This window comes from Mugil cephalus, chromosome 12, assembly GCF_022458985.1.
Source record: "Mugil cephalus isolate CIBA_MC_2020 chromosome 12, CIBA_Mcephalus_1.1, whole genome shotgun sequence".
Taxonomy (NCBI): Eukaryota; Metazoa; Chordata; class Actinopteri; order Mugiliformes; family Mugilidae; genus Mugil; species Mugil cephalus.
The window spans coordinates 20,040-92,128 of NC_061781.1; the positions used below are offsets into that span (position 1 = coordinate 20,040).

The 72,089-nt window shown below is 39.9% G+C and overlaps 2 protein-coding genes across 2 annotated transcripts; both read right to left on the minus strand.

The window, feature by feature from the left end:
* Positions 1-4,064: 4,064 nt before the first annotated feature.
* LOC125017132 lies at positions 4,065-30,903 on the minus strand. Its single transcript, XM_047599976.1, has 5 exons — positions 30,525-30,903; positions 30,251-30,371; positions 28,764-28,972; positions 10,804-10,964; positions 4,065-7,879 (listed from the first exon to the last, which is right to left on the minus strand). The coding sequence occupies exons 1-5, from the start codon at positions 30,583-30,585 to the stop codon at positions 7,802-7,804; spliced, it is 630 nt and encodes a 209-aa protein (XP_047455932.1). The 5' UTR covers positions 30,586-30,903; the 3' UTR covers positions 4,065-7,801.
* A 16,004-nt stretch (positions 30,904-46,907) lies between these two features.
* cd28 (CD28 molecule) lies at positions 46,908-50,791 on the minus strand. Its single transcript, XM_047601792.1, has 5 exons — positions 50,657-50,791; positions 48,809-49,044; positions 48,313-48,469; positions 48,060-48,232; positions 46,908-47,656 (listed from the first exon to the last, which is right to left on the minus strand). The coding sequence occupies exons 1-5, from the start codon at positions 50,727-50,729 to the stop codon at positions 47,555-47,557; spliced, it is 741 nt and encodes a 246-aa protein (XP_047457748.1). The 5' UTR covers positions 50,730-50,791; the 3' UTR covers positions 46,908-47,554.
* Between the last annotated feature and the right edge of the window lie 21,298 nt (positions 50,792-72,089).

A 72,089-nucleotide genomic window follows, 5' to 3' on the forward strand; every position in this document is an offset into this window, starting at 1 on the left:
GCACATGGCGAGAAATTGATCCGGAAAAGGTGTGCCTTTCTTGTCCTAACAGGCGCACGGTGGGGTCCCTGTGGTCTGGAGCAACCGCGTGCCTGAAACAGTCATTCTGAGCATAACAAGTCACTAGGAGGTACTTTTCATCACATTCAGCACAATAAGTCACAAAATGAGCTCAGTTCCACTAGTCTGACATTTTGTGACACTCTGTGCAGAAAACGACTTCTCTCAGCGAGAGAAAGCGTTTCTTGCACAGATGGTAAAAATAATAACAGGCAGCCGCCGCCCACTCAATGTTCAGCTGTACTGCACGCGAACCGTCACCTCACATCATGAATAAGCTTGAATGATAGCAGGAAGGCCTTTATTGCAGGAGAAACAACATTTTCATGTCTGTGCAGAAAACTACTCCTCTCAGCGAGAGAAGGCGTTTCTTGCACAGATGGTAAAATTACTAACAGGCAGCCACACCCCACTCAATATTCAGCAGACGGTCCACGCTGAATGTGATGAAAACCACCTCGTAGTGACTTGTTATGCTCCAAATGACTGCTTCAGGCACCCGGTTGCTCCAGACCACAGAGGCCCCCTGTGCGCCTGTTAGGCCGAGAAAGGCGCACCATCAGTGCTCACTGCACCCTCTCTCCCCATGGGGAGGGACGGGCCCCCTCGCTCCAGGCACGACTGCCGACCGGCCGCGGACTGTCCTGAGTGCGCCCCGACCGCGTCGCGCCGCCAGGGCGGGGACCGGCCCACATACAACGGGCGCAAGGTGTCGGCGGCGATGTCGGCAACCCCCCCTTTTGTCTTGAAACACGGACAAAGGAGTCTAACGCGCGCTCGAGTCAGAGGGTCTCGACACGAAACCCCGAGGCGCAATGAAAGTGAGGGCCGGCGCGCGCTGGCTGAGGTGGGATCCGGGGCCCGTCTTGCCCACTCCGTCGGGTGGTGGAGCTTGAGCGTGTGCGATAGGACCCGAAAGATGGCGAACTATGCCTGGGCAGGGCGAAGCCAGAGGAAACTCTGGTGGTGGCCCGTCGTGGCGAAAGACTAATCGAACCAGAGAATTTCTGCAGATGACATAGCTCAGTGCAGGACTGAAAGTCAGCAGTGTTTGTGGTGAAGAGGAAGGGGGACACTGCAGTTCCCTGGGGGGCCCCGATGTTACTAATCAGACGATCAGACACACAGTTCTGTAATCTCACAAACTGCGGTCTGCCCGTCAGATAGTCATCAACCCAAGTGACAAGCGGAGCACCAAGCTGCGTGTTCTCCAGTTTGGCCTTGAGCAGTCTGGGCTGGATGGTATTGAAGGCGCTGGAGAAGTCAAAGAACATGATCCATGAGAACATGTGCCAGGACCAGTCTCTCCATGACCTTCATGATGTGAGAGGTCAGTGCTACCGACCTGTAGTCCTCCAGTGCAGCCGCTCGTCCTTTTCTGGGCACTGGGACCAGGCAGGATGTTTCTCTCTGAAGGTGTAGGCTCAGGTTGAAGAGGTGCTGGAGAACTTCACAGAGCTGACTGGAACATGCCTTCAACACACAAGGGCTGATACGGTCTGGTCCAACAGCTTTCCTCTGTTTGAGCTTCTCCAGCTCTCTCCTCACCTGGCTGGCTGTGATGTGGGGGGGGGGGGGGGGGGGGGGGGGGGTTGTTGCTCGGAGAAGCAGTAGAGACAGTAGAGAGGCCAACAGAGGTGTGGAGGTTGGAGTTGAACCTATTGAAGAACAAGTTTGGCTCGTTAGCACGTTGTTCATCCCCCTCCGCTGCTCCCCCACCTCTCCTCTGGAAGCCGGTGATCTCTCTCATCCCTCTCCAGACGTCCCTGGTGTTGTTTTCTTCCAGTTTGTGCTCCAGTTTCCTCCTGTAGTTGTCCCTGACTCCCATTGGGCAGAGTTAGTTTTGATGCGTTGTCCACTCCAAGTACAACTCTCAGTGATGCAGGCATCTTGTGTTCATTCTGAAAAACAAAAACAAAATACATAATAATTTTAAATATCTTTTTAAATACTTAATTAAATACTTATTTTTTTGTAATCAAATCTCGATGAATTTCATAAATCTCATCATAATGAATTTCAGCATTGCAACACTTTATTTAGGAGTGACTGAGTTTTACTGTACTGTACTTAATTTCTTACTGTATTTTAAGAAATTAACTGTTGTTGCACTGTTTGCACCTCCACATTTAGAGCCTACAAAGAAGACAGACAGTGATTAGTACTGCTTATAAAACAGATATGGAACATAGTAAATACCAGTTATATAATGTTACATTGAGCCACTCTGAGTCAACTGCACTGGACCTGTATATATTTTTACCAAAAGCAATTCATGGATTGTAGGCTAAATTATGATTTTTTTTGCATCAATCAGGTGAAACACAAAACAAACAAACACCTCTTTAATGGAATACAGGCCTCATAATATTAACAACTTTAGTATACTCTAGGATTATCTATCATCTATCTATGGCTCAGTAGGTAGAGCGGATTGTCCATGAACCGAAGGGTTAGCGGTTCGATCCCCTGAGTGTGCCATATGCCAAAGTGTCCTTGAGCAAGATACTGAACCCCCAGTTGCTCCCAGTGCAACTGGCGCTGGTGTGTGAATGTGTGTGTGCTTGTGTGAGCGGATGGGAGGATGTGTCTCTGACTGTAAAAGCGCTTTGAGTACCTTTGGGTAGGTAGAAAAGCGCTATATAAGAGCAAGACCATTTACCAAACGTGAGATTAACAAGGTGCTACAGAGGACAGGTGGTTGGGTAAACTCAAAACACATGTTTCACCACTTATACAGAAAATGTTTAACGGAGCTAAAACAGTGTGAGCACACACAGCAGCGGTGTAGAATCGGGAAGTGACGCAACACGCTTACTCACGTGACAAACTTAGTGTCAGAGAAGAAAGAGCACTGTTGCCAGGAACCCCAGAGTGGTCAGCATCTGTGTAGGAGATTTGGCATTTTGGGGTCAGGATCTGCAGTGTCTGATGTAGCATAACCAAGGGGATTTGAGTTGAGAATCCCCTCAGATTCTATAAGGACCATTGTGAGGATTTGCTCTGGAACCACTTTGTCTTTTAGCACTACTTACGGGGAAGCTTTAACATATTTTAGCTCTCGCTACCACCAATACCACCAAAATGAGGTGCAAGTGGTGGATTAAATCTGATAGAAGTGGATTAAATCTGTTAGTAGAGTCTTTCTAGCAGTCTGTTGTAGTGAATGCCCTGTACTTTGAGGTGGTTTGTTGGGGGAGTAGTACCAGCAAAAAAGACATCAGTAGGATCAACAAATTGACCCGAAAGGCTGGACATGTGATTGATAGGGAGTTGTTGTTGTTTGTCTCAGTGAGTTACAGGAGGACACTGGATAAACTGCTCTCCATCATGGACAATCCATCCCATCCACTACACCAAACATTGGAGGGACAGACGAGCTCATTCTCCAGTAGACTGATCAGGTCTGCTCTGCTCCCATAGTGAATGCCACATAACTTATTTTATACCTTACTCTATCCAGCTGTATAACAGCTCATCTTTTTGTAACAATTAAGCTACTCTGACCAAGCAGTTTCTCTTGTGCATCATTAATGTCTAAGTGTAAGTCTAATTTTGGGGACACTGACTATTAATATGAGCCAAAGCAATTGAAAAGGAAGTTTTGCATTTTGGTGGCACTGACGATTTATATGAGAAAGGAATTTAGTTTTGAAACATGAATGAACAGTTTTGGGAGAGATATGAAAATTTGCAAGTGAGCTACGGTGGTGTGCTGAACTGTAAGACTGTTTTGCCAAATGATCTTAGAGCTTTGGGAATGTAATTTCTGTTTCAACCAATGCGCCTAACCAATGGAGAAAATTTGTGAGAAAAATAGTGCAATTTCAGCACATTGATGCCATCTGCTGTTTAGTTATAGCTCTCAGTGTGTTATGTACCTGACTCTTTCTAACACAGTGTTGCAACAGTTACTTTTACTGAAGAATTGCACTGACTGATGAATGCATTTCTATGTGGAATGCATTTCTGGATGGAATGAATCAAACTTGTCATTCTTCTTCTTTAAATTTTTATTGATAACATACACAATATAAGAACAAAGATTCATGATGACAAGAAAAACATTCGGAAAACAATAGAAAGTAGTTTCTACATGTTATGGTGAACTCAGCCGTCCACCAGCAGCAGATCTCCCCTGGAAAAACATCCACGTCCTCTGTGGGACTCAAAGCCACAAGTTTATCTACGAATCACCTCTTTTTTCAATTGCAATAAAATCAAAGCTCTTATTCTTACTAGCGAAGACTGCTACTGGGGACGGAATAGAGACATCTCCTACCAGCTATATCAGCAACAAAAATAGAATCATTCATTTAGAAATATAATGCACATAATTCAAAACATGAAATGACAGAGCAAGCAAGAAGCAGACAATATGGTTTAACAGGTTCACACAACAGCAACACTGAAACCAAACACAGCTACAATCCAAAAAAAAAAAAAATCTGCATTCAAGCCACACATTCATCCATCATGAAGGTGATACTGCAGCTGAAGTATATCATTAAGTTTACCTGTGTGTATACTATATCTGTAAATATAAATACTGTGTGTGATAATGTTAGTGAGGATGTGTGTCCATGAGTAATGTGTGTGTGTAAATCTGCCACCTAGACTCCCAACCCGGACTGTGAGCAATTTTTTTTTTGCTGATACTCAATTTATTGCTACTGCTTTTAAAGTGGCCATGATTTTTAATTGTGTAGATAATGAATGGTAAAACAGATGAATTAATTTCTTTACAAGCCATCTGTTATTATCAAACCATGAGTAAATGTCATGATTGGAGTTAATCCATTTTGAAGTATATTGAAGTCTGTTAGCAAGAAAATAATGACAAAGATTGGGTAATTGTTGACCTTCTAGAAGTCTTTCCTCTTCTGCAGAGTTTTTAGAGTAATTCTTGGTGCTTTATTTCTCCATAGAAGTTTGGAGATGCTTTAGTCTAATAGTTTAAACCTAACAGAGGAAGGTTTGTGGGTATCATTAAGATTAAATAGTTTATTCTCGGCAAGACCATCAACTTTATTGTAGCAATTCTTCCGAATAACGATAAAGGCAAGTTTCTCCAGTGCATGAGGCCATTCTCTATGGTTTTGTGGGGTGAAATTTAGCCTTGATAAGATCTGACAGCCCGAAGGAAAATATTGATTTAATGTTTAGTGATTGAGTGGAATCTACAGTTAACTGGTAGTATTAGACCAGTTAACTGGGAAAGCTGAGACAAATGAGAATTCTTTGATGACTGTCACTACCATAGAAAGTGAGGTCTGTGAGCTTCAAAGTAAAAGTACAACATCATCTACATAGAGACTAATGTTGTGGTTTGTGTTTTTTGTTTGGATTCCTTCTATATTTGCATTTAGTCATGTAAGTGCTGGTAATGGTTCTATGAAAATTGAAAAGAGTGAGGGGGAGGGGGTATGTCCTCCTCCTCCTTGTTTATTATATGACCTATTGCGTCATATAATAAACAAGAATCGTTCATGCGGCAGCCCGGCATTTCAAACAACAACTAGATGGATAACAGTACATCTTTCATCTCATATGTAATGTGCGCGCTACTTTTGGTGCAGATAAGATATGCGCTATCCCTTAGACAGTTCTTCTACGAGCTCTGTTTACCTTCTTCTTCTGGGACTGGCTTTCTTGGATGTTTTTGTTCTGGGGTCACACAAGTCCGATTAAGCGTATACATGCCAGAAGAAAACTGAATTCGGAGTAACGTGATTACATGCACTTAAGTTGTCCAGTTAGAGCCAAATTAGGCATTTTTTTTTCACGTGCATGTAAACCCGTGTATGAAGGAGTTTCCAAATCCACATTTGTTAAGGACGGCAAAGACAAATTTCTAGTTCACCCTGTCAAATCCCTTTTCTGTGTATAAGGACACAATAGTCGTTTCCTGTTTATTAGCCATTATTATAAAAGAGTAGTCGATCACGTCAATAAGTCTATTAAGAGTACTAAGTGTCAATCGTCAATGAAGCAGGTTAATGTTAGCAGAATTTAGGTGTGGAGATAATAAGTGATTTTCTTTTGTTTGTGTTTCCATGCTGGAGAACAATGGGGATAGCAGGGGCCAGAGTTCTTCTTAAACTCAGCTGGAAAACCATCTGGACCTGGGGGTTTATTACGTGGCATATGTTGAAGGGCCTCATGGAGTTCAGCCACTGAGATTGGTGAATCCAAAGCCATGACCTGATCTTTATTTAGCCTTGGAGTCACAACATTTTCCAAAAATGAATCAATGTTGAAGATGATGGGTAAATTGGGACAGCAATGGTTGAAATTGATGATTTTTCTTTATTACTTTTTAGTTGATTAGCTAAGATGTTGCCTGATTTGTTGAAATGTTCATAAATATTCCAGTGAAGTCTGTATTTGGAGTTTGGTCCATTTGTCAATAATGTTATTTAATTCAAGTTTCAACTTTCTCAGATCTTGGAGTATGTGCTCTTGTGTGGAGGCAGCACAGGTGTATTCTAGAATTTTGCTTTCCTGTTCTAATTTTAATATCATTACTTTTTCTTGTTCCCTTTTGTGTTACGAGTATGAGATTATTTCATGTTTTATTGCGTGTGGTAAGACCAAAATCACTCATATACTGTTTATGAATATGTACTGACACAGCCACCTGTGCTGTATCCCTGCAGTACTGAATCTGTCCATCTCTAGGTTACAAACAAGGTTGAAATCCCCTCCTATTATAGTATATTAACTATTACATCTGCCCTCTGGCTCTATAATTGTGTTATTGAGAGAGAAATTTACTTTCCTGGGGGGACAAAGGACACTCCTTTGACCTCCATGTCAAAATCTTAGCATGAGAAGACAGATGGTCTATGTGAGATAGGAAAAAACTTAACAGAAGAGGTGGTCAGATATAATCTGCCATCACTTTACAATACAGTTTTAACTTTATTCCTCAAGAAGTTTCAACACCTTTCGCACCTTGACACTTAAGCCTCTCACTGACAATGACTTCATTAGAGCACTATTCGCATGGAAAGTGGTTCAGGTGCAACAGTTCCCCCTTTAGCGACAGGTATCCAGCCATTAATGGAAATTAGTTGCACCAGTTTCTGGTTCTTACAGAAACATGTCAACCAAAATTCTGATGAGTTTTACCCACAAAGTTTCCTGTTTAAATCTCAACTTCCCTTCAGTGCCTAGAACTGAAGAAGCTACTCAGATGGGCAGCAAAACGACTCAAAACTCTACAAGTCCAGTTGATTTTTTTAAACACCTTTTGGATTACTATGACCTGGAAGACTGAGACACTCCTTGGATCTGCTCATGCTGCTGTTCAAGAGAAAGAAATCAGAATAAAAGCTTTAGGATTTATTTTAGCATTATTTGACTTTGTCCTATTTGGATATAGGGGACTGTTTATGAAAATGATTCCTGTGACAACGCGACAACTCTCAAATTAAAGTCTGCTCTTTATCAATTCTAGAACTGTGACTTCTGTATGTTTTAGTGAGCAGATAAAATAACAAAATAAACATGTTAATGTCCATTAATGTCTCCCTTGTCAACTAAACAGATTCTTAGAGAGAATCTGACTTTCTCAACATGAGCCAGTCAGAGAAATCAAATCAGGCACAATTTAAAATGAAATCACCTGGACATTAATATAATGGATAATAATGTGGTACCACTTTGCTACAACTGTATTCAAATATTCAAGACAAAGATGATACTGTGGCGCCAGCTGTCCATGCTCTGGATTCTTTCATTCATACTGGTTCCTTGGCAGAGGAGCTTTCCTCATCTCTACATAGGTGGAGTTCTCACAGTCTTTGCTGCTGTTCTGAAACATAAGAAAACAGAAACAACATGTTGCTTACAGCAGGAGTTTTATATGCAAAGTTTTTTGCATATATTTCATCCGTGTGTTTTTTTGTTTGTTTTGTTTTTTTTTGTTTGTTTTTTTTGTCTCTTATTTTCCTCCGTAATGCAGCAGGGATGCATTTACATATAAAATTCTCTCTTCAAAATTCTTTGCAAATCTACATAAAATCGACTCAAAATATCAGGATTTTCAGTAAAAAGACCAGAAAGTAGACAAAGAGAACACATTCAAACCCAAACAAGAACTATTATAACTGTGTATTTGTGAGGGAACATGTCCTCCTCCTCCTACACATTAGATGGCGATATGTGTCTTTTCAGCAGGATAATACGATGTTAATATGGCCCCTTTCCAGTTGACCTATTACATCATATAATAAGAATTATTCATGCGGCAGACCGGCATTTCAAACAACCACACGGATAATAGTAGGCTACAGCTCTTTTAATCTCGTACGTAGTGTGGGCGCTACTTTTGGTGCAGGTTAGATATGTGCTGTCTTTCAGGTGGTTCTTCTGTCGGCTCTGTTTACTGTCTTCTTCTGCGGCTGGCTTTCTTGGATGTTTTTGTCCCGAGGTCACACGCCAGTGCAGCGATTGTGGAGCATGTGCACGTGCATCATCCTGTTCCGTTTAAGGCAATAATTGCACTGAGTAATGACTCATTGTTTTCTCCAAATGAGACTTAAATGAGACATAAATGAGCAATACTTACTTCCCTTGATACTGACTACAGTCACTATGCTTAAACCTTCAGCTTAAACACAAAAACAAATACATTGGCTGGAGAGTGAAATGATTGGTGGACTCCCCTGTGGGTTGAACAGATTTTTCTCTCCAGTCATTTCTTATGTTTTGTATTTTTTGATAGATTAATATTCCTTGAACTACTTACTTAAAGGTCTGGTTTGTAATTAATTTTTGTGGTTATTGTCTCCAAAATCGGCAATAGCCTGTTAGCATATTGTAATTGTGAGGGAATACTTAACTCCTATGCCTCCTCTTGGCTCTGTTTACAGGCTTTATAAAAATTACACTGTGAGGTATTTTGGTCTTCTTGTGATGGTATCATAAAAAAGTGGAGGCTATGAATTTTTTTGTCATTTACTATATCAATATTAAAAATAACCCATGAGGCCGAACTAGAAGCATGGAAAAAGTATATTTTCAATGACTTTAGAATACAGAAATAAAATAGGAATAATACGATTTATTTTGTGGCAGTAGCCTATATCTGGATGAGAATTCAATGCTCACAGATATTGAAAAAAAAAAAGAAAAAAAAAAGAAAATAATTTTCCACAGATCCATAAATTACGCTTAGATGAGAATAGACAGAGTTCATATAGAGAGCTCTCCAATAGCTGTGCCCGAGATCCCAAAGAGACATGGACATTGAGAAATTGTTGAGAATCATTTTAGAGCTTTATGACATGCTAGAAATAGCATAGTGTGAGATCTGATGAGCCTTCTTGCTCAGGAGGAGAATAAAAGAGGAACAGGAGACATAAGACACTGTCTCATTTTGATGTCACACAGAGCTCAAAGTTGTCTAGGAGAAATAAATAAAACATTTTTGAGAGCTCATCTTGGCAAAAAAAAATTTCTTCTGGGTGGTAGTCCCTAGACATGTTGTGACAGGACCTGAACCAAGCAGCTCAAGTGAGGAAACCCATATCTCAGAAATGAAATAGTTCCTCTCTGAGGAATGGGCTAAAATTTCTCCAAGCTGCTCTGGAAACATTTAGTGGATGTTATTGCTGCAAGGGCTCACAGCAGATACTGAACACAAGGGTTCGCTTGATTTTACACCTTACCCCGAATAAAGCACTTACTGTATTTTCCTAAAAAAAAAAAAAAAAAAAAAAAATACACATGTTTGATTGGCTTCTTTTTGTCTACTTTCAGGAATTGTTTTGAGTCATTTTTATGCAGAAATGCATAAATTCTGTACAGAGACACTGTTAATGTAACAGAGCAGAAACAAACAAAGCCACAGTTATCATCACAGGCTTACAGCTGCTTGCCAATGTGTGTGATTAATATTTTAGGTGACCTCTGCAGAATTGGTATCACATCACATTAAGTTGTTGCAAGAACATCACTCGCTGTCACTCAAATTTCCTGTGCAATATAGTTGCACTGTCTCTGTATGTGCTGGCTCTCTGCTGCACAGACATGTATTGCTAACAGCCATTTCTCCCATTTTGTTGCTTAACTTTGTTGTGTAGTTGAAGGACCTGAGGCCTGTATCACGAAGAAGGATTGTGGACTCAACAAGGTAACTTTAGGGTTCAGGTCAGGGTAGCTTTCAGGATTTCTGGAGGTTGCGGGCTGGTTTTTGTGAAGCGTCTTGAGATGATTTTTATTGTTATTGGCGCTATACAAATAAAACTGAATTGAATGGATCTGTATACAATAAAAGGCTCCATCCACCGGCCAATCAGCAGTGGATCAGCGGATCAGCGCCCATGATTGCGATTCCAATTCTTTGGAACCTGCCCTTTATACATGCACGTTCACCGATGAACAACAAGACAAACTTGGGTTAAGTTACTGAGTTTATAACCAGCGTAGTGATACCGTTTATCCAGATTGTCTTTGTTGTGGATAGGTTCAGCTGGACAAGTTGGGAGTAACCCCGGGTAATTTGAGCTTGCCTTATGATGCAGGCTTCAGGTCTTGATGTGCAGTCTGTAACTGCAAACAGTAGTTCGACTGTGACTAGATTGATCACTGCTGTGCATGAATGTGTCTCAAACAAACAAACAAAGATAACAAAAGAGAAGCAAAGATAAGGTTCCTTAAACGACCATTAGGCGTTTAAGCAACAGGTACATCAAGACATATGGGAGGATTGGAAGGAAGATATCAGATATTTACCCTCCATGTGATGTAGAGGGAAGTGATGACACAGCTGTACAGGACTGTCAGCGTCAGCAGAGCAATCAGAATCCACCTGAGCTGATCTGGCTGCAACGGAGGAGTCGTCATAGAAGGAGGTGGAGAAGGAGGTGTGGATGTATCCTCTGTTTCACCACGACCTAATGAAGACATGGCGGATTGAGGTTTGTACACCACAAACACACAACTACATATGAATAAGATGAATAGTGCAAATAAGATATTATTTTATTCCTAGTGGTGTATGGGGCACCATTTTTAAAGTTGTACATGTTAAATCTAATGGTATATCTAAATGCTAGATGTTAAACCTAAACAGTATATCTAAATGTTAAACCTAATGGTATATCTAAATGCTAGATGTTAAACCTAAACAGTATATCTAAATGTTAAACCTAAATGGCATATCTAAATGTTAAATGTTATATCTAAATGTTAAACCTAAATGGCATGTCTAAATGCTAAATGTTTTATCTAAATATTAAATGTTATATCTAAATGTTAAACCTAAATGGCATGTATAAATGCTAAATGTTTTATCTACATGTTAAATGTTAATTTAAATGCTATGTAGCGCTTATGACAACTCAAGATTTAAATAACTAGGTGATGACCACGCCATGGCGGTTTTGCTCTCCGTGCTGCTCTTCACTGACTGACTTGCATGTCCTGCGATTCACTGGAAAACTTAAGAAGAGCGATTTGGACAGAAATTCAGACTTTCAGACTACTTCCAGCTCATAACCACAATAGCACCTGGTAAGTTTGTCGTCTAAATAGTATAGCAGTGTTAAATAGTTTTACAATCTCATGCTCAACAAGATGGAACCAACTCTTTGCTAGGTTTGTTAGCGATCAACATGCTCTGTGCAAAGTACCTTTTTTATATTCTGTAGTGCTGTCGGCTGGACATTTACAATAAACAGAATTATAAAGCTAATGCTGTCTGGACGTAAATGTCTCCTCAGTGCTCCACTGGCACTGTACATGGCACTGCACCGGGGCAATTTAGGAAGCTGTAAAGTAGCTGTTGTTATACATTTATATATTGCAAAACACCAACTCCTTAAAAGGTAATAATTGTGTTGGTGGTTTATTTTTGTATCAACTCTTCAGGGCTACATCAGGATAACCAAGGTCACTTGAACAACAAAACTGAAAATCCCATTATTGAAGACAGGGCCTGCTTTTGGCATAGTTATTCTTGCTTATTTTCCCCTATATAGTCAATTGGGGTTGTTGTAACAATATCTTCATTTCGTTCAAAAAAAGCTTTTTTTTTTTTTAATTTATCACCGGATCCTTCCCTCTTTATATTTATTTGTTTTATTTTTTAAAATAAAACATGTCTGACTGCAAGCGGCATACCTGAAGCCAGCAAGATTGTCCTGTATTACTGCCTTCAAAAATTGTCAAGGAATTACACTTCTTGTGGATTGAGTGGATTTGATGGACGGTAAAGGCCCACGAGGCTTTTTTTAAAAAAAAAATCTTCATCAGTGAGTTTATTGATTGTAGTTCTATTCTTGTTTCAGATAGTTTGTTGTTTGTCCATTGACATATACCTAAAGGCTATGCATCGTAGTTCTTTGTGTATTGCTCTAGAGAAGATCATAATATTGCCTGATGACAGCTCAGATAGGCTCCAGCAACCCTAGTAAGGATAACTGGTAGTATGAGATGAAATGAGATCATAGTGTATTGTTCTGGTATTGATAAAGTTAATATGTCTTAATTTTGAGCGGATGCATTGTAAGCTTGCTAAATATCTTGCTTATACTGTACTGATTCAAGTTTGTTTGTTGTACACATAATCATCCTCTTACCCATTTTACCAACCATCTCCAACTCATACAAATAAATGGTTAAACAGCTCTATTGGATCCTGTGTGTGTTTGAATGTGTACCCCAGTTAGGGATTCTATGTCTAGTCACCTTCATCCTCCATCATATGCAACCTTTAAATCATATAGCCCTTTTACATAGTCCTTTGTACCGGATAGAGTTTCTATACTGGATATGGAACAAAGAGCCAAACCAGAGTATAGGTGAAGAATCAAGAGGAAGACTGCAGTGAGAAAAGAGGCCACCTGGTGCTCTCCAAGATTACCATACACAGCTATACAACCAAATCCGCATACAGGATGGAGCAACCTCCTCATCATCACCAGAGACAGCGTTATTAAGGCAAGCAGTAGTGCTGCTGATCTTCTTGGCTGCAGCTATGGGATCAATCAGCTGATGAACTTGCATGACAGGCACTGCACTACCACCAATGCAACCTGTCATACACAATGAATGGAGTGTAAGTTTGCACAAAGTATGTAATTTCTCAATTTCTACTTGTGCTTAGAAACATTTACTCACAACTCTGACCTTAGGTACACACACAATCTAGGCGTAGTAAAACTAATAAGGTGTTGTAGTAGTAACACTGGTAGTAACAGTGGAACTATATCCATTACACCCATAGAACCCTTTAAGAGAATCACAGTGTTCAGCAGTCTCAAAGTTCACCCGTTACCACATATTGTCGGTTTCCTCTAATAATAAAAATATTCAGTCAGTAATTTAACAGACACATTGAATAATTGGTGTGACAAGCTATAAAAGACATCCTGGAAAGAAAAGTTGAAGTACACTGCCATTACTTACCTTGTACTATTGGAGGATTTTGAGAAGCGTTAATCTGATCTGTTCAACACTGCTTCCCCAAAAACATACTGATAGATTTACGCCGTGATTTAAAACCCTTGTTGGGTCAAGAGACAAGTGGCACCAAAGTCACACCAGTGCACATCCAGTCCCTGTCCTATAGGGTGCCGTTTGGAAAGTTCCGCATGAACACGTAATTTTTCCCACATTTAGCTTCAAAACACTAAAAAATGAGGAGTGAATTTTTCAAAGTCACTTTACTAATTGTGATAAACATTTAGTAAATGTTAAATATAAATATACATTTACTAAATTTAAATATTAAATCTAAATATTAAATATAAATGTTTAATATAGCGCTTGGAGAAACTAAATATTTTGCAAATATGCTAATTGGCGCTGCCGTTCAGCGGAAGTAGATTACCAAAATAAAAGCTTCATACGGAAGCTGAGCAGTGTTCTGATGGGACCGTCACGGCACCAATGTCAGAGGTTTATCTCTCCGTGATGCCCGTCACTGACTGACTGTATGTCTCTGAACGCTGGAAGAACGATTTTTGGCTGCAATTCAGACTTTCATCAATGCATCTTCATGTTCCGGTGCAGCACGACGCTCCTTGTGGTAAGACTTTTCCTTGGAGCTAAAACTATCTATCTATCAAGCTAAAAATATCAGCAGATATCAGCCGGTGCTTTGCTAGATTGGTTAGCGATCAACGTGCTTCATGAAAAGCGCATTTGTCTTGATTTCGCAGCGCCGTGCTGTCTGCTGGACATTTGCAATCCACATAATCTTAAAGCTAATTAAATGCTACTATATCTGGACAGAAATGTCTCCTCAGGACTTCACCAGCTCTGAGAAAGGCGCTGCACCGGGACCAAACAATTTAACCTTCCTGTTGTGTTCGGTCAAATCTGACCGATTTACTGTGAACAAATGTTCACTCTTAAGAAAATGCAGTTAATTTAATCTGTTTGTCATGCGATTGGATGACTATGTTCACATATGGCTTCAGAACACATATATTGACAAAAAATGTTTTTTTGTGTGTGTGTGTTTTGTTCAACTTGTACACAACCATGATGTTCCTGGACAAATATGTCATTAGATATGTGTATAATATAGAGTTCAAACACAAACAGATTGCCACATTCCTTTCCTACACCCAAACATCTCTGGTATATAAAGGTTTTGGGGACTCAGTTTTCATTCTGTTGCAGCACGATGACTAAGCGTGTTCGTTTCAGCTAACACTCATAATTTTATTATTAACCCACATTACATTATCACCCAGTGTTGTGTTACAATATTTAATGTGTTCGAACTTAAACTGGTTGTAATGTGGTAAATTTTTCAAGATTTGGGCCTTTGTCTGACTAAATAACACATATTGCTCAACTATTTAAAAATAATAATAATAATACTAAAATAAATGGTTTCAAAAACAGCGCCCTGTGATGAATAGTACAATGTGTTTCATCAGATAACTTGTTGTTGTTGTGTTTTTTTTTTGTTTTGTTTTTTTGTTTTTTTAGGAAAAAAACGAGTTATATGAGCTAAAGTAAATTGGGCCTTGAAAGGCATATGTGGCAAATAGAAGTTCACAAGATCTGAAGCTGGTAAAAACATCTAACACAACTTTAGGTGATAATATATGTATTAATGTGGATTTATAATTAAATATCACATTTGACTGGGAACATCATGAGTGTTAGCTCAACAGGAGGGTTAAAAAGCATGTAAGAGGTCACTCTTGTTATACTTTATATATTGTAAAACTTACTGTGTTGGTGTTTTATTTATTTATTTATTTTTTATTAACTCTTCAGGACTCTATCAGGATAAACAAGGTTGCATCAACAACAAAACTGAACATCGCAATATTGGAGAAGTGATCTGGCCTTCAAAGACTGTGGTTCATCATGTCAGATTGTGCCTGCGAAGGATGGACTCAGCAGGTCTGTCATCCAGGAGAACAGCTACAGTTAAATGAGCCCATTGTGTCCAAATTTCATGTGTCTATCGATACCTCCTGAGAACTTCATGAGCAATGACTGTCTTATTATGTGCACAACCAGAGAACTGAATGTTTCAACACCTTGAACACCTGCAGCCATGGTTACACACCCATTTTTTTATGAACTGAAACCCAAAGAGTATTCTGGAAATAAAGCATTTTCTGTCACCTGATATCTAAAGTTGGTGTCTGATTATTTTCATACATTAAAAACTATGCCAGTCACTATAATAACTGTCAGATATAGAAACTGAATGTGACAGAAATATAGAGCATCTTACTCCAGCTAAACCTTTTATGCTGTAAGCCAAGTAAGGCACTTGAAGTGTCAACAACATATTGTGTAAATTGATGGATTATAATGGAAATGTGGTGATGAGGCAGCAGCTCTACTTGGAACTGGTAACAGGTAGGTACAGGAATGGGTAAGATTCGGTTGCTTACTGACAAGTAGGCAATTGCAGAATTATATTCTTGTGTTTGAGATATAAACAGGACAAAAGTAGTTTCATTAATCCTAAAGATTGCATTTAATTGGTCAGAGTTCTTGATTATCTAATAAAACACAATAATTTACATTTCTTCAGTTGAGTTGATCAGCTTTATGAGATTCTCATTTAAATCAAGGTCATTTATATCAAGTGCACTGAAAAAAATTAAAAAACACCGGTCTTTGAATCTACAAAAATAAAGTTTAGTGAACATGATTTAATCAACTAAAGTTTTGTTGATTATATAGAAAGCTGGATGTACGAACTTCTCACGCGTTCAGTGAAAATGATTTAGTTGAGAACCATAACGTAATTTAATCAAATTTGGCCTCCACCGGAAATGGAGGGGCAGGAGGTGGCCCTTTAATCAGAGGGGGCGCAAGTGCGCCACCGCCAAACTCGTCAAGGCAAGAAGAAAAACGTGTGCCATTTCCCCGCGAAGGTGGAGGAATGTGTTGTTTGGGAAGAGGCCACATATTGAGTGAGTAAATTCATCAAATTAATATATGTTAGTGTTCATTTAGTAATAGGTGTCAGGCAATAGGCTATTTTATATGTTTGTTTGTATGTGTGTGCGCTTAAGTGTAACGTAGAGTGTACATGAGTCGTGTTGGGATTTTTACGTCCTGGGCCGGACAGTGGCCGTTGAGGTTCAGGGTCGGCAAATATGAGGCTTGAGTGTTTTACTTTTATTTATTTTTGCCATCTATGGTGGCAGCATCGCACCGCTTCCTTGTCCTTTGTGCTGAAGCAGTATCGGAGGTGAAGTTGGGTCCTTCAGACTTCAATCGTTAGCGTTAGCTGAGTAACTTTAGGCACCATGGCCACTTTACCTATTCGTTGTGATGGACGCAGATGAAGTAATTCTGCGTAAAGACGTAGCATATCTGATGAAACTCTTCAGTTTACCTTGGAGCTAATCCTGCTTTTCATTTTGTGTCTTTGTTTGTGGTCTTAATCATTTAAAGCTATCCACTGAGTTAGCCTTCTAGTTCTAAACATTTTCTTTTATAGGTCTATTTGTACAGAATACACAGAGGCTTTATAGTGGTAAGTGCTGTTTCATTTCTTTCTTTTTCTTTTCTTTTTTTACTCTATATTTTGAGGTTAATTTCCCAAAATAATTGAAGTTTCAGTTGTCAATAGAAAATATCAGTTGTTTGTCATTTGATTACAATTAAAATGTAACTTGGAATTATTTATTGGTAATTTGTTTGTTTTAAATTTATTTTTTCAGTTGAATTATATTCAAAGATCAAGGAAATCCACTGTTAAAGACTAGATAAGCTAAATAAATCACTAGATGCATGATGTTTCCTTAGTCAGTAAATAATAGTCTTTAAAGAATCACAGTGTCAATGTTCTCTCTTAGTATCATCTACCAGTATCACAATATAATTTGATATTGATTTATTCTTTTCTCGATATGGCTTGGTTAATAAGTCTTTATCTTGTTCATTTACCTATCTGTGTTTCCCATAGGGCATGGATGAAGTCGCCATAGATGAGGCCATTGAAGACACCACTGTTGATGTTCTAAAAGAACGTGCTTCTAGTGATGAACCAGTTTTTCTTCTGACTTGGCACAGCATTCATCCAGCATAAGCATAAGTCATGCAGAATGTAGACAAAAATTATTTTGTTTTAAATCCCATTGTGAAACAGTTTTTTGCACAGCTGCACATTTGTGTTTGAATCCTGTGGTTTTCAATGTTCAGTCAAAGCTATTGCCATAATCAAAATGCACTGACTTCATTTTGTCAAATGTATGTACTTTTAAGTTTAATAAGAACAAGTTCGTAATGAACTCTGACTCTTTGCCTTTTTTGTTCATGCAAATTATTTTTGTTAAAGTAACATAATACCATTGAATAATAATAAGAAATCATTTTGGAGTAACAGGTGAAAATCAGGTACCCTGGAATTGATGAAAGCACTTTAACCATACACAATGAATTGGTGTTACAGTAACATAAGAATAATTTTGAATCAACGTGATTTTTTAAATACATTATTTTTCAGATGCACAAGAACTTGTAAATTCATTGAAATGCACTAACATATAACCATACATTACAAGAGAACCATTAAACATTGTTTATAGATAAACACCGGTGTTTATATAGCTACTAGTAGAAACATCTCAAAAGCACAGCTAGTTGAGTTTCTTAAGTGTGCTGTCCCGGTCGTGACAGTTGATGTCACTGACTCCGATGCAGTGGTGGTGAAGCTCTGAGGAGACATTTCTGTCCAGATACAGTAGTATTAGCTTTAAGATTATGTGGATTGCAAATGTCCAGCAGACAGTACGGCGCTGCAAATCAAAACAATTGCGTTTTGCACGTTGATGCTAACAAATCAAGCAAAGACTCGGCTACATCTGCTGCTAGTTTCGCTAGATAGTTTTAGCTCCATGCTCTTTGGAGGACAAACTTTCCGGTGCTGTAGTGGTTAGGAACGGGAAGGAGTCGTCGTGCAGCACCCGAACGTAAAATCTGAATTTCAGTCAAAAATCATTCTTCCAACGTTCAGAGACATACGATCAGTCAGTGATGGGCAGCACTGAGAGAGTAACCTCCAACAGCGGCGCGGTCCCACCAGAACACTGCGTAAAATTAAGCTTTTATTTTGGTACTTCCGCTGAACGGCAGCGTTAATCATCATAGTTAAATATTTAGTTTCTCCATGCGCTACATTTAATGTTTAGATATAACATTTAGATATAATCTGTAACATTTAGATAGAACGTTTAATATTTAGATTTATACCATGGTCCGGGTGGATCCTAGACTCTGATGTGGAGTGTACATTAAAAAGGATTATACCGGTTATACCATGGTCCGGGTGAATCCTCGATTTTGATTGGCTGCGGGGTGTACATTAAAAGGGGATAATAGACACCCATAAAGACATTGCGCCTGATGACAGTTGTAAATCATTGCGCTCGCTCAAAAGGTTTGCTAACCATGGCAACAGAAAAACAGAACACACGTTATTTCACAGTTCATTTATTACAGCGGCAATATACTTGACAAAAAAATAGTGATTTTATAGTTAACTTTAACCAATTTGATGTATTTGATAATTTTGAAGACTGGGATGCAGCAGAAGAGAAAGAGAGAAGAGAATATGAAAAGAAGAAGGAGATGCGACACGAGGAGGTGACATCGGAGGGACTGGACAATAGTGAATGGTGAATAATATTTCTTGCAATAAAAACGATTTCGGAAACTATCTGTGGACTCTGTGGAAATTTCGCATGATCCTGTGGACACACACGCGGTAATAAGTACACTGGCCTTCTGAAATGATACTTTGTATCACGTAATGTAACGTTAAGCAATCATCTCACTTCCCCTAAGATGATAAGTAACCGCTGCTGCAACGCCTGCGGACGGGAGATGTTAAATAGTCCGCTAAGCCGCTTCTTGTGAAAAACTTTTGATTTAAACGGTAAAAAAACAACCTTAACGTATTAATAATTGACCTAATATGTATTTATTTCGTAAGTGACCATGGTATAAGCGGGTTAATGCCCTTCGAGGTGTCCATTATTTGAAATTAATGGACTTTGCGGAAGCAACCGTTCACGCCTCAGCGCTTCCATTAATTTCAGATAATGGACATCACAGCGGGCATTAACCCTTACGTAACATTCAACATTTGGATATAATCTTTATCATTTAGATATAATATTTATATTTATCACATTTACTAAATGTTATGTTAAATTTCTAAATAAAGATTATAATCAAATGTTGAATGTTATATCTAAATATTAAATGTTGAATCCAAATATAAATGTTAAATGTCACTCTTGGAGAAACTAAATATTTAGCTAATATGCTAATCGACGCTGCCGTTCAGCGAAAGTACCAAAATAAAAGCTTCATTCTGAGCAGTGTTTGATTAGACCGCTTCTCTATGTTGGTCTCTCCTTGCTGAACTTCACTGACTGACTGACTGACTGCATGCGCCCGATTCATTGGAAAACGTCGTGGAAGAGTGATTTTGAACTGAAATTCAGATTTTCATCAATGCATCTACATATCCAGCTGCAGCAGGACAACTCCCTTCAGCTCTGAACCCCAGAACTGGTACATTTGTCTTCCAACTGTCCTCCACACTACACATGTACAACTATCTAGCTGAACTAGCAGCAGATGTAGTCGGCTTTTTGAACAGATTAGTTAGCGATCAGTGCTCCGTGCAATCGCATTTGTTTTGAAAGATGTCAGAATTGTGTCATCAGGGCTCCACCAATTCTGAACATTGCACTGCAAACTCAACTAACTGTGCTTTTAATCTTTGTGAGAGATGTTTACTAGTATTTAAACACCAGTATTTATCCATAAACAATGTTTTATGAATCTGTAAATGTGTTTGTGCATTTTCATTCATTTCCAGGTTCGGTTGCTCTGAAACATTATGTGTTTAATTATTATTTTTTATCTTTCAGGCACACCAAATGGATGCACAAAAACATTTCACTTCCAAATGGAGGATGTGCAACATTCTAAACTGAAGACTGCTTGTGAAATGTATATTATACCAAGCACTGAAAACTGCTGCTTTGTCACCACATTTCCAATATAAAATCCATCAATTAAACAATATGTTGTTGACACAGTCATATAGTAATATGGTCTATAATTCTACGACATGCAGTTTCTATATCTGCTGATTATTCTAGTGCTGCTCTTATTTGGCATAGTCATTTTTAATGTGTGAAAATAATCAGACATTAACTTTAGATATTAGGTGACAGAACATGCTTTATTTCCAGAATACTCATAAAACTCATAAAAATGGGTGTGTAACCAAGGCTGTAGTTGTTCAAGTCTCTGTTGAAACACGCAGTCCTTTGATTGTGCGTATAACACAGTCATCGCTCATGAAGTTTTCTAGAGGCATCAATAGACCCATGAAATGTGAACACAATGTACTCGTTTAACTGTAGCTGTTCTTCTCCTGGATGACGCACCTGCTGCACCTGAAGCCCATATCACTTATCCGATATTGGGATGGTCAATGAATGGATGGAGCCCTGATGAGTTTAAATAAATAAATAAAACACCAACACAGTAAGTTTTACAATATATATACGAGAGTGAGCTCTTACATGCTTACCGATGCAGGTTCTTTTTCAGAGCTGGTGAAGTCCTGAGGAGACATTTCTGTCCAGATATAGTAGCAGTAGCTTTAAGATGAGGCGGATTGCAAATGTCCAGCAGACAGCACGGCGCTGCAGAATCAAAATAAATGCGCTTTTTACGGAGCGCGTTGACCGCTAAGTAATCTAGCAAATCGCCGGCTACATCTGCTGCTATCGCTGGCTGCTGCTAGTTTTAGCTAGATAGATAGTTTTAGTTCCACGATAGTCGAAGGAAAGACTTACCACAAGGAGTCGCCGTGCTGCACCGGAACATGAAGATGCATTGATGAAAGACTCAATTTCAGTCATAAATCGATTTTCTAACGTTCAGAGACATACAGTCAGTCAGTGCCGGGTAACGCAGAGAGAGTAACCTCTGACAGCGGCGCAGGGACGGTCCCACCAGAACACTGATCAGAATGAAGCTTTTATTTTAGTCTACTTCTGCTGAACGGCAGCGTCAATTAGCATATTTGCAAAATATTTAGTTTCTCCAAGGGCTACATTTAACATTTATATTTAACATTTCACATGTATTTAATATTTATATGTATATTTAACATTTGTATTTAACAATTACCATTTTAATTTAAATTAACATTTAGATTTCGTATTTATATTTAGATTTAACATTTACTAAAAAGATGACTTTGAAAAATTCACTCCTCATTTTCTAGTGTTTCGGGGCTAAATGTGGGAAAAATTGAGTGTTCATTTTAACACGCACACCTTTACAAACGGCACCCCATACTGTCCAGCCTGGGATGTATGGCCACCGGAATATTTCAGCGAGAGTTTGGAGACATATGCGGCATTTCACAGCCGAAGCTAAGCAGAATCGTGAAGGCAGTGTTGGACGAAATGATTTCTCTGGCCTCAGTTTATATCCGGTTCGCATAAAGATATCACTAACAAACCCAAATTAAACGAGTATTTCAGGCCATTGCCAGATTCCCAAACATAATTTGGAGACATAGATTGCACCCACATCCCAATATAACCACACAATGAATTCAGTTACGTGAATGAGAATCAATACACAAATAATGTGAGATGCAGCTACGTCTCTATTAAACGTTGCTGGAGGAATGCACATCAGTAAACACATCCAAACTAGAGATAGGATCATACAAATATTTTAGGTAAGTCTGCCTATTAGCTGATTTGTGGAAAGTGAGAAATTTAATTTTTCTTTATTTTAATTTGATCTCATTTAATTTAACAACGCATGCATCTCTGTCGGTGACTCGTTTATTTACAATAAAGTATTTGCAATGTTGGCCAAACTATCCTCCATTTCATTTATGGAATTGCTGGTGTCTTGTTGATTTTGCGACTTTCCCCTAAGTCCCCCGCCTCTTCCGCCGCTTCCGATTCCGGAGCGCACAGGCAGGATCTTTGCCATGATTTCGGTGAGGGTAAAAAAAAAAAAAAAAAAAAAAAAAAAAAATCCCTTAACGCATTCTTAAAGGGATTGTTGCTACCATATATGGTCAATTCGGGGCGTGTCTGAATACAAATGACCCAAACCATACTTGAGCATTGTCAGGGCCGGCTCTTGGCCTAGGCGACATAGGCGGTCGCCATCTGCTGGAGGGGGGCTGCCAGGCACCCTTGCCCTCGAGGGGGAAAAAAACAATAATTAAAAACGAAAAGAATGTTCTATGCCCAGTCGCCCTCCTTTGTGTGTTATCTCTTTGAAATGATAAATATTAACAAATAAATAAACAATGATGTTCCTAAATTGTGGTGCTGCTGAGTCACATGATTTGTGTGCACCTCAGGGTCAGAGGGATCAGAACTCAGGTCACAGACAGGTGATGGTTTTGTTATTAACGAGATGAAAAGGCCGTACAAGGCTTTCTGGTGCGCGGAACCAAAAGAGAAGAAAAGAGGAGGAGAAGACGAAGTTGCAATACCAAGGTAACATTAGGCTACAATTTTTTAATTATGCCGTATTGTGTGAAGACGTTTTATTTGTCCTCGCTCACTAGCACATATTTCTGCTTGTTGGCTACACAGTGTTTAATGTGAAATGCGCACCGCATCGGCGCTGTTTATGTTTGTGTTGAGTTTTCATTAGTTTTCTACACAGTTATCATCTCTGCCTTTATGTCCGGTCTGGTTTGGTATTTTATTTCAGTGTCATCACGTCATCATTATGCTTGGTCGAGTTGAAAATTTGTTTTACCATAGTCATCACTAGTATTAACAACAGTGTGACACAGTTGCTGCTGCTGGTGCTTAGCTCTCCTACTGTCTTATCATGTTTGATATTATATATACTATATATACCTCAGTATTTTATTGTACCCAAATACCGGACTGCTGTGACAACCTGATTTCCCTTCGGGGATGAATAAAGTAATCTATCTATTTATCTATCTATCTATCTATTGTGCTGAAATTCAGTAGCCAAGTGATGAAAATGCAAGCTGCAGCAGGTTATTATTATTTTTTTCTTATTATTACTTGTTTTTGCTTGTAATGTAATATCTTTACTCTGTCTGTCTAGATGCACTCAGAAAATATTTACAGACATCTCAAACAGCTTCTGGAGAGGAGCCTTCTGATCACACATCCACAGAAACACCACTCTCCGAAGCATGTATGTTTATCCAATTGTTTGTGGTCTCTGACACACCACTATGTTATTGTTGTTGTTACTGAATGGTACAACCTTGTTAGTAATGCCAGTAAATGTAAATTTTAGTCAATTAAGAATAAGTGATTTATTAAGTGAAATAGAATGACACAACAGTATGGATGTGCTCTGTTTTAATACAGCTACAAGTCAGACATCATGCAGGAGCAACAGCAGCACTACCACGTCAACCACACCACTCATCTCTGCAAGTCAGCATGACCGGGGGGCGCCCGGAGAGTAATCTCACCTAGGGCACTAAATTAGATAGAGCTGGCCCTGAGCATGGTAGTTAAGAACAGGTGGGAGGCAATAGTACTTCAACTTTTCTTTTCAGGTTGTTCCATCACAACTGTCATTTATAGCTTGTCACACCAATTATTCAAAATGTTTGCTAAATTACTGATTGACCATTTTTATTATTAGAGGAGACTGGCAATATGGGGTAGCGTGTTGCGATTGCTGAACACTGCGACTTTTTTAATGGGTTCTATGTGTAGTTCCACTGTTCTACCACTAGATTTTGTGTGTACGCACACTCAGAGTTGTGCGTAAATTTAAACACTTTTCTAAGCATGAGTACAAATTGATAAATTACATACTTTGCGTCAGACTGTGGTTATGGTCTCTTTGAGCATATATCTGTGCGTATGCACGGTCAATAAATGAAGTGCCAGGTGTTTAGTGACAGTGTTCAACAAAGTGAGACTTGCATCTTCCACACCTCACTTTATCTTACAGGCCAACTGAAAGGGATCCATGTTGGGTGACAGTAATAATGTAACAGTGGTAAATTCCTTGCTTATAATTCTAGCTTATCGTCAGGGTTGTAGATGGTGAGGTAGGACCCAAGTGCAGGACAAGAGATGAGGCAGGCAGGTAATACGGGGGAAAAGGGAGTATTTTAATGAAAACTGAAGGGAACAAAAGGTGCTGTGTACGGCAGGTAATCCGGAATACAAAAATCAAAGAATCAAGGACATGGCATGGAATCAAATGGGGTCATGGGCATAACATGGCGATAACACAAGGACATGATATGGAAATAACATCAACAACAGGACAAGGAACAAAGGGAAAGCAGGGCTTTAAATACACATGAGGGCTGAGGGCTGACAAGACACATGTGAGACGGATCAGGGCAATCACAAGGGGAGAAACCAATATATAATCAAGGGACACATGAGGAAACACGACAGGAAATACAGAACTTTAACAAAATAAAACAGGAAACACAAAACATGATCACAAAATAAAAGACAGACACATAACCATGACATTTATGTTATGTGTGGCAGTTTATTGATTTATGTTTGTTGCACAGATTCTTTCCCCCATTTTACCAACCATATCCAACTCATGTGTGTGTGTGTGTGTGTGTGTGTGTGTGTGTGTGTGTAATGGTTACCAATCACAGGAATTAAATTCAAATTATTTGTATTTTCGAGAAGACAAAAACATCTTATCAAAAAGCTGTTTTTCATCAGGTGACAGTGAATATTTGTGCACCTGCCCAACTGCCCACTTTCAGGAATCAGGGTGAAGTCTCGATTCCGTAACAGAGGAGGCTCCAACTGGGCGAAACACGACTTTACTGCATCCTTATTTTTGTTAAATAGGTTTTTTTCACCTTAACTGGTTGCAGAGGCAGCACTTAACTTTTGGGAAGCGGAGTTTGACCGGGAAATTATTCCGTTATGTTACATGAGACGTTTGCAGTCAGGTTCTTTCATGTTAGTATTTGATTTAGCCAGCATTGGCTCGGTAATTCAAACTACTGTTTATTGGTAATGGTAAGTCGTCTTGCTTTTATATAGCGCTTTTCTACCTATTGGTACACAAAGTGCTTTACAGTCACAGAGGTTTAGTGTCTTTCTCAAGGACACTTCAGCATGTGGCACATTCTGGGGAACGAACTGCTAACCACTCTACCTACTGAGCCAACCCTATTGTCTCCCACAAGCACCAAATCATCATCACAGTCATGTTCTGCCCCCTCAAGTCAGCCTGAATCACCTGTATTAGCTGCATTTAATGCAAAACATCAAAAACTATTGCATATACATACATAATCATTATAATGGTTAATTAAAGAATACTTATTTTTTAAACTTACATATCCTAATTAGAAGTGTAACTAAAAAATATAGATTTTTTCACCAATTTAAAATTTTATTCGAATACAAATACTTTTTTTCCACAACACATATGTTTACAACTACTGGAAGCTTGCATACCCCTAATCTGCAGCATAAGTAGAGCGCACATTACATACAAGATTAAAAAACAGTACTATTATCCATCTTGTACGAAAATTCGCATGAACAACTCCAGTTGTTTATTATATGAAGTAATAGGGCACCAGGAAGGTGGGCTCCATTAACCTGCTAAAAAGACGCATATCGCCACCTAGTATGGAGGAGGAGGATATGTTCCTGTCAATTATTCGATTTTCGTTGGTTAGGACCAACACATGAAAAGCCAAACTTTAAATAATCAGGGTTATACTTCCTCCATTTTCTGTTCACCCCAGACTCTGCGTCCTCCCTTACTTTCACTCGAGGTAGCCTACTAAAATCTATTAGTTTTGTCCCTCACATGCACTGTAGTTGGCTAACCACTTTTTTTTTCAAGTTTATTTTTTCTTTACGTGTTTGATGTATTTGAATTGCGCTGCATTCACAACCTACAGTATGCTGTTCTGCTGTTTTCACTGTCTGCAGTGCTGCTGATTTACATCATATGATTTCAGACGTTTTGATAATCTGTCCACATAATGGAGGAAAGTGGTTTCTGTGAGGACCCTTTGCAGAAATTGCAGGGATCAAGAAGTGCTAAATTGGGTGCACTTGCTGAGAAAAGAAATGAAATTGCACAGCTTATGGGAAATGGCCAATTATTTCTTAAAGTTGCATGCTGAGTTAGATGAACTCAATGAAGGTGTGAGAGGAATAAAATATCTGAAGTTGAAGCAGAGCATGACTAAACGGTGTGATATAAACCTAAAGCAGCATCACTGGAGCCACTGAGCCACTCAATAGAAATGGGGTCTGACTAATAACTGGAACACAATCAGTCATGTCAGTTGACTCCTATGTGTAATGGAACCTAGTTCACACTACAGCAAGTTATCCGAACCTTAGTAATGACCTAGCAACAGAAATGATTTTCTAGTCCCAGATGAGTGAACTCTGAGCTGATGTTCATGTTTTAACACGGTCTCAGACTTTACCTAACTAAACAAAAATGCATGAATGAGCAAAACTTGCTTAGTTTTATTGCCCATGTTCAAAACATGTTAATCACGGTCACAACAGGCCTAGGTAAGTTACGTGTCTCTCACACCGAAGGGAATACCCTCTCGGGTAAAACGGCTTGGCAGAGCAATATGTTTAGTGATGAGTTAGCCGTGCTGTAATGCTGATTTGAGCACGTTTTAAATGTCTTATTGACCAATCAGATTGCTTGGTCGGAACTACTTGTTTTATAATATTCATTATTCACCATTTTTGTAAATAAACCAGATATTTCACTGAAGTCGTTGTCAGAAAGGTCCTTGTGAGCTGAAAATAGATGATCACTGTACTGAGAACTGTTGCCTCAGATATGATGAGATTGATTATTTACTAATAATTAATACTGATCCAGTATTAATTGGTTAATTCTTACACTGTGCTTTACATCTGTGAGTGGTGCCCCCTTTCGACGAGTGCAGTTATTAGACTAAAATGTTTAATAATTTATTTCCCCTACAGACACTGAAAGCTGAAAGCTCAACTGAACTCTGGTGCGGACCAGCTTGGAAATGTAGCTCTCAATTCGCTTGCAATTGAACTCTGGTGCTGTTAGTAAGCAGCATGAATGCTCATGCAGTAAGCACAGGAGTAAATACAGGAAGTCGGGCAATATGCAGGCACTGAAAACCAAAACAGACATGGTGAGAGGGCATTTTTTTCCCTCCTATGTCATTTCCTTTTCTCTCCCTCGCTGCATTATGTGGTTTGCTAAACCATGTACATTTGACAAATAACGAAAAGAAATACAATCCCCAAAACAGCTAACTTCAGCTTCTCCATGTTTAACGTTTGTATTTATATCCATTGACTGTCAAGTTTCTTTCTATCAACCATTTGGTTTTCCAGGTTGGGAGGGAGGGAGGGATTTCTCCTACTACATCGTCCAATAAACGAGTGCCCCTTTCAACCACGTGACATTGCTCAGAAAGTTTGGTGCACTTCAGAAATTGCAGTTTGAAAGCAGAACGGAATCAAATGACAAATGAAAAAACAACTAGATTACACTAGATACTTAAATCCAATCATCCATTCTCAAAACCTGCTCCTCTTCATAATCTATACGTCCTACCACAGTCGCCACCCTGTTCCAGTCACACACAAGGTTAAGTCAACTGCCAATCCCATGATTTCAAATAGTCTTTGGAAAACACTTGTTTGTTGGAAATTTGAATTTGCGCAATAGTATTCCCACATCCGTGCTCACAATTCAGAACAAAAATGCGTAAAGCGTCTTGCTCCAAGGTGTCTGCCTCATTGATTAGCACGGGTAGCCCAACTGGCCAGTGCTGATCTCTGCATTGCTTATAATGTACCTTCTTTTCTGGTACTGCTGCTGGCCAGCAGCGTGAATCAGCATATTAGCTAAATGTTTTGCTTGCTCTACCATTTAGATTTAACATTTAGATACAAAATTTAACATTCACCCTATAGATATACCATTTAACCTTTAGTGAATATGGTAAAAAAAAAAAAAAAAAAAAAAAAAAGAAAAGAACTCACACCTATTTTTTAAATGTTTTTTGGAGCTAAACGTGGGGCAAATTGTGTGTTCATTGTAACATGTTTAACTTAACAAATGGCACTCCTTAGTGGTGCACACAAAATGAGCATTATGAGACTTGTGGACAAAAAAGTTAAATAAAAAAAACACATTATATTCAGATTGGGGATTTTGCATACCTTCTATTAGTCTGGTGGGTGTTCCTTTCACAGAACTGTCTAGTTCATTGTTTTGCACCGTGATCTCACACTCATACGTCACTCTCATCGCCTCAGGACCGATGCCAAATAAGATGAAGACATACTTGTTTTCTTTCTCTTGATATACGGTGATGTTCTCACCCTCACGCCAGTTCATTCCTTTCTGCCAGAGCTTTGAAGGTTTTCCTCTGAGAGAGAGAGAAGAGAACAAATATCAGACAGAAAACCAGCCTCACCGGGTCTACAGATTCATTATATTAGAGGATCCACTGATTAGTATATTTAGCACAGTGCGTTGGCTGCAATGGCTGCATTGAGACTCTTATGCAACTGAGCCATCATTAATTCAACCTCTACTGCTCCTGCTGCAACAACATCACAACACAATGAGCAAACTGTCTGCTGCCACTCAAATTTCCTGTGCAACACCTTCAACAAATGCACTGGCTCTGTATAAGCTGTAAGCACAGTGTTATAAAAAGAAATCCTGATGGTTTAAAAAAATTAAATTACTCACAGATGAGCTCATTGGTAATTTGGCAAAGTTGTGTTTATGCATGAAAAAAACTTGGAAATGATCAGAAAGTTTAGAAAAAAAAAACATTTTTGACATATGTTTCAGTTTCTGCTTCATTTTCTATATCATCAATCAAACTGATCAAATCACTCATTGTATAGAAACTCAATTTTCCATAAGTCAGCGGCACGTTGCTGACTTAGCAGCATTGTGATGAATGGAAACATTGGGAGAGTATTTCTCATCATCAGATTCGTGAGACTGAATGTTTCAGAGGGTGGAGAGATCTAGAATAAAAACCAGCAGACGGGCCTGTCTGGATGGAGTTTGCATGTTCTCCCTGTGTCTGCATTTCCCACCTCCAAAGACATGTTTGTTAGGCTAATTGAACCTAGGTGTGAGTGTGAGTGCAAATGGTTGTTTGTCTGCGTGTTTGCTATGTGTTAGATAGACTGGCGACCTGTCCAGGCAGTACCCCGCCTCTCGCCTGATGACAGCTGGGATAGACTCCAGCAAACCCCCTGGTAGTACAAAATGAGTATGACTGGTAGTGTCTCAAAGGAAGAGCAGAAATCCACTTCTCACGATGGAGACGAGGATAAACAGTTGCGATGGACTAAGACAGAGCAGCATTTCACAGTGGAGACGAAGAATGAAACCACAGTGAAACACGAAATCTGGACTCCTAATCAAGGAGAAACTGGTAGACATGTTCCACTCTCTGATTTTAACTTTGTGGAAGAAGAACTTGAAAACCAAACCAGAACAAGGAGACTTCTGAACTAACTTTGTGATTCATAGCAAAAAGTCATGAAACAAATACTCAGTGGTCTAAAGTGTTGCAATGCAGTTTAGTTTTTGAGACAGAGGCTTTTTTAACATGTTTTAACATGCAAGTCCAAACTGGAAATGAAAAGACAACATTTCTCAATGTCACCAGGGTGCATACGTTGAAATGCTGTTGAGTCGGATGTCTTTCACAGTGCTGCTGCTTGCTGTGTGTTCACAGCTGATGGTGGCTGACTTATCTGGGTTCACAGTCTGAACCTGCGGCTGGATCACCCGGAAAGCTGTAGAATGAAACATACTGACATTTCTAATCTACCAGTGCACCTTCTTTTCTATATTCTTTTAAGAAATTTATGAACAGTATCAATAAACTGACAGATATACAAAAACATGTGTAGAATAACCCCGTAAAATGGTGACATGAGGAGTCCTACCGTGACTCTGGTGAAAAATTAAACTGAAGACGATGAAGATGTTGAAGCTAAGAGGAGACATCTTGTTCCACTGTGGTAAAAAAACAAAAAACAAACAAACAAAACCTAAAGCCAAACTAATAACAAAGATCCCACCAACATCACAAATAAGCTTCACAAATGCAAAGGCTGAGGTTGAGCGCAATACTGATCTTTTTAAACTGTGCTTGCTCTGGGCCACAAGCCTGTGTTAGTCATTTCTTTTCTGTGGGCGGCCCTCTTTCCTGTAGTTGTCATTCTTTTGCTTTTCTTCTCAAACCTGAAGCTTTAAATCAAACCACTTCCTGTACTGCAGGAAATGTTTAGCTTTGTTTAATGTTCAGCTCGATGTATGTATCTATGACAGTAGATGTTTATCTTGTTTCTCCTGTTCTTTTTTTCTCTCTATCTTCTCTGTTTCTATCTGACTGGCCTTCGGCAGATGGGTCCCTCCATATGAGCTGGGTTCTGCTCAAGGTTTCTTCCTGTTAAAAGGGAGTTTTTCCTTGAGGTTTCAGGTCAGTTTTTTTAAAGCGTCCCTAGACAATTTGTATTGTTATTGACACTATATAAATAAAACTGAATTGAACTGAATTGAACTGGGTCAGAAACTAACACTCCTCCCTTTGCAAATTCAATAAAAGAAGTATCTTCTTTTTTGAAAAGAAGTATCTTCTGAATTTAGGAGATAATTTAGGGTGAAATCAGAATCAGAAATGAAATGACGTCTACAAATGGCAAGCTATCTGACACCTTAATGCTGAAGAAATAAAAAAGCTTCTTCTTTCCTTATGAAGAGACAAGTCTAGTGGGTTTGACAATCTAGATGCTAAACTACTATGACTGTTGTCAGGTTTTGTAGCCAAGCCTTTAGCCTATATTTTTAATCTGTGTTTTAAAGAATGTGTGTATCCTCATCATTAGAAAAGAGCAAAGATAACACCTCTGTCAAAAGAAAAACAAAACAAAAAAAAAACAACAACAACTATAAGCTCAAACAGCAGACCTATTAGTATCGTACCTGTCATAAGTAAACTTTTTGACGGCCTTATTCAACAGTTCATCCATGATTTTGGATTAAACATCAACTTCCAGAACACCTATAGAGCAGGACACTTAACAGCAACTGCTTTAATATTTTTAAAAGATTTAACAGGCCATGGTCTATTAGAAACTATTATTAAGAAACTGAGGGCCTATGGCTTCAGGAACGCTGATGCTGAGTTAACAAGAAGTTATTTGTCGAACAGGCACCAATGTACTTTTTTTAGCGGCTCAATATCTAATTAAGTTACACTACACCACTATTTTATTTTCCATATGCATTTATGTGAATGATATGCCTTATATGTTGGAGAATACTGGAATGATAATCTCAGCTTCAAGCTCTGAGCAGGTTAATAAAACACTTCAAAATGAAATTTTGTTGGTTTACAAATAGGTTAATGAATATAAATGGAAATTGAATATTTTGAAAACCAAATGTCTATTGCTAGGTTCTAAATGTGCTCTGAGGTCAGATCAGAAATTTCTCTCCCTAAATGACACCGTTATTGAACACGTTAAGGAGGCTAAACTGTTTGGAGTTCCTATTGATGATAGTCACAAAGAAGAGTAGGGTTAATTTCAAAGTGATAGTCTCTTAAACAAAATATCATTAAAAATTGTAAGTTAATCTCTAGTTGTTACACGCCTGGACCAGTATCCAACAGTCTGGTCTTGCACGTCACATAAAGAAATGACAAAACTCCAGTTAACTCAAAGTACAGATGCTCACTTTGCACTTTAGTGCTCCATAAAGAAGAATGTGTCAGAAATGCATACCAGACTATCGTGGTTAATGATAAGAGAGAGGTTGACATGCAGTCTTAGGACGAATAGCCATTGCTCCTTTAATGCAGTGATGACTAATGGGGATCCTATTAGATAAAGAAATGAACACAGCATCAGCTCCATGTTATGAAGAGAGGAGCTGGTATAAAATACAGAATGTCAGGCCATGTCCACACTAATATTTTTGGGAGAAAGCGCATATGTCTTACATGTTTAGGACAACCATCATGCCGGATATGGATTTTTCAGTGACTGCAACCAAACCATTTTGAATCCAGGTCCCAAGATGACAAATACAGAACCTGTGGGGATTCTTTTTTTTTTCCATTTGAGTGTACATCTACTTAAATCAAATATAAAACCAAAACTTCTTAAATAAAAATTAAGTGAACATAACTTAATTCTCTTCATCCTCATGAGCACTGCTGTTCATGTAGTGGCCTGAGCAACTGTTCATAAACTGCATTTTGAAAGAAAACAGGGTTTTGTGATGTGACAGACCTATAGTCAGCAGAGTTTATCCACATCCTGTTTTTCACAGAATGTGCCTGTGTAACAAAAAAAAAAAAAAAAAATCCCTTTTTGTGAGAAACCACAGCTACATTCAGCATTACCAGCGTGGATTCTGCTCTGTATTTGAGATTAGATGATGATGATATGAACTGAAAATTGACTCACCATCTCCAAAACAGTGAAGCTGTTTAGTTTTAATCTTTCATCAGGATATTGATAGTTATTCATTTCTTCCAAAAATCTGACAACCAAAGTAGAAAGTTATTTACGACCTCTGAGCAAAATTTATTTATTTCCTTCTTTCTAATGTTGCACTCAAATAGAAAGCAAAGTCAATTCAATAAAAAAAAAAAAAAAAAAAACATAAAGAACAAGTGGCACTGTAGTGACATGGCAGGAAGTCCAGATAACATCCAACAAAAGGTGCAAAAATATGAGCAGAAGTAATCTGAAAATCAGTGGGAGGTATACCCTCCCACCACAGGGTCTCATTTGATCCGCAGCATGAATTACTGCAAAGCGCCAAAAATACATAAAAGACTTTAATAAAGTTTTCATCGGGCTTCCAGGTTCTGGTAAAAAAATTATGTATAATTATTATTATTATTTTTTTAATGTTTCAGGCACACCAAATGGTTGCACAACAAGATTTAACATCCTCCTATAGAGTGCCCTAATGACCCTAGGGGCTATGCTATAATCCTAATGCAGACTGGTCCTAAGTGAAGGGTCAGACAAGGTACCGTTCAGAAGACCCTGAATGACAAGTACAAGCGAGAGTCAGTGTACCTGGCCGGAGGGCTACCGAGGCCCGACCCTGGAGCCAGGCCTGGGGTTGGGGCTCGTGGGCGAGCACCTAGTGGTCGGGCCTTTGTCCATTGGGCCTGGCCGGGTGCCAGCCTGAACCGGTTACATGGACTCGCCTCCCTGTGGGTCCACCACCCGCAGGAGGTCCATTAAGGGTCTGGTGCAGTGTGGATTGGGCGGCGGACCAAGGCAGGGGCCCTTTCTGGCAGGGAAGGAGCCAGAGCTTGTGGAAGAGATTGAGTGTTATTGGCTAGATATAGTCAGCCTCACTTCAACACATAGCATCAGCTCTGGAACCCAAGTCCTTGAGAGGGTTGGACTTTCCTGGAGTTGCTCCAGGTGAGAGGCAGAGAGCTGGGGTGGGCTTTTTGCTTGCCCCAAGACTCTGTGCTTGTATGATGGGGTCCTCCCGGATGGACAAAAGGGTTGCTTCCCTGCGCTTTCAGGTCGGGAAACTGGTTTTGACTGTTGTTTGCGCTTCTGGAACGAACAGCAGTTCTCATCTGTGTATAATCTCTGAAGACAAATGAATAATGTGTTTGTTACTTGACTTTTATCCACCTCACAAAAGGTGTCTCTAATTGTCATTTCTTTAAACAAATTATTGCTAACATGGGTTCATGTTTCTGTAGTCAGAATAAAGACAATATCTGAAAACAAAATAAAATTTTCACTTAAATCAAGCTAAATGAGTGATATGTTAGACAGGGGTTTGGGTGACAAGGTATGGCACTTGCCATACATTGTGTGTAGGGTATTTAAAATTTGTGAGCGGCACGAGCAACCTGAGCGCTGTAGCAACAAAAGAGAAAAAAAAAGAAACGAGATAAAACAAGGCAAACTGAAGAGGAAGTATTGAAAGTTTTTTCATTAAGCAATCTAAGCCGACAACCACCCCTGCTGCCATTCCCTCGGTTCCTGCTAAGATGCCAAGCCCCAGTCCTTCAGCGGCATCAGACTCGGAACCATAGTAAAAAGCTGAAAACGAATTCTTGCAGGCAGCACTGGTTGGAACAGTTTCCCTGGTTAAGAAAGGGATGATGCCCGACGAGGTGTCCTGTAGCGGAGCAATTTTTAGTTAAAGCTTTTTCTTGAAAGAAGTTTTTGTTCTGCCGTTTTCTCAGAGCCTCTGTGGTTTTCTTTGTTTTGTATCTTGAACCTGAGCCTTCTTATTTAAGTCAGTTATCAAGAACATAGACGGCGATCCCGTGGGTGCTCCGACTGAAAAGGCTGAGCACCCACTAGGCAAGATTGGCGCTACACCAGGGCTAGGGGGTGCTATCCCAGTCAAAAATCTGCAGCACCAGTTAAGCCCCTCAAGCATTTTATTATATATATATATATATATATATATATATATATATATATATATATATATATATATATACGAGTTAAACCTGTACCCCATTAATTGGTATACCCTATAACCTGCGTGTGTATGTGAGGGGAGGGGACAGGCGGGGGGGAGTCTTTTGAATATTCGCGTCAGGCTATGGCTAGCTAGCCTACAGTCCGTTACTTGCAATGGATCTTTTCGTGATTAGGAAAAAAAAAAAAGAGTACAGATTATTATTATTTTTAATATAAGTATTAGAAGTAGTATTAAGCTATATATGTGTAAATGTAAAATACCAGTATTGTTCTTACCAACATTATTTTTGAATAAAAGTAATCTTTTTGTCTCGTTTCATTTTCAGTACAGGCAGTAAACGCCATTGTGATTGGCTGCGGCATTGCGTCATCTCCAGTACGTCCCCTCCGATTGGCCCAGATGTTTTGCTAAGTGGCTGCTCGGCTCTGCACCATACTCTGCACCGTCGACCTCTTATTTATGCATTCATAGCATTTGCTGTATTACCTTTGTTGTGATAATCTACTTCAAACCCTTCGTCGCTACAATTAGCACTGCATCTGCTAACGTTAGCTTTTTAACACGATAATTTGTTTATAATGAAGCCGGCGAAAACTCGATACATATAGCGGTTGGTAACTTTATATGTAAAACATACAATGTTATGAGTAGTAGTAGTTTAGACTCTTGTCTTTTTCTACTTGTGCAGAGGGAATCATGCTATTTTATAATCTGGCCACCGAGGAACTTATGAGGACACATACTTCTCCACAAAGGAGTGGAGATGGGGGCTTCACAGTCACTCAAGGCTGCTTTTGTTTAAAGAAGCTATGCTCAGCTATGTTATTTTTACGAATAGTGTTGTTTTACATGTGTATATGACACCTACTCTGTAGCTGCTGCCCTCGGTGTGTTGTTTTTCTTTTTTCTTTTTGTTGTTAATGATAGGATAGACAAAGGGAGTGTGTGTTTGAAAAATAAATAGATTTTTTTTATTTATTTTTTTACCAGTGTTTATTCTTTTATATTTTAATTGTTCTTATATTTGTACATAGTCACTCAGGACTAACACTATTTTTCTAATACCGACCCAAGAGGTTTAATTTTATTCATTGTATTTTACCACTTTTTTTTTTTTCGTCCCAAATTTAAATGGGGCGGCACTGTGACTCGGTGGTTAGCGCTGATGCCTCCCAGCGAGAAGGTCCGGCTCGGGCCTTTATGGGTGGAGTTTGCATGTTCTCCCTGTGTTCGCGTGGGTTCTCTCCGGGTGCTCCGGCTTCCTCCCACCTCCTAGGACATGCTAGTTAGGCTAATTGGTGACTCTAAATTGACGCTAGGTGTGCGTGTGAATGGTTGTATGTCTCAGTGTTAGCCCTGCGATAGGCCTAGTGCGTGATTGAGCGGTACGGAAGATGAATCGAAATTTAAATAAGGGTAATGCTGGCTGCTGTTTGCTGAAGTTGTGGCTTGGTAGCTAGTATTTCTCAACTGAAATCAACATGACATGTTTGCAATAAAGATGGGAGAAAAAAACAGTCGGGATCGGATTGTGATTTATTGTTAACCTGGCTTAGTCTTGTGCCCAGAAGATAGGAACCTGTTTCCTGTACCATTTAATTTTACTGTAACTTCGTTTGATATTGTCAGGTTAAACTTGAGTTTAACAACAGGTAATAACCTCGTTCTTTATTGATAAACCGAGCGCCGTCCAGCGGATCGAGACACTTGAGGAAGTTTACAAAGTGACGGTAAGTAACGGTAGTTTGAGAACCCCAAAGAGTAGATATTGAGCAAGATAGTTATCTGTTGTTTACCTTAGTACTCGCGAAAACCCGATGCAGTGCATGACTGTTGTGAAAGTGAAAGTGGAGACATGCGGTGCGCATTTGTGTCAAAAAATAAAAAAATGAAGGAGCGGAGGCTAGGATTTAAGAATGGTAGCCCGCCACTCCTAAATGAATGTGAAGGAAATGCTGGTACAGTATAAAAACAATGTCTAAAATGAGTTCGAATTTGATGTAGAAAAGATGCCCACAAAGACCACATTTGGACTACAAGTAGCCCCTATAAGAACGCATTATAGACGTCATGAATGGACGTTCAGTAGAAGTCAAAAAAAGAAGTCGTCTGGAGTAAAATTCTGCATTAACAGTCTGACCCGAATTAGACGTGCAAAATTGACTTGGAAAAGACGTTGTTTAGACGTCTCTTTGCTCATATCGTTACTTATTGTTAATTCCATTTTTGACATTATGATATTGTGATCTGAATCATTAGTGTGTGCACTTTACAGCCTATGTTATTTATTTCATTATTCATTTATTTTTTGAATTTAAAAAGTTTTGCTGATCCGAAACAATGTTGCCAATGCAAAGTTGTTTGTTTTCATTAATTATCATCATTTTGGATGGTTATTTGCAGGTGCATCGGTGCTGTCCGGTGCTGAATTTGCCACCTTTACATGAGAAACATTTTTGCCGTTGCCTTGTGGTCACAGGATTAACTATTTTGGTGAATATTCTTTGGCCAAATTCAGTTAAAACTACTTTTATATCGAACATACTCCTGCTTGTGTATCATAACTGGTTTTACTGAAAAAGCGAGAACCTCTTTATAAAGTAATTGAAGTCGTGAGAAGCAATTATTTTCTTAGCACCCCCACGTATCGGTTAAGCTCCCCCTTAGCACCGGGAGAGCCATGGGAATGCCATCAAAAAAATAAATAAAAATAAATAAATAAAACGGCATCTTTAAAATGAACTGCGTCTATCTGAATCATCCAATGAAAAGTATTACAGGTCTGTGCGTGACAGTGAGCATAGTAACAGTCAATAGCCAATATCATTGGCTAACCGTTAGCCGACATACAGCAATGATGCAGCATGTGCCCAATTCATTGGGGTAATGGCTGACACCATAAAACAAAAGACAGATGTGCAAGTCGGAAACGCCACATGCATGGCCTTCACGATTGACGGGGACACAGACGTCTCTACCAAGGAGTGTGTGATCGTTACATCGAAGTGGAGCATGCACATGCACAAGGTATGTTTGAGGCCCAGACACTTAACAGCATGAGAGATAATACATAATAGAGATAAATAAATAAAATCTAAAAAGACAGTTGTATAGTCCTAAATAGGCTGTTATTGAAAAAAGAGAAGTAAACTGATAAATTATCACAGTTTCCCCTTTGCAATCTATAGGCTGGTAACCCGCATGATATATATATTTTTTTGTTTAGGAATTTGTGGTGCCACAAAGAAAGCTTTCGATGTGCTTGGGCATCAGTGTGCGGATTGGCTGGGGAAAACGGTTACTTTGAAGGACGGTACTGAGAGAAACATCTGAAGTTGGCGCTTCAGACTGTCCATGATTATCACTGACAACTGAATAATACCAGTGTGTCATACCGATCGCTACAGGTACAAGAATACGGACTGATATTTACAAAGATATATTCAACATGAAAAGGAAAAAAAAGACATCCAATTTAAAAAATTACAAGCAAGTGTAACTGTATATAATATACGTCTCCTTGGTGTTTGCTAAGTTTGTGTTTGAATGTAGGCCTATGCATTTGTCAAATAAAAAATAAGTTAAAAAAAAGAAAGAAGAAGAAGCAGGTCTTGAATCATGTGAGGGACGGTGGCCCACTGCGAGTATCACTAAACTACTGCAGGAGATTTGGGCCTCAAATGTGCACCAACCCTGGATGCAGCATATCGTGGCGCTCAATGTGCTGATGAGGGGGGCCCTCCCAGAGTCATTGTGATCAGATTCCACTACCTACGGAAATGGAATGAGGTCTTCTGTAGAGCAGCCCACTTGGCTCCGCTGACCCTGCACGACAAGAGAGTGAGTATATTTCCAGACTACACGGTGATGGTAGCGAAGAAGAGAGCAGCATTTGCCGAAGCCCAGCGTCTACTCCAGAGTTGCCAGAATGTTCCCTACGTCCCTACGGTGCTATGCATCACCAACTTGACTGGTCAGGAGAGACGGTTGGAAGATCCAGGGACAGCAGTGAATATATTAAAAAGTGTGATAGGTCTGAACACCAGGACATATTTGGACAACAGAAATTGCCACAAACCATGACTCAGGTCACAAGTTCAGTACTGCCTCAAAAAAGGCAAAAACCCCTTATTATGTGGTTCATACCGCCCAATAAGCATTTTAAACTGTGACTATAAAATTCCCACAAAAGTATTAGCCACCCATATAGACAGTGAAATTCCAGAAGTTATTAATCCAGATCACATGGGCTTCATCCCAGGTAGACAGTAATTTTATAATATGCATAGATTATACAACATCCTGTACACGCCACACTCTGCATCTGAGGAGACCACAGAAGTAGTGATCTCCTTGGATGCCAAAAAAGCATTTGATCGCGTTCAATGGCAGTACCTGTTTGTGGATCATCATTTTTAACATGGGGAGACTGGGGATGTTCATAACACTTTTTGTTTGAGCAAGTGTAATTCAGTGGTTGTTGGTGCTAGAGATCTCAAATTTTGACATGTGGTACGCATATTTGTCTGCTGTAAATTATTATACTTCTCAGAATACAAAAATGAGACCAGTACAAAATGTTATTATAAGGGGAAGGTTGTAACACTTTTTAAGAACAGTTACAACCCTCCCCATGTCAGGCAGCCATTAAAAAGCTAACCACTTTTAGCATTTAGCTTCAAAGCTAGCACTAATGCAACACATTAAATTAAACTAGAGAAACTCCTACTTGAGCTTATGTAAGTGAAACAACTGTACAACACAATGGACACTATGCAAAAAATAGTTGTGATGGAATTTTTAATTTCTTACCTGAAAAATTGTTTTTTGGCTGCAGAACAGACAGTTTCAACTCAGTAACTTGAAACTTCGCCACTGAGCGCAATTTGTCAGGGGGTATGGACAGTATTAATGACATCACCACAGCTTATGTCGCAAAAAATTTGCATTTTAGAAAGAAAAGTAATAGCACACCGATCCTGATCAAGCCACACATTTTGATATATAACTCGACGAGTTAAGGGACGAAAAAAGGAAGGAAGTGGAAAAAAAACTAGAAAAGTCCCTCCGGGAAATTTTGAAGGGGCTACGGGAGCTAATGCTTGGGGTACCGTCTGTGTCAACAAGGGAATTAGCACACTTTGCCTATATTTAGCAAAATTAGCTTATGGTTAGCACAGTTAGCTTACAGTTAGCCTGTGTGTGAGAGAGTAATGCGCGCTTTCGCACGCATGTTCGTACATCCTACTACTCTTCCTGAGTGTATCTGTAACTGTAATAACATAATGTTCCCTGTGTGTTTGTGTGTGCATGTGTGTGTATGTGTGGCGCGCCCGTGTGTGTGTTTATGTAGCTCTAATAACATAAAGTTACGTATGTGTGTGTGTGTGGGGGAGGAGGGTGGGGAGGGCGCGCATGTGTGTGTTACTGCAATCATAAATTACCTATGTAGTGTGTGTTGTTGTAAGTTAGCACATTTAGCCTACATTTAGCACAGTAAGCTTACGGTTAGCACAGTTAGCCTGCGTGTGAGAGATTAATGCACGCCTTTGCGCGCATTTTTCTGTATCCTACTACTCTTCCTGTGTGTATTTGTAACTGTAATAACATAAAGGTACCTGTGTGTTTGTGTGTGCATGTGTGTGGCTATGTGTGTTTCTGTAATTACAAAGTTACCTGTGTGGGTGGGGAGGTGTGTGTCTTGGTGTGTGTTGTTGTAATATTAATGTATGGGACACAGGGATCAGCTGCATTAACAGCAGAGACAACTGATTAATGGCCCAGCTGTGGCCCAGAGGTGTGGCTCAGGGGTTGCCGTGGCAACTCACAGTGGTCGTCAATGACGACAGAAGCACGCGGAGCCGGGACACAGAAAAGAGCTAGATTTCCCTACTTTTCGCTAGTCTCACATTTGGGCTCACTGTGACAAAACAGTAGCTCCTATCAGAAAAACAAGCAGACCGTGGGCGTCGTAACACCTTCCTGAAGACTTTGATATGTTTTTTGTCTTTCTAGAGTAAATATTTTGGACACACTCGCGAGTTAAAAACAAAAGTCTTTTCTCCTTCTCTCAGAAAATCTTTGCATTGGAGTGAATGGAGAGCAGGCAGGTACCTTACCACAAACAGAGGCTCGAAGTTTAAATTCTGTACGTCTCACTGCTTTGCCGAGCACATTGTGAGAGACACAACAAGTTTTTCTACAACTGTGGAAAAAATCATGTGTCTAGTGTGTAAATTGTGGCCGGGAGGAGCATGGAAAGAGAAAAATTTCAGGTACGTTCACACACGTTCTCACACTCTAAGTAGCAACATTCCGCACTCTAAAACGAGATTCGAGAGAAATTTTTATGGTCATTTAACAGTGATTGATCAACAACGATAAGACCTATCAAAACGAGGAAATAATACACCAATACTCAAGGCTTGTGTCTACATTTTAAAGTTCAAATGAAGTCTGTAGGTCAAAGTATGCCTGAGCAGTAGACCTTTGAAAAATTTTTTTTTTTTGGGTGTTTTTTTTCGGCCGTCCCAGCCCTCCCAGAGCTGTAGGTTAAGGGATGAAAACAGGGAGGAAACGGAAAAAAAAAGAAAGAAAAAGAAACGCACGGGATAACAATAGGGGCTCGGGGCTTTGCCTCTGAATCTGAATCCCATTCTCTAATGCCCAGCCACAGTATACATCTTGAGAACCCGTTGATTTTGTGGAGTTGTGTTCAATTCAATTCAGTTTTATTTATATAGCGCCAATAACAATTCAAATCGTCTCAAGACGCTTCACAAAAACCAGTCTGCAACCTCCAGAGCAAGCCTGAGGGCGAAGGTGGCAAGGAAAAACTCCCTTTTAACAGGAAGAAACCTTGAGCAGAACCCAGCTCATATGGAGGGACCCATCTGCCGAAGGCCAGCCAGGTAGAAAGAGAGAATATAGAGAGAAAAGAAGAGCAGGAGAAACAGTTTGCAATAGTTAGCAAAAGTTTATGGAGCAGTAATGCAAATAATTCCTATGAAAAAATTATTGGTGAAGAATAAAATAAAATGGCAGTTTGCACTAAAGGCATTAGGGGACGAGATACGTACCGTCAGCTGATCCCTCCCTTTATAACTCTATGATCCCTTCCCACTAGGAGGCAGCAACATGCTGAAAGTTGTCTTGTGGAACGGAAATCAGTTTCTGGCCCAAATTAACTTCTGGCACGACACTGGTTGATGGCGAGCAAGCAAGCATAATGTTCGCACTACTTCTGGTGCAGGTAAAATGCGCGATATTCTTCAAACGGTTCTTCTAGCGGCTCCGTTTCTCTTCTGTGACTGGCTTTCTTGGATTTTTTTGTTCCGGGGTCACACCACCAGTGCAGTGGTTGTGGATCATTATCCGATTGAAAACTGCGAGTTTACATGCACTTAAGTTCTCCTGTTATAGTCCGATTAAGGCAATAATTCTTTTTTTTTCCACGTGCACATAAACAGACTGACTGATGCTAAATCAGAACAGATAACAGCCCCCTCTGGGGGGGGGGGGGGGGGGGGGGGGGGGGGGGGGGTGCTGTTCTCAATGTTAGCACCCTCAGAGAAAGAGTTCCCAACCTTCACTTGAATACTTCTGTTTTGCAAGAAGTTTTTACTCCAATTTAGCATACACTACCAGTGAAAAGTTTTAGAACCCCACACTCTTTCCATTTTTTTTTTACTGAAAATTATTCAGTTTATTGTGTAATTGCACTCTCAACACACTCAACAAATAGGCCAAATAGCTGAACACACTCGTGGCATTGTTTCTACAATAGAAATCAGATATTATTCAGAAAGTTCTTCCTGAGTCGGTTGCAGAAGTTCCCATAAATGTGTACCACTTGTAGGTTGCTTGGATTTCACTCTTCTGTCCATTTCATCCCAAACCAGCTTGATGGGGTTTAAGTCTGGAGACTGTGCTGGCCACTCCATGTTTTCAAGCTTACTATCTTGTTCTTTTTTCCTGAGGTAATCTTGGCATAGCTTGGACTTGTGTTTTGGATCATTATCTTGCTGTAGGATGAAACTCTGACCAACTAGGCGCATACCAGAGGGTCTTGCATGGCGCTGCAGAATGCTGTGGTAGCCGGCAGTTCAGGGTGCCGCTTACTCTCTACAAGTCACCAACTCTGGATCCAGCAAAACAGCCCCAGACCATCACACTTCCTCCTCCATGTTTGATAGTTGATGTCACACACTGTGGAACCATCCTTTCGTCTACTCGACGGCATACCAAGATCCTGCGTGATGAACCGAAGATTTGAAATTTTGATTCATCAGTCCATAACACCTTCTTCCAGTCTTCAATAGTCCAATGGCGGTGTTTTGAGGCCCAGGAGAGCCTCTTTGTCTTATTCTGACATCTTAGCAATGGCTTTCTCGCTGCAACTCGTCCTGTCAAACCTGCAGCTCGAAGTCTTTTCTTCACAGTTGAAACTGAGACTCGCTTACTACAACTACTATTAAGCTGTGCTTGAAGCTGTTGTCCTGTTGTCTCACCATTTTTGTAGCAACACACTACTTTCTGCAGTACAATACTGTTCGTCTGATGCTCATGAGGGTCTGGTACCACAGTGTGTTCCAACACTGCTTTTATGCAGACAGAGGGGGTTCTAAGTAATCAAAAAAAGTTGGAACACCTGTAGGAATTAGTAGGACAAGCTTTCAAGGCTGATTCAACCTTCTTTGCTGCAGAACAGCTTTAAATTGTTAAGCCACTTCATGTTCCCTGAAAAAGGCCTTTTTGTATAATGTATATTTTTCAGTTTTGGGCAACCAAACCTTTTTTTTAACCTCTGGCTGTTCAGCACTTACCTTTGTACCATTTTAGGCTATTTATTGGGCTTGCATGACTTGCAATAAATAACTGGAAAAAAATATGGTGTTCTTAAACTCTTGACTGGTAGTATATGTCCTCTAATTCCATCTTTAGTATTTCTTCCTCTCCTAAAGCCGCTTTGTAAGCATATGAATCATCCTTCTTTCTCTAATTTATGCACTAGCCTATCTGTGACCATCCTTTCCATAACTTTACAGAGCACTGAATTGGAACTACCACTGCTTGTTTCCAAGAACTGGGGAGAGTCCCCTCTTTCCATACACAATTCATTTAAGATAAAAGTTCATCCAACATCAAGTCATTTATTTTCTGAAATATCTCATAGCTTAAACCATCCTTTCCATTTGCTGACTGATTTTCTCCCATTGCTCAGATTGATCTGTGTCTTCTTCACTCGACTCCATCACATATTTGTAATTCTCTAATGTTTCATTCCTCTTATTTATGCTTTCTTCACTTATGTCACCACCATGATGCTCTACATTTATTCTCAAACACTTTTGTGTTTTCGAAGATGGCACTACACTAGGTGGCTGTTTGCTGCAGGAACTCTGTGTGCCTATTGTCTCTTTTGTGTATATTCATGTACAAGCGTTCGGTCTACTGGGTGGTATCATGTACGCCAAAACTGTGGTGCTATTTCTGTTTTTCCTGCCCCTTTTTACCCAGTTCATTGCGCCAGCCGCCACGGACTCAACAGGCAGCGGACACTCCATTGTTTACACCTGCGAACAGCGGTTAGCTGTAACGCAGTAAGGCTAACAGGTTGGACGTTCCTTGGGGGCTGAAGTGAAGCAGAAGGCTTGGGGGTAAAGCTTTAAGCCTTCCCTCCCCACCACCATCACCGGGAATGTGAGATCAATTTACAACAAGATGGAGGAGCTAACAGTGCTAACACAGCACTAATCGAAATACCGAGCATGATGCTGTTCACAGAGCCCTGTCTAACAGAGCTAACACTGCACTGGATGGGTTTCAGCTGATAAGAGCAGACAGTACACGAGAGAGTGGTAAGAAGAAAGGTGGGGGACTTACTGTGTTTGTGAATGATGATGGTGTAACCCTGAGCACATCACTATCAAGGAAAAACTTTGTAGTAGGGACATTGAGCTATTAGCCATTAGCATGATTCAAGATTGCGGCATACTAATGGATGCCTGTTGTAGCAGCTCCGTGTATTATGGTCGGTGTTTTGTGTTTTTATTATGTTTGCTGTTTATTTTTTGTGTTTATTTTTGCACTGTTCCGTACATCTCCACAACTCACTATGTGGACATACTTTAGCAACAAACTGTTTTTTTTTTTTTTGCTACTTTTTGCTACTTTTAATTGCACTTGGGTTTCTCCAGAGCACTGGGAGCCATGCAGGCACCTAGAGAAGCCTACCCTACCGGAGGAGCTAAAGAGGAGATGGCGAGGCTGCAGAGCAGGGGTGAAATGAAGGATGGACGACAGAAATTTTAAGCCCTTCATCCCTGCAGTTATCACTGGAAACGTGAGGTTGTTGGTGAATAAAGTGGACGAACTGGAAGCGCTCATCAGGACACAGAGGGAGTACAGACAGTCCAGTACCATGTGTTTCACAGAAATGTGGCTGCACAGTGGGAATACCGGACTCCAACGTCGCCATCCCCAGCTTCCAGATGGTTCGAGCTGACAGAGACACCACCGCGACCGGCAAGAAGAAAGGAGGGGGCCTTGTCATGCTCATGAACAACAGGTGGTGTCACCCCAGGCACGTCTCTGTTACAGAGCGGGTCTGTTGCCCGGACATCGAGCTCGTCGCCGTCAGACTTCGTCCATATTATTTGCCCAGGGAGTTTACCAGTGTCATCGCCATCACTGTTTACATTCCTCCATCTGGAAATGCCGAAGCAGCATTTGACGTCATCCACACTGTGACTGCTGGGCTACAAACACAACAACGTGGGGCCTTCATCATCATCACCAGTGACTTAAATCATGTGTCTCTCTCATCCACACTTCCAACCTTCTTCCAGTTTGTCAATTGTGCCACCTGTGAAAATAAGACATTGGATCTACTGTACGCAAATGTTAAGGATGCGTACAGCTCCACTGCCCTGCCACCACTGGGCAGGTCAGACCACACAACTCTGTGGTTCAGCAGCACCCAGTCACAGTGAGGACAGTGAGGAAATGGTCTTTTTAGGCCATGGATACACTGCGTGGAGCACTGGAGGCCACAGACTGGGATGCTCTTTATGAGCCACATGGTGAGGACATTGATGGGATGACTGACTGTGTCTCTGAGTACATTGGGTTTTGCATTGACAACACCATCCCCACTAAAGAGGTCCGCTACTACCCAAACAACAAACCATGGGTAACCAGCGACCTGCAGGCCCTTCTCAACAAGAAGAAGAGGGCCTTTAGGTCACGGGATCGAGCAGAACTCAGAAGAGTACAAAGGGAGCTCAAACGCAGCATCAGGGAGAGCAAGGACAACTACAGGAGGAAACTGGAGCACAAACTGCAAGAAAACAACACCGGGGACATCTGGAGTGGAATGAGAGAGATTACTGAAGGGGGAGCAGAGGAGGACCATAAATTCCTCCACTATGTAGCCATTATTGTCTTTGGTTGAGCTGCCCCATAAAGGGTTGTTTACATTGAAATCACCCACCCATATAACTGGGTGGCTCCATAACGGTCTCTAACTCAGTGATGATTACTTTTTAACATGGATTATGCAAGTTAACAATGTTTATCCAGCCATGTTGCCCTCAAACCCTGACTGCAACAACTTCTAAGGTAGTGTTTAATGCAATCTTCTGATACTATAGATAAGATCTAATAAATGTAGCACAACCCGTATCCAGGAATCAAAAAATCTATCAAGGTGTATATATTTTCATGTTGTGACTTTGTTCTGGTGACATCAGTATGTTCCCTCCTGGTGTGGAAGGTCTCATAGAAAGAAAAGAAGAAAAGAAAAAACAAACAGAACCACAATTCAAAGTTAAGAAACTTTATTTTGAAACATCCAACATGAATATTTGAATATTGCAACAGCAACAACAAACAAAATATGTAAACTTAAGGTAAATTTCCATACGCTCAAAACATATTTATTCACTTACAGCAATGTACTCGTGTAATGTGAACACCATGGAGTCTACCATGTGTGACACAAAATGTCACACTGCACTGCATTGCTCTGACTAAAATGTTATACACTGCATTGCTGTGATTGGTTATCGGGCTTTTCAAATGTGTGCCGAAGTTTTTTTTTTTAATGGAATCCTAGTGGAGTTATGACAGGCTATCACTGTTTTTGTTTTTTGACATTCAGCTTTTACAGAGCTAGCAGTACAAGCCTCCTCAGCTTCAGTCGAGTACAACAATAAAGAATCCTCAATAATCTGAAGCTTTTAACATGTGTGTTCACAATAATGTAAACATTATTTCATACTTAATAAGTAAAATCTGCACAGACACACAATCTGTGGTTAAAAGAAAAAATCTCAATCTAAATAGAGGTGATAAGAAAGACCCCCACTGGTACCACAACCCTCACCCTGAGAACATGCATCCATTACTCTAATGCTGTGAGGCCGATAAAACCTGCCCTGGACAAGGTGACTCTTCATGCGTGAGGGGGAGGAAATCATTTATCTCATGGGATGTTTTCACAGGTAAATGAAACAGCATCCACTTTCTGAAGCATAACTGGCATCGTCCTGACAAGCTCTGTCCTCCCTTGTTCACAGGGGAAGGTCTGCGAACAAGAAACACAGATGTTAATGCAGCAAACAGCACAGGAGAATTTAATTTAAGTCCTGCTTTAGATGGAATGATCGTCTCTAATCTCTGACCCAGCCTTTGTGCTTCCTGCTTGTTAATGTTCTACGTAAGTGCTTTTATATTGCAATGTTTCCAGAAAAATGATACTGTAACCATCCAACTGGGGACTCCCATAGCCCTACTCGAGTTAATAATCGCTGCCTTCATTACCATTATAACTGCTGCTCACTTTTACTATTTGTCCTGAATTAATAATATTACTGTATCAGCATTTATTCATATTGCACGAGTCTTTGACACACATGGAGCAGTCATGTTTTAATTAGAAATATCAAAAGAAATATTTCAATTGTGACTCAAAGGTATAATGTTCTCACCTGGAAGTAGATGACAGCAACAAGGACACAGACGATCAGTATCACCAATATGACAACAGTAACACTGACTTGTTCCACCTTCTCACCATCCTCATCATCCTCTGCTTCCTGTTCTTCCTCACCTTGAAGTGAAATCTGTTTCTGAGCTCCCTCCACAGGACACTCTGGAGTGTCTGTGGACAAGAGAAAGATAGGATGAAGAAGAAAAAAAAAACAAATTCACTAAACTGAATGTCACATGCAGGTGTCTCACCCAGGACGTGAAGAAGTGTGCCGTTGCCCGTAAGCCACAGGTACGGTGGTGGGTAGAAGACCTGTATTTTGCAGCGATAGAGATCAGTGTCTATGGATTTCAGTCCACACATCGTCACTTCCACAGCGCCATCTCTGACCTGAGCTGAGCACTGCACCTGAAACACGTTAAACCAGAGATTCTCAAACTTTCCAGCAGGTCTCTGTTAGTTGAAACCATAGTATGGTCATTAAACTAATAATTATGGTATAACAAGGATATAGGTACATTTGTTGAGGCAAAATAAACAATAATAAATACACATTTTGGGTTCACTGTGTTTGTAAAAGGCAACTGTATCTTTTTTCCACTTATTTGAAATATTGCCAGCCTGAAACAAAATCGTTGCCTAACCCCTGAACCTATGCCAACTGGTGCACATCTAGATAAGCCTCCTTCATAAACACATACTATATGTGGTGAATCTATCCGAACTTTTCTCAGTCCACAGTCTTACCTCTCCCTTCTGTTCCTTATGTTCCACCTTCTGCTCTGTCAAGTTAAGGATGGACGAGCAGACGTCCTGGGAGCCATAGAGGCCCTTCAGCAGTGTCACACGGAGCTCCTCGGGGTAGGAGAACCGCTCATGGGAAGGTTGGACCTGGTGGTGGGAGGCCTGAAGTTGGAGGAAGCACTGGATCCGTGCTGTGCCATTGGTGCTCACCACTCTGTAGGGCTGAGTCACGGCCACAGCTGCCAAAGAGAAGAGGTATAGTAATTAGCAACTGAAGATTTAACTGGACTGCTGTACTAATGATTGCACAACAAATATAATTAATTTAATTATTAGTCACATCATGTTTGGAGCAACCCCAGCAAAGATGCCTTGCAGAAACCACAATTTACTTGTTTTGAGTTTAACACATGCAGACAAAAAATAAATAAAATGAAACACTGTGGTATGACTGGACGCAGCAGCTCTGCAGGGTCCTGTCATCTTAGCGAAGCCACAGAGTTCACTCTCATTCCCAACACAAGACAAAACTACGTGATTGCTAAATGCAGGCTAACCTGTGGCTAGCTAGCCACAAAGCAAATAAGCCAAGCAAACTTTGCTTCTGTAATCCGAAAAAGGCTGAAAACTTGCTAGTTGTTTAACAAACTTGTATTTCATTCTTCCTGTCAACCTTTTGCGTGGAAGGACCGAAAGGAACAGTTTTACATTTAGATAATGTCTGAGAAGTGAATACAGATGATAGCTTATGTTATATTAGCACAAAGACTGAAAGCAGAGTGACTTCCACTTTTTCCAGTCCTTGTGCTAAACTAACATGCAAATTTACTGTACAGCTACAAAGTATCAAGATTATCATCTAAATTTTGGTCAGTAAATAAGCTCAAAAACATTTTTATTATTTAAATTCTGTAGTGGTGTGTGAACGACAGCTGAGGCCAAGGCGGTAGGCTAGGGATGGAGTTTGATCTTGACAAGAAAGTTTAAGCTAAATCCTTTGGCAACACTTCGATATTATTCTTGAGACGGAAATTCAGGTTCAGGTTATAAAATAGCAGCTTTAATTCTAACTCTGTTACATTACTTTCTGTCAAATATCGCAAGCGAAATATTGCCAACACCCCTTTGCAGAGGTTTAGCCTTTCTCTACCTCTAGATAGTACTACCTATGCCTAAATCAGGGAGAAGCATTAGTGGTCCTGGAGGTGACACCCTTAACAAACATTCGTCCTTTGTTATGACTCAATAAACTACCAGTTTTAGTCATTAAGGCCCATTTACTCTCACAAACCATTTTAAACTTTTGTTCATAATATTCTGCTCAAAAAACTATGTTCTATAGTGTGCGTTCAGATAAACTAAGGTTTATTTGCCTCCATTAAGTGTTGGTGTCCCACAGAGCTCTTGTTTTGGTCCCTTGGTCAATACATTATACATAAACATCACAGCAATACCTACAAAGTAAAGCCTTTTGCAGATGATACAGTGTCATATACTTCAGTCTTTACCAGCACCACTCTAGCTCAGTCTCTGACTTGTCTTCGATTTGTTTTGGATGCTTTGCAAATAATACCTTTAAACCTGGAGAAGATATTAGATGGAAGTCCATGGTTCAACTGTAACCACATATCCCTCGTGTCACTAATACACCAACCTGTGTAATGTATTAGTGTGACTAATAAATTGTTTTAAGTGGCATCAAACTGACATCAAGCTTAAAGTAATAAAAGCTTTTTAAGTCTATGGAAGGCATTTTAAATTAATTTGTGAGTTTTTTCTGATTGGGCTCTTGTCTAATTATAATTTCTTGTTCTTAATAAACTTAAATACTAAAAGTTTAACTATACTCACCGCTCCACACAGGCAGGCAGAGGCTAAGAACTGTCATCACAGTCCATCCCATCACACACTGAGTCAGGAGCATCCTACAGTATTTAACAGTATCTAACACAGTGAAGCCACGCACATATAAAATTTACTAAACGCCCTCACACTCCACAAATTTCATGAAAACACTGCAAAAAACTGTGAAACTCACCTTTATAGTCATACATTTCCCTCAGTTGGCTGTCATGGAAACAGTGCCTGCACAGGAAATGATGATAGTGTTTTGCCAGTAAAGAGAGACGGCAAGTTAAAGCGTCTGTGGTTCAGCAGGAACGCTGAGAAGAACTAATTTCAGTAATTTTAATAAACCAGATTTGGTTAACACCATCATTTTCTTGAAAAAGTAAGCACCTGCTTAAAAAAACAACAACATTCGAATAAAAGATAACAAATATGCAATTGATTGAAGCAAAACATAAGTAAAGTAATTCAACTAATCTGCTTTACTATGGGGGACATGCAGGACAAATCAGGACAAAACCTGTTTTCGCACTTTTAATCAACATTTGTGAATATCAGCTGTTGATCTCAACACGTTAAGCTCATTCTGCACCAAAAACATGTCAAACTGCATTTGGGCTTTCATTAATGACTGAGAAACCAAATAAATGTAATGAGCCTCCTGGTGCATCAGCGTTGAGTGGAAAGCTGCATACTCGAATTACTTGTTGATATGGAAATTTTGATGGATGAATATTCAGATTTGAATTTCTGTGGTTTCTGAATTTTCCAATAGTCTAGTCTGCCAAAATGTCAAAATGATTTCAAGTGTATTTAACTGAATGATTATTGATATTTTTATTTGTATAAGAAATCATCCTGTACACTTGTCTGCTTGTATTCACATTTTGATTTTGAAGTTTTGAATCTTATTTTATCCTTTTTTAAATTGGTTATGTAAAAGTTAAATTTTATTTCTTCTAGGATGTTGTTCTAATGTGTTTTCTAGGTCAGGCAGGCGGGAAATTACCTTCGTTTACCTGCAGCTATAAAATCACCTGACTGGACTGTGACATCTAGTGTCTCCAGATTCAGAAACATCTTCTATTTGATCAGCCCCATCATCCTTAATTCAGGACATCTGTAACTTTCCACAAAATATTTTCAGAGTAAGGATTTTGGTTGGAAAAATACTGGTGCTCTGTGTTCTCAGGGGGACTAAATACATCTGACTGGATAATTCAATTCAATAGTGTCAATAACAATACAAATAGTCTCAAGACAAAAAACGTCCTGAAACCTCCAGAGCAAGGCAATGGTGGCAATAAAACCCTTTTAACAGGAATAAACCTTAAGCAGAACCCAGTGCCAGAGAAGAGAAAGTATCAGAGGAAGGAATAATTCCTCAGATTTAAACACATAATGCATTATTGGATAAAACGATGTCAAACAACAACAATAACATTTTTAATGAAATAATGCTGATATGAATCCACCTTAGTAATGATGCTATAGTTCAGTTTCAGAATCAGAGGAGACAACATTAGGATTCCTTTTTCTGAGGAATATGTATGTAATATCTGCACTGTCTGATTGTCAGTAGAAAGTTCAGTTAAAAATTTAATACCCAAGAGTGAAATTAGGACTAATTTCCTTGTTTTTAGCTATTTTTATATATATATTATATATATATTGTTTATATATATATTATTCTATTTTTAGTTTTTATAGCATTAGTTTTATTTTAATATGTATTTTTGTATATTTGCTCATTAATTCTCTCATTTGTAGACTGTAAACCGCATCAGTTCTTCCTTGAAGATGAGTTCACTTATTCAGGCTGAATAAAACAATGATAATAACAGTTTTTCGCTTTGTTGATTATTTCCTCATAAATTCCTAAAAGTCTAGAAACCTCTTTAAAAGAATGAACTCAGTGGTTTAGTGTGTGATGCATTCGATGCAGTTTTTACATCTCAAGTGGCTTTTTATTTTTAACTAACAGTAGTTATTTCAGTTATTTCATCATTGGTTATTCCTCTTGGAATATTACAATCATCTCTGCAGTTTCATGTTTTATTTGCTGCTGGCACTTAATATGCAAGATAAGGAGCAAACAGTGGAAAATGGCTAATTCTGTCATTGTGTTTTTGAGATTGATCACAGTGAAAGTGCTGATGCTGCGACATTCACACCCACCTGACGTCACTTGTATGTTTTGCTTGGAAACTCTCTGTGGGGGTTGAACCTCATTTTTACAGAGCTGACTGAAGTTACAGTCAGCTCAGGCCTCAATCACCCGGAAAACGTGGTTTATTTCTGCTGATGTCATTGTTTCAGTCTGCTTTACTACGAAGTGCATTAGCAAAATCAGAAACTGTCAGTGGCTACAGAAACTCCTCACATGAGTTGGATTTCTCTGTTAGTTTGCAAAGCATCTTGATGAACTCTGAATTAGTTACGCTCTGAGGTGGTCCAACAGCAAATGCTGTTGGTGCAGCCGCTGTGAAATGTTTTTTGAAAAGACTTCCTACGATGAATCTACATTTTGAAGCATGTGTGTTCCTGACAATGGCAGGCCAGATTCAACTACTTCTTCTTCTTCTTAACTGAGAACCACTCTATTCCCAGTAACACACTGAGGCAGAAACTTGTTCATCTCAAAGATAAAACATCAAAAAACAGAGCAAAGTATTTGTCACAGATTCACAATCTGCAGGACAGGACTCTGTTTTTTACACTGTAAAAAAGATTAGTTGACTCAACTTAACCTAATCTAGTCATCTTGTTGCTTTGACCGAGTTGAGTTCAGCCATCTTATCGTGTAAAGTTTACTACACTTCAAAACGATGTTGCTGCAACATGCAGTCAGTTGACTCAACTCAACAAGTAAGTTGGACTAAAAAATATTATTTGAGATAATTTTAAGACATGTTACTTGAATGTATTTTTTCAAGTTCCTACAAATGTGAATCAAGTTGGCTCAACATGAAATACATAATTTTATAATTTTATAACGGTTCGATAAGGAACTTTATTAACACCCCTACAACTCAAACCAGTCTTGCTTAAAAATAATTCTGTGTCCTCCTGTGTTCTCCAAGTCCTTCTTCTGTGTCCTCCTCCTCCTCGTCTTCCTCCTCCTTCTGGGTCCTCCACCTCCTCCTCATCCTTCTCCTCCATCTGGGTCCTCCACCTCCTCCTCATCCTTCTCCTCCTTCTTGGTCCTCATCCTCCTCCTCGTCCTTCTGTGTCCTCCTCCTCCAAACAAAGAAAACTGTTGTGACCCAGGGCATTACATTTCTTTTCCTCCCATCCTTAGTACATAGTCCAATGGACAAATGGCAAAAAATGAGAATACTTAAGGCCCAAATGCAGAAACATCCTCCTGAGTCATACCGCTAACCGAGCGGTTTATTCTTGAGAGAATGGACCCTGGGAGTACACATCTCGGACCCGATTCCCGATGAAGGAGCACACAGTTTGCATAGACACAGGAAAGAAAATAGTTAGTTGCCTGATGAGAGTGCTTCAGTTTATAATGGACAATTAGTGCGTTTGTTTGGCGAGGAGAAATTGCAACTCTTGCAGGACCACCTCATTGAGGGGCAACTGCCCTAAGCCACACAGAACTGAAGTGAAGTAGCCTAACCCTGTACAGAAAGGAAAAATCATACTATGCATCACTATAAGTCTCTGAAAAATTGCACATTTCAAAATTCCCAACATGAAACAAACGTAAATTTAACGGACGCTCCAGTGATTGGGGAGGGGGCATTGCAGATCGGCCAGCAGGGGAGTCAAGAGGGAGACATCTGGGGGAAGGGAGGGCGTCATAGTAGACATTTTCAGATCTCAAAAACGAGAAGTTGTCAAGGGAAAATTGATCACTCTACTTAAATACTTGCTTTCACTCCGCCAGCCCTAGCTAGCTGGCGCTACATTCTAACATATTTCTGACAACAAAATAAACATGAAATATTTATCCCAGGTTGTGTTGGCGAACTATTTGAGACAGGGAGCCATTAGATGAATCATACACATTGCCTACTAATAAACTGACTTTGGTAAAATAATCTTAAATGGACTTGGATGACTTTTCGCTTCGCGTGAGCTTGGATTTTAAGAGTTAAACGCTGAGTGTGACGTCACATTGCGGGTGCATGTGTGTTGGCTGAAATTCCCACCTTATTTTCTCTCCTCAACTGATTATCGTGGGTTTTTAATGAGTTTCCACGCTTTGTTAAAGTTAAAGTTGTTGTAAATCTAGTTACTTTGTTGTTACTTCATCTCAACTTGACAACAGTAGTTCTTCTGACTAAAAGCCTACACAGTAAAATCGGCATTCCCAAATTAACACTGTAAAATTGATCTTAACACTTTTAAAGTCTATATGGGTCCACACCTCAGTGTTAATTTAACACTTTTTCGAGTGTTGGTACCTTTACAACCTTACCTTTACCTTTAGTGTAAATTTGACTCTTCTTGTAGTTAAATTTAACACTGCCTAACACCCACCAGTGTTAGTTTTTTAACACTTTAAGCAATTAACTCCCTATTTCTTAACTACACAAGTGTTACCCCCATAACACTTAAAAGGTGTCAATATAATTCTTATATAATCCTACAAAAAATGCTTGGAAAATCAACTTTACTAAAATAAAAAGGTAGTCATGTTTGGCAGTGCAAAAACATTTATTGTTAAACTTGCACCACAAATATCAGAACATGCAACAGTAAGGCACAGTGTAGCATTAGCACCACTTTAGCATGCTAGCTAGCAACTCCAAACTATTAGCATCATCTTATCACGTTTTATGAAAACATTTATTTTCAAACTTGCACCACAAATATTAGAACTACTAGAACTATTAGAAATTAGAATGTATGTATGTATTGTTAGCACCACTTTAGCACGCTAGCTAGCAAATCTGAACCACTAGCATCATCTTATCACGTTTTATATCTATGGTTATAAAGTGCATGCCTCGTCTCACTCAGCCAAAACATCGAGTCAAATGACCGTTTACTGCTGTTACTCACTTTCTATGTTACAGTCAGGCCAGGCATGCATGCTAACCTCTAGCTCATTAAGCAGGTGTTCGGTTGGTTAGTAGCAGTGCGACGAGTAAAGGTTCCGTGGTTCACTGATGCAAAATGATTTCGGGTGTCCGAAGAGTAATGGGGGGACATTAACACTTGAGGTGTTAAATACAGGATCAGAATTCAGAGTAAGAAGTTCGGAGTTAATATTTAAACATTTACACCCAGAGGTTTGGTTTAGTGACACTTCCTTTTTACACTCGGTTTTGACAACAACTATTTATCATCTAAGAGTTAATTATAATGGATTAACTTTACCCAGAGTATAATTAACCCCACTAGTGTATGTCTAGTTCAACACCAAGAATTCAACTCTTCTCCATTTGCTAAATCCCTTTTAACAGTGAGATGCCTCTCTCTGTAGTGCCAGCGTATGAACCCAATGTCCTGATGGATTCAAAACACTGCGTGAGGTCGTCTAGGTTCTCATACATAGTGTTGATGATCTGTTGAAGTTCCACCTTGTGGATGAAGATCTTGGCAGTCTTCGTGCAACTATCTGGTCAAGTATGTAAAAAAAAATGGCAATACCACCATGGTCAGAAAATAAAACTCTCACTGCTAGGATGTGAGAAGTAGCCTGCTGCATAATCAAATTAGGCTGTCTCATCCAGCTGCATCGCGATATTCACCAACCCAAACACAGAAAACTTTACACAACTGTCCATGTGGGAAGATTTATGTTTCTTGATCTTTTCCGTGCATGTCCGTGACTGTTGTAGTTGTCCACGCTGTGGTGTCTGCCATGCTGCCATCAGGGTGGAACAGTGTGCAGGGGTAGCAGAATACCTTGTTAGCCGTGTCACATCCCGCTAGCCAGGCATTCTGCTTAAATCAGCACCGCGAAAATCCCTGATTATATGATTTCCCTCCTTTAGTAGAAATTTGCTCGATATTTAAATTTGGTTGCCAATTTAACCTCGTTGCTATGACTGAAGGGTATTTCTTTCAATGAAATGATTGAGTTTCTCCGTACACTTGCCATGCTGATCTTGAAAGGGACTGGTGCAAAGTGGCGCTATATTCACGTTACGTATGACGAAAGCACATTGGGGTGAGCCCTCCCGGAACTCATCGAGATTGTGTTGGAATGCCAGAAATGTGGGAAAAAAAAAATAAAAAAATAAAAAAATATTACATTAGAGTCAATGGGAGCAGTTGGGGTGATTTTCAACCTGACCGAAATCACCCCAAAGGGGCATAACTTCATGGAGCGCTGCCTTGAGCTGATTGAAAAGTGACATACATGTAAGCTGAAACTGTCTAGAACTGTCATAACCACTGTAACGCAGTGAGAAAAATAAAAAAAATCTCTTTGTGGGTGCATCACCTGAACGCCCTTATGGACAAACCGCCTCTGATCAAATGCCCTTGTGAAGGATTTAAAGTCAAGGGGGTCACCATTGAAAACAGGTATGAATCTCGAGGCAAATGGGTCACTTTCTGTTGTTTGACTAAGATCTCAGTGATTTCATTTTATTTCAACGTCACTTCACACAGGTCTACTGCATCATTACTGAAATTAGTGTGGCTCATTTTCTTGTTTCATTTTGTCATTTTCCTGTGACTAGGGCTGCACGATTCCAGAAAAAATGTGAATCACGATTTTTTTGCTTAGAATTGAGTTCACGATTCTTTGGCACTATTTTTTTTACAACAATTTTTTACATTTTTTTTTTGGCTCGTCTGAATAGCAGATTGTCCACTGATCTTGTCTCAGGACGAACAGTTGCATATTGTTGGTTCTCATACAATTCTCCAGCACTTCTATTTTTACGGAAGATGCAGTAATTGCTGTCTCGATCTCAAGCTGGTTTTTCTTTGCCTTTAACTTTTCAAGTTCTAATGCCTCTTTCTGTTTTAGAGATGGTGCTGTGCAAGTAAGTCAGCATGTTCAATTTCAATTCAATTCAGTTTAATTTATATAGCGCCAATAACAATACAAATTGTCTCAAAACGCTTCCCAAAAACCAGCCTGCAACCTCCAGAGCAAGATTGAGCACTCCAGGCCGGAGACCCTCACAAGAAGATGGAGGGGGAGGGGAAGAGAGAGAGTGAGACACAGTGGTTAGTAATATAAAATAAATTATAAGAGATAAAAAATAAAATTATAAGATATTAGAGGACAGAAGCCATTAATTTTATTAATTTTTGATGTTAACCGCTCTACTATGCCCCTTTCAGTGGGCTTTGGTGCCCTCTTGTGGTCCATCCTGCTGCCGCAGCTCCGCGTTCTTGGCCTCGTGGTCTGCAATGTTGATTGTTTACACAACATCTGATTCAACAAGTGTTCATGAATGACACAAAACGCTCGAAGCTTTCTCTATGAGTGTCAGATTCTGGAGACCCAACATGCTTGTCGTCTCATTTTTATCTTTATGTTCGTGTACTTTCACTTATCTGGAACCATTTTCCTGTCTCGTTGCGTTCGGCTCTTGGGACGTCATGGCGACGGCCTTGTGTTGCTGAACGAGTCGTTTTACTTAATGTAGTAGCTATCTTTTGTTCTCTTAGTTGTTTTTATTTCTTACTCATCTTTATAATCTTGAGAAACGACATAATACAGTCTTACTCATTGAACTGGCTGGGTGCCGACACAGATGGTAAAACGACTGTGGTCACTCCACCATATTCTCATGTATTCAACGGCATAGATATAAACATGCTGTCACTTCCTGAATTTCCTACAAAAGCCGCAAGACACACCAACACAGATGGTTCAAGATTTAAGGCACACTCATGTGTCTCTCCAACAACCATCAGGAATAAATAACTAACCAGTAATAAATGGTGCCTACATGAATAATTATAGGCCCATTTCCATGTTATGCATTGTTGCAAAAATCCTGGAAAAACTCATTAGTGATCAGTTAAAAGATTTAGTCTTAGACTAAGACAGACTTTAATGATCCACAGTGGCAATTTCTTTGCCACTGTACCCTGCAAACATTTCATCAACCTGAGGATTGACGATAGGTCGAAGGGGCGACCTCTAGCGTGAAACGAGTTTAAAATAAGTGTAGGTTGTACCTCGACCACAGACAAACTAGATGGAATAATAAAAAAAAAAATAAATAAATAAAAAATGTATACAACCAACTGGGTGAGAGCCCTTCTAGCCAATTGGAGACCATCCTGGCAGCGGAACACGACGATGGAGCGTGAGCAGAGGGGCAAGCAGAGCACGTGAGAGCAGAACAGAGCAACAGTTTTTTCGGTAAGTTCATTGACATAAAACATTATAGACGGTTTATGTGTTCATATGCAAGTTTCTGTGTTTTAAAAAGTGGCACTGACCGTGTGTTATGTGTTTAACTGTCGAGTGCATTTCAAGCTAGCTGCTCACTCAGCTAACATGAAACAGGCCTCTGCAGTGTGCTTTCAAAAATATGTCTGTTTCATGACTTAACATTCATGTAGTATGTACGTAGGTGAATTAGATGGTAAAACAGTTAGCGTACAATTTCCCAAGAACAGATGTGATCATCAAGAGGTTCCCACTGTATATACAATAATGTATGGGAATAAATAGCAAGCCTATACAAATTATTAACTGTATTTAGTCACAAAATGCATTTAGGCTGTATTTCCATGTTAGCTCTTGATGCATTGAATTGTATTCTGTCCATTCTGTTTTTTAACTGTATAAATATTATTTTTTGGCTCAGAGAAATCTATAAATGCATAACCTAGACTGCCAATTTGACTGAATTATTATGCACTTCTATTACTATTTTTTTATTGACTATATTTTATTAGCTTATTCTTGATTTTTCCCCCCATTTTTTATTTTTGGATTATTACTTTTGATTTTTTGTGTGATGTCTAACGCCCCTATATCCCTACTAAATATGGCCGGTGGTGGGCATCACAATAAGAAGAGATTTAGGGACAGCCAAGTCTACACACGTAATTTCAACAGTACCACAATCACACACTACTTTTTTATAATATATAGTATCACAACAATGTGAGTGCTATGTTTGTGTGACAGCAATTAGTGCAGTTGAACCGTCATAGTCCCTTATTGATTTTTATGACATTTTGCAGTATTTTCAAATTATCATAAACCACACAAAAGCTAAATAAAAATAGTGAGAACATAATTTGTGTAGAACATTCCTGTAAAATATTGACTAATTAAAAATCCTTTATTCTTTTTATCACTGTGAATAGAAGGATCAGTTATGCAATGAAAGTTCCATTTCTAGTGTTTATAGACCATCACATTCAAATTGGCTGCCATTAAAAGGTTGAGTGTAGAATAATTTATGTTTCCAATAATTGTTTGCTTTGACTCTCCACAGACGCAGTGAAAAGATGGAGGGTAGACTCAACAACATTCGACATAGACCATGCCATGGCAAAGCATTTAAAACATGTCCCCATTCGAGCAGGTGGAGGAGGGAACCACAAGAAGTGATTGTGATCGCCTCTGAAAACAATTTTCAACTGTGTTCTGATTTGATTTGTTAGGTTTGTTCTTGTTGTGAATGAACATTGGTGTTGACAAGGCACAGCAGTGGTCAATATTTTACTTGTTAATTAACTTCACTACTGGTAAGACAGCTTAAACTGTAACTGTTAATCTGAAGTGAAGTATTTCGAATACAATTTGGCATAATTCTTGGTCACATTATTTTTTACAGTTTTTAAACTCTGCTCTGATTTGATTTGTTTAATAAAATTAAAAAAAATGTACTTTTGTGTTGTCAAACTTATAATTTTCCCCCAAAGATAGGTTCTGTTAATATATTGTATTTATATAAATGTGTTCATTGATAGCAAAAATATTTTAATATCATTTAATATTCATTATATATGTGTGTTAGCTATATGTAAATACTGTTATTTTTTTATACAGTTAATAAGTCAATTTGAACAGATAACATTTCGACGTTGAACAAATGTTAAAATGACGTCTACACCTAGACACAGCCAGGAGGTTTAAAAGTAATGCTGAAATGCAGGTTGAAAAGATGTCAAATTGCAACGTCAACATCTCCTCTACCTGCGTTTGTCAACCTCTTTTTAACTCCACTGCAGAAACAACATCTAAAACACGACACATACAGCTGTGAAAAAAAATATATATCAATATTTACACTGGATCATTTTTAGAAGGTGAATAATGCGCATTTAGAAGATGTCTATGTTACAACGTGACGTTGTGGAGAAGTTGCTTACAAAAAAGGTGTAACTTGTGCGTCCCAACAACGTCTAAATTTGGTTGAAAAGTGAAAGGTGAAAAGCCGTCAACATTTAACAACAAATGCAAACACATGCCGGTAACATAACACACAATATTTGACTACAAAAAGTGCACAAAAAAACTAAAAAGTTCAGCCCCTTAAAATATATTTTAAAATGCCTATTTTCTCATTTCAGTCAGTCAGTCATAAGCCAACTTGGCAGGAGGCTAGGCTGTGATGATGCAGTTGTATCAAAGCAACACAACACTAATGTTACACACTGTAAAATCGAATTAGTTGACCTTACGTAAAGTATGCAAACTTGTTGCCTCAAAAAAATTAAGAAAGTTCATATAACTTAATAGCCATGCTTAGTGTTAACTTATGTTTTTCATTTTGTGTGGACTGCTTGATACAAATTTAACCCCACTTAGAATTACTAAATACCTACTACTTACTACTCACTCTTTATTTTTAGTTCACTTAAATTAAACAAACCAATTTCCTTGAATGGGTCCTTGTCCTTCTTCTCTCTCTCTCTCTCTCTCTCTCTCTCTCTCTCTCTCCATCCCATTTCTTATCTATTTAGCTGTTATTACCTATGTAAGCCTATGTAAGCCCAAATAACAGACAAACTGCCTGAGGCAAGTTTGTAATAAGATCCATGACGATACCTCGCTCCAGAATGATGGAAGTGGAGATGGGCTGGAGGTCTACTGAACTTGGACCCTCATGAGGACTATCTTCACTGACAACTGTCAGCACACCAACAGTGCATTCTAGGGCCTCGTCTCTCGCTGTATCCTACAAAGACACACACACACACATATTCTTCATGAATACTACTTCATTTGGTATGGTTAAACTAAAGCTATGGTCCATATATTCTTGAAGAGTGACACTGACTTTTTAACGTGGACTCCTGCTCCTTAGATTTACACTGAATGAATGTGTACAATGTTTATGTGGCAAATTTCATTTTTATTTACTGGCTGTTTAAATACCTCTCAGCTTAGCTGTGGAGGAAATTGCTATACAAAATACATCAATTACTGTACAAAGTGTATATTGTGGAGATAGAATTACATCCTCTATGTAAGCACAGATATAGTTGTACTTTATTGCAGACCAAACTTTTTATCATGTGCAAGTGCTTAAAGAGCATGCCTTGGAGAATTCACTGGAGTCGTCACCAAGTAAAATAGGAATGCCTTTGAGGCCAACAGAGCGAAGTACTGTCACGTGTAGTGTCTAATGATACACAGAGAGAAAAGACCAGTTAACAGAGTAATTTGCAAGGCACAAGTCAGACAGGAAATAGAATAGGTTGGGCTGGATGATCTTATTTAGAACTTGATTGATGAACTATCATACAGATCAAAAGCAAAATTAACATACTTACCATCCAGCTCATGTGCTGCATCAGCTCACCGAGCTTTCAACCAACAGTTCCCTTCTTTGTTTTGAAGTTCAATGAAACGCGGGGTATACTGGTCCAGAGCCTCAAAGAAATCTGCCCCAAGATTCTTACTTCCGATTCTGTTGAACTCCCCTGAAAAGTAGAGAGAAGGGTGCGTAGGAATGGGGTTTGTTGACTGTGGTGATATCCCCAATCATAGACACACAGTGGAAGTCCTGTCTTTGACAAGCACAGATTGTTATTGTTGGTAACTAAAGTTGGCTAAATTAGCATAGTCCTAACTTAACAGCCGAGCTTAAAATAAAATGATACATCTAAACTTGTTCTGATGTTCTGCCATGTGAATGCCCCTCTGTTCATGGAAATTCACAAACTGCCGGGATCAATCTCTCATCGTGAGCCAGTACCTCCATAAATTACCGCTCTCGGAATAAAAATCAGCTCCAACAGCAGGTGTGCGCGTGCGCGTGCACGTGACGAGCACGCCTGCGACCGTTAGTTTCTCCTCAAATTTAACGTGACAAAAGCATTTAATGTTCCTTATTTTCAACACCGAGGAAGTCGTAGGTTGAAAACATTGACCAAGTTCCATCAAAATTTAGCCATATTATGTCCAGAATATAGTTCAGCTAGCGCAGAGCTCTATGGCTCTGAGCTAGCGTTAGCCGACATTACTACACACATTATTACTATCAAACACGAAAAATATGGCGCTTACTTACAGAAAGAAAACGGTCTAAACAAGGGTAAAATATTACTCACCAAATGAGTGTTCCAAGCACAAGAATGCTGAAAATAACGTTAACGAGTGCCGTTGCAGGGATTACGCCCAGCTCCTCGTCCGTTGTATGTATGTTGTTAACCGTCAAAGGTAGAGAGGAAGGAGCTGCGCATGCCCACAGGTCGAAGAAGAAAAAAAAAGCGAAGTTTTCAAATCATAACCGTAGCAAAGTATTAATATCACTACATGAAACTACTCTGTTACAATACAAGTACATCTCCTGCAGTGAACGTTTCAATGAAGTAAAAACATATAACCACAAAAAGAAATACTTAAAATCTTAAAAGTAAAAGTAGCATACTACTGATTATTATTATATATCACATAGGCCTATATATTATTACATATGTAGTGATTAAAAAAGTACAATATTTCTCTCTGAAATGTAAAAATTTTCAACGACTATGTTTGGACTAAATTTGGACCACATTGGACGGGCTAAATACAACCCAATTTTCAACAACTATTTTTGGACTAAATTTGGACCACAATGGACGGGATAAACACAACACAATTTTCAACGACTTTTTTTGGACTAAATTTGGACAAAATTGGACGGGCTTAACACAACCCAATTTTCAACGACTATTTTTGGACTAACTTTGGACAAAATCGGATGGGCTAAACACAACCCAATTTTAAGACTATTTTTGGACTAAATTTGGACAAAATCGGACGGACTAAACGCAGCCCAATTTTCAACAACTATTTCTGGACTAAATCAAGACTATGATGGACCGACCAGATTTAGCCCAAAAACCAACGTCCAAATGACATCTGGTGTTTGGTGGGTCCCTCCTGGTCCCATCAAGCACACATAGTACATCCATCCCGCTGCCAAAGACCTCATGTTCCCCTTGAGGACAGATGGTACCACCGACCCGAAGCTCCTTCTCCACTCCTCCATCGCCAACTCCAGTCTGGCATCCCCAGGACTCTTCTGAAGCTCAGCGGGACTCTCAGGCCTAGGTCCGGGCAGCTCAGGAGACATGGACAGCGCGAGAAGGAACACGCCAACAGAATACAACAGCCGCTCCGCGGAACTCGACCAATGATACAGCTAAAAATGTAGTAGAGCGCCCTCCTTACGTATTGAGGCTACTGTCCTCGCTGAAGGTGGCCCAGGTTCGAATCCTGCACCGGGTACAGCAAGCTGATTTAACATTTAAAAAGCAAAGTTTTAATTAACATTGTAGATATAAAAAACGTCTTTCTGACTAGTCGTAATTACTTTTTGAATAGTTAGATTTTTCATTTAAGATATCTGTAACATAATTGTGACTAGTCGAAATGACATGTAGAGATATCTGTAATTTAGTTTTGACTAGGCACAACTGAATTACGGATATCTGCAATGACGTCACTGAAAACGTCATTCAACTCCTTACACATCTTAAATGACAATTGCAGGTATCTGTAATTCAGTTTTGACTAGGCAGAATGAAGGTTTAAGATATCTCAAACGTCATGCATGATGTTTCTCTATTTTAGATATCCAGAAATATGTCACTTCCCCTTCACGCCATATTCAAAGAAGAAGAAGTCAGTTCAGAAAGAAATAGGATGGCATTGGCTGTAATTGAGAAAACCAGAAAAATAAGGAGGCCAGTAATGCATTCTCTGCATTCCTCCCTGCCAGCTCCTGCCTTGCACAGGCTGAGGCGTTGAATATTTGAGTAGCTCTGGCTGCTCTGCCATCTTGCTCACCACAAGTGCAATGTTTATCAACAACCCGCTCTCACTTGAAGTGGTAGGTGGGGCCTTCTGCAACGTCATTTCGCCTAGTCGAAACTCTAATTCAAAATATCTGCAATTACATTCTGACTAGGGGGAATGAAAGTTACAGATATCTCCAATTTCAGATATGTATGATCAAACTTCAGTTCAAGATAGCTAAAACTAATGGATATCTACAATTAAATTGCGACTATTCCTAATTCTAGTTTGAGATATCTACAACGTCATTTTGACGAGTCATAATTCCAGTTACAGATATCTACAACGTCATTTCACCTAGTCAACTCTAATTCAAGATATCAAAAAAGGAACATGTAGATATCTCTGAGGTGAATTAAAGATATCTTGAACTGGAATTATGACTAGTCAGAATCAAATTGTAGATATCTCAAACTGGAATTACTACTAGTCGTAATTCAGTTACAGATATCTGCAATTCACATTGCGGATATCTGCAGATCAATTGTAGATATCTGTAATGATGAACCCCATACACACGAATGGCAAAAGTGATGTCATTTGTCCTAGGAGGAATATAGCTGTGGAGATCTGAAATGCTCTTTTTGACTAGGCAAAACTAAATTACAGATATCTGCAACACATATACAGTCTGGCTTTTACATTAAAAGTTAAAACGTTAAAATGGCTTGCCATACACGGGGCGCCCTTTCCTGCGTGTCATTCCCCCCTCTCTTTGCCTCCAATTTCCTTTCTGTCTTCTCTGTACTGCCCATTAAAGGCTATAAATCCCCAAAAATATATTTAAAAAGATAAATAATAAAAACAGCACAAAAAGACATGGACAATCCGCTCTACCTACTGAGCCATAGCCGCCCCATCAAAGGGATCAAAGGGGCGTGACCGATCAAGTGAGCGTGACCGATCAAGTGTGCGTAACCAACTGTCAAGGTGTGCGTAACCAACGGTGGTTGGATGTTGTGGCATTTCTCTTCCCTTGGGGGTAGGAATTCGGGGTTTATGTTAAAGTTTGTTAATTAGCGGTGTCACGACCCCCGGGGCAGGAAGTCGGGGTCTATGTGAAAGTCTTTTTATCAGGTAAAAACAGCGGTGACGTCACATCAGTCCTGCCTGAGAGTCTCCAAAGAAGTAAAAAAAAAAATTTCTGGGGAGGGTAAGTAATCTCTGTACCTTTATTATCGGGTGATTCCTTTTACTAGACCTAACATAGTTTTCCGAACCTGTTTTTCAGAACACAGATATTTTTTCGTGAAAGCATCAAAAATGGATTCTTGTATGTAACATTTTAAGACTTACATGATTTTATACATGTTTCATTGTTACGGTATAAGGATAACACAGGGCCTTTCTTCCAGACACTGAGAAAGCGGCCTTCTTTTGCCGTGCATATGATGAGGACAGCCAGGGCATCTTATGTAAGGCAGTTATTTGATTCAAATGAAGCTATAAATTTTACAGAAATTTACAAGAATTACTCTTGTATTTTTTTTGTAGGCACCCCTGAAGTAGTCCCATCCACCCCGTCTGTATCAGTTCAGAATGGTTAGTTACTTTCCTTCAAAAAAAAAAAAAACTGCATGTGTGTGTGTGTGTGTGTGTGTGTGTTTTCACTAAAGTATTATGATAATAAATTATTTTCTGTTTATAGTATATCCTTCTCAGACCGTAATCTGGCCAGGGAGTGGACTGTTTGAAGGTAGAAGCACTAACACTCTTCCACTTTCTATCTCTATCTCTCTGGACTTCTATCTCAGAGGTAACGACTAACGGTAAGAAGAAGAAAAGAAAAAAAAAGTAGGAATTTTAAATAAATAAGTAAAATGAATCTAAACCCGTCTCTCTTCATTTTGTAGAGTGCAGACCAGAACCCGCTCACAAGGTGAAGAAGGCTACTTGTACCAGCGAAGAAGGTGTCTAACCACTACTCGTCATACCCGACACGCCAGAAAAGCAAGGCAGAAACTAAATGATTATAAGTAACCCATGTCACTCATTGTGACCATGTCACTCATGATTCTGATAGCTAAAGAAGCTGACACTGACGGAGGACCATCTGGATCCAAAATGAACATACCAGAAGCGCCAGAGAAAGCAGTGACTGACCAAGAATAAAATACAAATTTTATACAAACTTAAAATAAATAACAGCTAATCAGCTAAATAATATAAATACTTTTTTATCTATTCTGTAGACTCCAGGCCATACCCCAAACTGAAGCATTCCAGTAGAAGAAGTGGCAGGAGGAATACGAGGAGATCAGCTTCAGGACGTCGGGGCCTATCGAGAGGGAAGGTTGTGAAGACTTTTTGGAAAATACTGACATCTGTTTGTGAATTGACCTCAGCTTTGACTAGGTAGAGTCGTGTGTGTTGTAATGATGAATGATCAAGGGGAAAATTCAGTCTCGCAGTCAGCTCTGCTATCTTTATAGTCTACGGTTGAAGTGTTAAGAGATATCCCTCACCCGCAAACTTAACCTCCACTGGTTGAAATACAACAACAATTAGAGCTTTCAAACGAGCCTCAGGCTCACCACGAACCTTCTGATTTACAGAATTTGGAAAGTATCGATGTAGCCCTTTAGCGTTTAAGAGAAGCTCTGTCCAGTCCTCCATCCCCCGAGCTTTTACCTCCACCGATTGAATTACAGCCTTTAAAAATCCTGGAAAATCCTGAATCCCCCAGGAGGGTCTCCAGAGACAGGTTTAATAACATTGGAATAAGACAGATGCTAAATTTCAACTTTCCCAATCCTGTGAGTAATTATGCAGAGTTTTATCTTAATGTGATGGAGACTCTCCAAGCAGCGGTTGAATGGGCTGTATCCTATGCCAGACAGGGGGATGTGCTACAACTAGAATTAAGGGGGAAAGATCAAACAGCGCCTCTGTCATAGTCACACACAATGGCGGTCTACCTCTAAACCATGTTCAAGAGGCTCTCGACTACCTAGTGCAATCCAATCAAACATGACCATTATGCCGGAAGATGAGATGGAGTTACTTGTGCAGGTGGTACGTAGTCCTAGAGGGGGTGTTAAAAGAAAACTGCAAACCATCTTTGACAATGAAATCTGCAGGAAAAAAGCCCATTGCCTGAAAATTGTCATCAATCCTGGCAACCAGCTCTGCTTTGCCATTAACCTCGCTCAGCTTTTAAACCGTGAATTAACCACGCGGCAGGCCACTGAGCACACTAAAGTGCTACAAAATCATGCGGGGTTAGCGGACGACACGCCTGTGACATTTAATGATATTATCAAATTTGAACAGGCTTTAGATTGCAAAAACGTTGTCTTCTTCAGAGCGGACGGTGAGCAGGCCCTGTCTAAATTCCAAACATCTGAAGGAATGCATCCTAAAACCCTCTATCTCTTCCTCCATCAGAACCATTACTATGTTATCACCAACCTGAAAACATTTTTAGGTGCTCGGTACGTCTGCGGTTACTGCCACAAAGGTTTTACTAACTTATGGCAGCATCAGTGCTGCCATAAGTTAGTATGCTTCACATCAGACTGCACAAAAACCGAGACTAAACTGATTAAATGCCCCAATTGTAATATGATGTGTCGATCCGACACGTGTTATTTAAAACATAAAATGCCTCGTCACCGCCCCACCGACGGTACAGTCGCCAGCAACTGCGGTACAATTAAAAAGTGCAATACCTGCAGAGTGGTGTATTACTCGGTCATCAGCGGCAGCACCCAGCACAAATGTTGAACCAAGACATGTCCGGTCTGTTCCGTAAAGGACCCGGGTGAGGATCATCTGTGTTACATGACTCCTTTGAAGGTTGAGACTGATTATTCGAACCGCATAGTGTTTTATGATTTTGAAACATTTGTAGATGAAACAGGCAGACACATCCCATTTTACATCAGTACACAGTCTATGCTAGGAAAGAAGTGGGGTTCCTGGGGCATGAGTTGCACAGCTAGCTTCTTTAAACACTTCAGAAAACAGAAATACAGAGGCTGCATCTTCATAGCTCACAACGCTAAGGGTTTCAACAGTTACTGCTTCTCAATCATATAATTCAGCAAGGTATGGCACCCCGTATAATCATGCAGGGCAGCAAGGTGTTGCAGATGGTGGATGAGGCGTTCCGTCAAACATACATCGACTCGCTTTCCTTCTTAACCATGCGCCTAGCAGATATGCCCGCAGCCATGGGCCTCGATGCTGTGAATGCTCCATGCGACCAGGAACTAAGCAAAGGTTTCTTCCCCCACCTTTTCAGTTCAGAGGCTCACTTAAATTATGTAGGCCCTTACCCTACCCCAGACACTTACGGCGTAGACAGGATGCCTTCGGACACGCTGAAAAAGTTTAATGCCTGGTGCGCCACCAAAGCTGGCTGTACATTTGATTTCAGAAAAGAGGCAGTGCTTTATTGCAATCTCGATACTGAAATCCTGGCAGCATCATGCTTAAAGTTTCGCGAAGAATTCATGCGAGAGACACGCGTCGACCCCTTTACATGCATTACAATCACTTCCGCCTGCATGAAAGTCTTTAAAACAAATTTCCTCCCTCCAAACACTCTGGCTCTACCGCCCGCCGATAACTACAACCGGCCATTCAAAAACTACTCCAACTCTGGCATCCAGTGGTTAGAGTGGGTCTCGAAGAACGAAAAACTTGCTATTCGACACGCTCTGAACAGAGGAGAGAGATTGACGGTGTTAAAAAAGCATGTGAGTTTCTCGGGTGTTTTTTTCACGGCTGTCCAAAGTCTTACTCGCCTACTGAAGTGAATCGTTTGTTGCAGACTCCCTTTGAGCAGCTCCACTCAGCCTGGCAGGCCAAGCTGCTGAACCTGCGATTGGAGCTACACGTCTCGGTACAGTTCATATGGGAGCATGACTGGATCCGAATGACAAAATCTTATGACGGAGTGAAACAGTTCCTCCTTCAGTATAGTGCACCGCAGCCCTTAAAACCTCGCGATGCACTGTTTGGAGGTAGAACTTGTCCCAACCGTCTGAGGTACACGACAAGTGACACCGAGCAGGTTCGTTACGTCGATGTTACATCCTTGTATCCGTACGTTAACGCACACTTTCACTACCCCCTCGGCCACCCCAAAATAATCCGTCAGGGTTTTAAAGATCCGCGGCTACTACCCTATGAGTGGCCTGTTGTGTACATTCAGAAAGAATCATGACCAGCGCTTGTCTGAAAAGAAACGCACCCTTGCTTAAAGTTCTGGCCAAGGCCACGCAAAAGAGACAGAAGGATATATTCAGGGGGTGCTCCCCAGATCTTCTCCAGACATTGTGTGAGATTGCGCTGAATCTTTTGAAGGGGAATATACCCCTTTCACCGCAATAATATCAGAAGTTAAAAAGATATAAGAAAAATATCAGACTCATTGCCGATAAGAAAGCCAGCGTGAAGAGTAATTGCAGGGTGTTACAAACAGGAGGCTTCCTTTTCCCTCTGCTTACAGTGGCCATTCCTATTATCTGGGAATTAATAGGAGGACTCGCTAGACGATAATCCTCCCTCCTACTCCCATGGCTCTGAAGACGACGCAGAAAATGTTTTTGGTGTCCCCGCATCAGTTAAACCGCCTGAGTCAACCCACAGTTGTTACAGGTAGCACCATCAGGCCCAGCAAGATTTGGATGTAAAGATGCGTGAGATATTAAAGGAGAGAGGTTTAAATCCTTATGAAAAAATTAAAAAGTACAACGCTTTGCTCCAACGCTATCTCAGCCTCAGCAGATAAGGGGAGAATGAACTTCAACCCATAACTCTGAGTCTACCGCAAGAAGAGGTACATCAGGCAGAGAACGCAGAGGTGAAAGCTCAGGAAGTGGAGGAGGAGGAAGATGTTTTAAAAAGTCTTCCGACACGCAGTCGAAAAAACTCAGAGTATAGTGATGAAAAAACTATCCAAGAGCCCCAGTAGCTGGATGCTGAGAGGTGAATTTATCTACAGGGGTAAAGTCATGAGAGGTTCTCATATGCTTGATCTGGTAAAACGTCTGACTTCTTTCTATAAGAAAGTGAATGATCAGCCACCGGAAGGATGGATAGAATTAGAAGTACTCTGTCAGAGCTCAATATTCGTGAGAGCTCTGTGACTAACCCCCAGGCCCGTGAGCAGTTAAGGAGACTCAAAAACTCTGGCCCCCTGCAGATGCACGCTGCTGCTGCTGCTGTTGCAGAGTCCCCCTCTGTTCATCGAATAAGGGGGAGAAAAAAGAAAGAAACATCCGACTATGGAGTGGACAGATTTCTCTCCTTAAAGACTCTGTAAATCAGTCATTGAATAATAAAGCTTTATTAAATCCGTTCAACGTTGCAGACTTTTTCCTTTCACAAACAGTAACAATCTTTAAACATTTGCAGAGAACAGGCTAGCTGGTTAGAATTCCTGCCGCAGGGGTATGCTAGACATTTTTGATATTTTTTAACAAATTCAGATACCATGGCATCGTTACGGACAGGATCGTCTTTATAGTGAGATAGCACGTCGGCGTACGATAGGCCGCTTCCTCTCAGACACAAATAATATGCACAGTGCTGACCACAGACATCCGATAATTCATGCTGGAGCTGCCAATTGTGATGCAGGATCTGTTTTATTCCACATTGACGTTCCAGGAAACGCAGGATGCTTGTAGGATGATATTCAAATTCAGGGCTGAGTCCGAAAGAGTCAAAGAATGTGGCCTTTCCATGTTTTTTTTCACAGTGAGCGCTAGCCAGTGCTCTCCTGGCAGATGACGAGGGTGGGTGTTCACGATATAGTATGCGGACAGCGAGTGTTGTAGGGAGGGTAATTCATCTGAAGCCCAGACACCACGGAATACGTTACCCAGTGGTCCGCTCAGGAGTGTTTCCAGTTCAGTAGAATTCATTGTTTCGAGCCCACCTGCGGTAGGCGGTACTAAACTGAACTCTTTTAACCAGACCCTGTTTCGGACCGTCAGTCGCCACCATGGTTGAATCCATAAATCCGGATGTGTCTTTATAAAACAGACCGGCTGAACACTGACTAGCAAGTGTTTCATGACTGTAGTTCAATAAAAGCTCTATCAAAGCTCTGTAGGGGTGTGTAGAGCTGGACTGAGAGATTAATCTATCTCCCAAGGTCACATCGACCTGCGAGAAAATGGTGTTGAGGGGATAGTTGATCAGGCCCACATGAGCGTCCTGTGCCAAGTTTGTCCCATCCTCGTTAGTAATTTGTAGACGCAGGAATAGCAGAGTGTTGGTTAGATCCAG

Bases quoted from the DNA above. Each gene is read 5' to 3' on its own strand.
- cd28 (XM_047601792.1), bottom strand. From the start codon at position 50,729: ATGCTCCTGACTCAGTGTGTGATGGGATGGACTGTGATGACAGTTCTT. The intron at 49,045-50,656 runs GTGAGTATAGTT...TCTCTTTGGCAG, and splicing joins CTGCCTGCCTGTGTGGAGCG to CTGTGGCCGTGACTCAGCCC. The intron at 48,233-48,312 runs GTGAGACACCTG...TCTTGTCCACAG, and splicing joins CACACTTCTTCACGTCCTGG to ACACTCCAGAGTGTCCTGTG.
- LOC125017132 (XM_047599976.1), bottom strand. From the start codon at position 30,585: ATGTCTCCTCTTAGCTTCAACATCTTCATCGTCTTCAGTTTAATTTTT. The intron at 10,965-28,763 runs GTATGCAAAATC...TGTCTTCATTAG, and splicing joins ACCCACCAGACTAATAGAAG to GTCGTGGTGAAACAGAGGAT. The intron at 7,880-10,803 runs GTAAATATCTGA...CTTATGTTTCAG, and splicing joins CCCTCTACATCACATGGAGG to AACAGCAGCAAAGACTGTGA.